The sequence below is a fragment of the Rosa chinensis genome, chromosome 4 (assembly GCF_002994745.2).
Source record: "Rosa chinensis cultivar Old Blush chromosome 4, RchiOBHm-V2, whole genome shotgun sequence".
Classification (NCBI taxonomy): domain Eukaryota; kingdom Viridiplantae; phylum Streptophyta; class Magnoliopsida; order Rosales; family Rosaceae; genus Rosa; species Rosa chinensis.
In genome coordinates this window covers 22,902,074-22,956,802 of record NC_037091.1, presented here as the reverse complement: position 1 = coordinate 22,956,802, position 54,729 = coordinate 22,902,074, and the positions used below count along the sequence as shown (strand labels likewise).

General features: G+C 37.9%; 2 protein-coding genes and 1 long non-coding RNA gene across 5 annotated transcripts; all 3 read right to left on the bottom strand.

Annotated features, from left to right (window-relative positions):
- Window positions 1-14,769: 14,769 nt before the first annotated feature.
- LOC121053037 lies at window positions 14,770-22,747 on the bottom strand. The gene is made up of 5 exons (XM_040519355.1): window positions 21,938-22,747; window positions 20,696-20,953; window positions 20,494-20,575; window positions 19,593-19,657; window positions 14,770-14,793 (listed from the first exon to the last, which is right to left on the bottom strand). The coding sequence occupies exons 1-4, from the start codon at window positions 22,077-22,079 to the stop codon at window positions 19,630-19,632; spliced, it is 510 nt and encodes a 169-aa protein (XP_040375289.1). The 5' UTR covers window positions 22,080-22,747; the 3' UTR covers window positions 14,770-14,793; window positions 19,593-19,629.
- A 4,902-nt stretch (window positions 22,748-27,649) lies between these two features.
- LOC112200815 (xylose isomerase) lies at window positions 27,650-32,953 on the bottom strand. 3 transcript variants are annotated; one of them, XM_024341825.2, is made up of 21 exons: window positions 32,802-32,953; window positions 32,373-32,455; window positions 32,178-32,282; window positions 31,848-31,922; window positions 31,642-31,771; window positions 31,469-31,560; window positions 31,290-31,340; window positions 30,800-30,876; window positions 30,668-30,722; window positions 30,463-30,564; window positions 30,268-30,319; window positions 30,027-30,072; window positions 29,882-29,937; window positions 29,424-29,475; window positions 29,212-29,291; window positions 29,030-29,100; window positions 28,843-28,883; window positions 28,626-28,725; window positions 28,430-28,501; window positions 28,267-28,344; window positions 27,650-27,858 (listed from the first exon to the last, which is right to left on the bottom strand). In XM_024341825.2, the coding sequence occupies exons 2-21, from the start codon at window positions 32,439-32,441 to the stop codon at window positions 27,823-27,825; spliced, it is 1,440 nt and encodes a 479-aa protein (XP_024197593.1). In that variant the 5' UTR covers window positions 32,442-32,455; window positions 32,802-32,953; the 3' UTR covers window positions 27,650-27,822. The 3 variants fall into 3 exon arrangements, with proteins under 3 accessions (XP_024197593.1, XP_040375240.1, XP_040375239.1); XM_040519306.1 differs by lacking the exon at window positions 32,802-32,953 and adding an exon at window positions 32,534-32,673; XM_040519305.1 differs by lacking the exon at window positions 32,802-32,953 and adding an exon at window positions 32,545-32,673.
- Window positions 32,954-46,655: 13,702 nt separating this feature from the next.
- LOC112196464 lies at window positions 46,656-48,661 on the bottom strand. The gene is made up of 5 exons (XR_002935214.2): window positions 48,564-48,661; window positions 48,416-48,473; window positions 48,067-48,185; window positions 46,970-47,030; window positions 46,656-46,820 (listed from the first exon to the last, which is right to left on the bottom strand). It is a non-coding gene; the product is annotated as an uncharacterized LOC112196464 (long non-coding RNA).
- Between the last annotated feature and the right edge of the window lie 6,068 nt (window positions 48,662-54,729).

Genomic DNA, 54,729 nt, shown 5'->3' with positions numbered 1-54,729 from the left:
TGGATTTAAATAACTAACATCTACATATTAAAATTTTGTTACTTAGTGAGGTCTTAAAATTTTCATTACAGATATGATGAAACAATATCAAAGGCTAGAGAAGGAATAAAATGCAAGCAGAAAGATCAAAGGCTGGCTTTAACTCACATGATACAGATATGAAGATACAATATGACATAAAAAGTAGAGTAAAAAGGTTTTTATAACATCCTTTCTATGCCTGAACTCTAGTAATCATGCAATTAAGAGGTTTTGCGAAGCTTAGCCTGAGACTGTGGACAAACATCCAGTTCTAGAGCTCTCTATTTGGAAACAGAATTATAACCTTCTTAGTTTCCTCATAACCTAACCATATCAATTTATCAAGAAAACAGAAATAGATTGACCGCAAAGCCTTAATACCCACTTACCTAGAAACCTTCTTAGTTACCTTCTTAGCCCCAATTTGACATTTTGCCTTCAATCCCAAATCCACAGCTCTAATGTTTGAATTCAAATCTCAGTTACCCATAGCTAAATTTCGATTCCGCCAAATGCAACACACCATTGTCGAAAGATCTGAAGAACCCTAGAGGTTACCCATTAGGTTTTCTACTGCCTCTAAACTAGAAAACCCCAAATCAATCAGTTCACACAATAAACGCAATTTTAGGTCTCAGAAATGAAAGAAGAAGACGAGGAAGACCAAGCATCGGAAATTACAAGAGAGAGGCAGGTTGTTACCTGTGAGATTTTTGGATTTGATGTTGGCCTGAGCCCGGTCGGAGTAGAGCTCGAATTACCCATTAGGTTTTGGTCGGATTTTTTCAAAGAGAGAGAGAGAGAGCGCTTTGGTTGGGGCTTGTCGAAGAAGAGATAGCGTCTATAGAGGGGAGATGTCGGGGATTATCTAGGAGAGCTTTGTCAAAGAAGAGAGCAAAGGTTTCGGGTTTGTGTCGAGAGAGAGTGGAGCGCTGTCAAGAGTGAGGAGTGAGGGTCTGTTGTTATTTTTTTTATTTTTTTTGATTAAGTGTAGGGTTTCAAGCCCTGCGCTATGAATTTGGACAAGCTCTATGAAGACTCACACAACATAATTTTATAACAAGTTGGAATAAGATGTCTTACCTGGCCATTGAGCCTTCAATTTATAGATGAATTGTTCATTTGGCTCTAAGTACTAACCTCCTACAGCCTCGAGCTAGTAACTTGGGTTGTAAACCTAGCTAGTAACTTGAGCCGCACAGCTCGAGGTCATGCCTTCAGCCTTACTCTACTCTCCCTAATCGAATGAGATGTTGCCATTTGTCACACACTCCTCGAATCGCATATGAACAATTCTTAATTAGTATAATAAAGCTAATAAATTGGGTGGCTATTGGTTAACTATATAGAAAAATGTCAATATCAAAGCTCAAGGCTTAAAACATGGTCCTAGACATATGTCTGCTCCATTAGGTGGTACATATTGGTGATGAAAAATTCCAATTGTACTTTAACTCATCACAAATATCAGATTGTAGTGACTAGTGAGAGCAGACCAATAGAAATTAAGATGTATCATTTGACCATTGACTCAATGAGGGTGTACTTGCAAAAAAACACCCTCCAATGCTTAAGTCAGTATCACTGTTAATTGGTTGTAGTAAAACAAGTTGGAATAAGATGTCTTACCTGGCCATTGAGCCTTCAATTTATAGATGAATTTTTTCATTTGGCTCTAAGTACTAACCTCCTAAAGCCTCGAGCTAGTAACTTGGGCTATAAACCTAGCTAGTAACTTGAGCCGCACAGCTTGAGGTCATGCCTTCAGCCGTACTCTACTCTCCCTAACCGAATGAGATGTTGCCATTTGTCACACACTCCTTGAATCACAGTGATTAGTCAATCCTCGTTGTACGCAAAAAAAAAAAAAAAAAAAAAAAAAAACAGCTTGCACACGCGTCACCTGTTCTTTCTTCTACTGACATCAGCAACTTTTTGTCATGGGCCAGGTTGGCTTATGGGCTTTGTTTTTCAGGTCTATATCTTGACTCGGGTTGTGACCCTAGTCTGTCCCAGACCAGGCGTAAATTCATAGGTGGAAACTCATTTCTCTTCTTTTATGCTTTTTGGGTCAAATCCTAGTTGGACACCTATCACTATATTAGGCGGTGGACTTGCTCTTATAGCTTGCTTCCCATGAGAAAAATTTTCCTGTGAAAATTAATACTCAAAAACAGCACATAACGTTTAACCAAACTTTGGGGCAAACATCAGTTTGGTCCCTGACCTTTTTTTTAATCATGATGGTCCTCTTACTTCCATTTTTCATCATGAGCCTCCAAAATTCAAAAATGGCTCAAAATGTGACGTCACAGGCTGATCTGGACCAGACATCAGGGGCCCACTTGTCAGAGTTAATCACCCTTAAAAGGGTAGAATGGACATTTAGCAATATTTTGCCTCCAAAATTTAAATGACATAATCTAATCCCTTTTTAACCACAAAAGGGTTCCAAAATTTGCTCTAAACCTCCAAATTAAATTGCTTAACAGCAAAGCTTGAACATGACCAGAACACTACCAAAACATGAAAAAGAGCAAAAAATTACAGGAAAATTACCAAAACATGAAACTGAGCATAAAATGGAGTACATAAATTACCAGAAATTGTTGTAGCAACCAAATAGATGCATCAAAGTGTTTTACATCCAAACCAACAAAAAATACAGCTTGGATCGAGTTGCACATAATCATACATCTAATCATCTAAACAAAAGATTAGACCTAGCAACCTTATGGCACATCACAAGGTTGCCCAAAAAATTAAAACATGCATCTCTAAATCATAACCTAACCTTGGTTGCTAACCCCATACAACTCCTGCTCTATTTTCCACCATTGTTTGCATTTTTCCGGATCCTTACAGATGACCTTGATGAAGCCTGTGAAGAAGTAGCTGGTCTACCCTTGCTTGAAGGAGCTTTTGGAGGTCTTCCGTTGCTTGAAGCAGCTGTAGTTGTTGATGGCTTTGATGCCCTTGCTGGTGCCTTCTTTTCATCCCTCTTTTTCTACAATAATGAGATGAAAAATAACTTAGAGAACCAAACAATAACTAAAAATAATAAAATAACTAGTTGCATCAGTTTACCTTCTGTTGTTCAGCTCTTCTCTTAGCTGTTTCTCTAAGCTCATTTTTGGTCTTTGGCTACTTTTTGCTACCCTTGGCCTACAGCAAGTAATGTGGTCAATGGCCACAACTATATCATTTGCAAGTTCCTCTAATAACCAAACTGTGAAAAATTCCTGAGTTTGAGTATGAGTTGATGATGCCTCTCCTGTGTTCAGTTTCCTCCTCTTAGCTGCCTTTTCTTTGGGTGGAAGATGCCTATGACAAGTTGATCTTCATATTATGACCCAATATGCCACATTGCTACATTTCAAACTCTTTTAAACCTTGCCAAGCTTTGGACCCTCAGACTCCTTTTTAGATGTATCTTTAATCCTTTTGGTTCTTGGCCTACCAGGCTGCCTATTGTACTGAGGTGGGATGATTTTAGGTTCATCACTAGGGATCCATAAGTTCATACCATTCACTGGCTTTACTCTGTTAGAGTAAACAACTATGTAGGTCTTGGTGAGGTAGCAAGTATCCACATAGTCTTCTGGACTCTATCTCATGAAGTGGATAGCAGATATGGCATGCTTGCATGGTATGCTTGTGAGATCCCATCTCCTACATGCACATGTCCTCCTGGTCAGGTCAACCACATGCTTAGTTCCTCCAAAGCTTTCTACCTCAATTTGTGGGCTACCAATGCCATATGGTTGCAATCTGTTACAGATTTGACCTTGTTCTTCTCTAGGAGTTCTCTAGGTTTGGGACAAATAGGGTCCAGAAGTTTGCTCATCTTGTCTCTTCTCATAGCAATCCTCTTCATCATCTTGACTCTAATATTTTCAAAGCATGAAATCATAGCCTTGCTTCTAGCAGGTAAAATGAAAGCATTGAACTTTCACACAAATTATTGAGAAGAACCTCACATTTCATAGTGGTGCCAAAATGAGCTTTACACTAGTCTTTAGATGGTCTCAAAGGATCTACAAAATGAAATACAAGACCATAATTGAACTTAGGACATCATCATCATAAACACAAGTACTAATACATGTGGCTTACAATATATCATACTTGTTAACCAGTCATAAGCTTTGGGTTCCATTTACTTCATCAGAACCAGCTCTTTGGTGTAATAGGCCATGGTTGTTGCTTTGGCAATTACCCAGACTTGATCATTGAAAACTTTCCTAGGAAACAGCTTATTGAAATCGGTCCACAAGTGTTTAACACAGAACCTATGTTCTGCAAGTGGCACCACAGCTTCACATGTAGGTAGAAGTCCCTTTTGTTTATCTGACATGATGGTAGACATCCGTAGCTTTCCAATGATATAAGGGTCATTATTTGATTCGATCTAGTATCTCCCAGTAATTGGGGGAAGTTAGAAGTTCTGCACAGGCAGATTCTGGGACTTGGGATTGCACATTGCCTTTCAATCATAGTTAGCTCATTTGAGCTTCTTTTCTTCTTTCTACGAAAAAAACCTACAAAAACACTAAAAGATGTAAATGAATCATAAATAAGGAGAACTAAACATAAAAACCAAGATTAAGAAGCATAGAAATATAGGATAATATATGAGCACATCAGTGTACTTGCAAAAAATCACCCTCCAATGCTTAAGTCAGTATCACTGTTAATTGGTTGTAGTAAAACAAGTTGGAATAAGATGTCTTACTTGGCCATTGAGCCTTCAATTTATAGATGAATTGTTAATTTGGCTCTAAGTACTAACCTCCTAAAGCCTCGAGCTAGTAACTTGGGATGAAAGCCTAGCTAGTAACTTGAGCCGCACACCTCGAGGTCGTGCCTTCAACCTTACTCTACTCTCCCTAACTGAATGAGATGTTGTCATTTGTCACAAACTCCTCGAATCGCAATGATTAGTCAATCCTCGTTGTATGCAAAAAAAAAAAAAAAAAAAAAAAAACCAACTTGCACGCGCGTCACCTGTTCTTCCTTCTACTAACATCAACAACTTTTTGTCATGGGCCAGGTTGGCATCTGGGCTTTCTTTTTCAGTCTATATCTTGACTCGGGTTGTGACCCTTGTCTGTCCCAGACCAGGCATAAATTCATGGGTGGAAACTCATTTCTCTTCTTTTATGATTTTTGGGTCAAATCCTAGTTGGACGCCTATCACTATATTAGGCATTAGACTTGCTCTTATAGCTTGCTTCCCATGAGAAAAAATTTCCTGTGAAAATTAATACTGGAAACTACACATAACATTTAACCATATTAACAATCATTGGTTTAATGAAGCTAATAAATTGGGTAGGTGGAGGCTCTAGTCACACCTATTCCTCACAGAACTGACAAACGCTATGTAATGACCATAACACCCCCATAGGGTATGGGCTCCCGCCCATAGCCAGCCCAGTGCTGACCCAGAACCACGAGTTTGGTAAAAGACTACCTAGCAGTTATGGAATGACTAAGCTTAGCTTACTATACGCACTGGCTGAAGGACCAAGGGGAATCCATGGTTCCACCTAGGGTTTGTCTGGAACTGATAAAAGACTATCTCACGGGTTCAAGCGTGTGGTGACCTACTCCAGGAAAGTACGCTAAGCCACATATACAGGCAGTCACGATTAACCATATAGCGAAACTAGTTAGATCTGGCCGAGCCTCGCTTGGATCTCAAGGGCAAGCCCATTATGGCAAGACACCTCCTTAAGGTTTCGACAAAGTTGGTATATAAGCATCATTTTACATCACTCTGGTAACTTACACCTCACTACAAACTAGCCTACTGCTTAGTTGAGTAATATATTGACTTGACCGTCGAAGCCCCTTTGGTCAGTACCACACCGATGCCCTAATTGCTTAAGGAGTTCAATTGATTTTTCTTATTGTGCAGTTGGCTCTTTCGACATTCTGGAGAAATCATGCTTCAACAAAGTAGGTGTTGGCTAAATATATAATAAAATATCAATACCAAAATTGGAGGCTTTCAGGCATGGCGGTCCTAGACAAATGTCTGCCCCATTAGGTGGTAGACATTAACATGACATGCATGGAAAACTTGAGCAATTATACCTTGCTTCCGTGAGCAAAATTTCCTTTAAAAATTAATACTCGAAAATTACCAATAATGTTTAACCATATGAACAGTCATTAGTAAAATAAATCTAATAAATTGGCCGGGTAGGTGTTTATTAAATATATAGCAAATTGTCAATATCAAAACTTGAGGCTTAAAACATCGTCCTAAACATATGTCTGCCCTTTGGTGGGAGACATTGACATGGCATGGAATAGTCCCGCTATATATGGCCAGTGTGCCGGAGTAGGTACATTTCCATCTAATTTCTTCATCCACCTTATCATTTTACATGGTGACTTTGTAATTGGAACCATAATATTTTGTATCGATCGTGATTTGAATGTCAGCATAAAGGAATATTGATTGTAATAGGATTGCAAAACTCGAACAGAGTTTCCATTGCTTTATATATACTCTTGTTACTGTACATTTACATGAATGGTTATCAATCACATTAATAAGCTCTAAATTCATATCCTAAATCAACTACATAAATCAAACTAATCAAGATCCTAGATCAACTATACAATTAAGCTAATAAGGAGAAGAACAAGAGGATTTGATTTAGTCATTTAAGTGTGGTTAATTGCAGATTTGTCATCTATCTTAATGACTAAATCCTTAGCCTTTGTTCTCTGCAAATTGGAATCATCCATACTTACATATTGCTTGATTTGTGGCTTAACATTCCCCCGCAAGTTGATCAAGGGGGACAAACGGGAAGCGTGGAGACCAGAGATGAAAAACGTGCAGAAGCAAGGCCTATAGTGAATAAATCAGCAAGCTGATCAATAGACTCAAGCATATCAACTCGTCGCAATAAATCAAGTGCATACTTTCTTTGAGAGAGAGAGAGAGAGAGAGGCCTACAGGGCTACGATGAGCTTGAATACCCAAAAAGTAGTGTAAATCACCCAAGTCTTTCATAGAAAATAGCTTGCCAAATTGACTAATCAAAGCTGAAACATGAGAAACATTGCTGCCAATAACCAAGATATCATCAACGTAGATCAATAGGTAGATGTGAGTTAAACCATGATGATAAGTAAAGAGAGAAGGATCTGCTAAAGAAACCACAAAACCAAGTTCTTCAAGATAGGAGGAGAAACAAGAAAACCATGCTCTTTGTGCCTGTTTAAGACCATAGAGTGAGCGCCGTAATTTACAGACATAAGTAGCCAAGTAGGATGAGCAAGATCAACAAAACCAGTGGGTTGTTTCATGAAGACATCATCAGTGAGATACCCATGTAAAAATGCATTTTGTACGTCAAGTTGATGAATGGGCCATCCAAAATTAATAGCAATAGCAAGGATAAGACGAATTGTAGAATGCTTAATAACCGGGCTAAAAGTGTCACCATAGTCAACTCCTTCTTGTTGATGAAACCCATTAGCAACTAATCGAGCCTTATAACTCTCAACAGAGCCATTAGAGCGACGCTTAATCTTGAAGACCCACTTGTTAGGTAAGATGTTCATGGAGGAGTGAGGAGGAATAAGTGTCCAAATACCAGCACGTTGAAAAGCATTAAACTCTTCACCCATAGCTGGCACCATTCAAATTTCTTCACAGCCTGACTGTAACAACTAGGCTCATGAGAATGAGAATCAACAGTAGCAAGTGTTGGGTGTGTGGATCCGATTCCACATAGGATAAGGATTTGTTAATCCTTGATCAAAGAGGAGATTCCACATAGGATAAGGATTTGTTAATCCTTGATCAAAGAGGAGTTTTTTGATTGTTTCCTACCTGCTTACATAATCCTACTTGGTAATGGTTTCTATGTCTATTCGGAATAGGTTTCCAATGTCTTATAGGGTCTAGTTAGATATCTATAAATAAGGGCATAGGTTGTAGTAGTAGATCAAGTCTTTGAAGCATTAAACAGAGAGAGCAAGTGAGGTCTTGAGAGTTGGTGATAACTTCTTGTGAGAGATTCTTGTATTCTTGTTTGTGTATTCTTCTTCTTCTATAGTGAAACCCAAGTAGCCCGGGGACGTAGGCAAAGTTCTTTGCTAAACCTCGTTAACAAGTTCGTGTTTGTTTTCTCGATCGTTTATCTATATTGTTTTGCACTTGTCTGCTTCCGCAAGAGGAATTTTAGGTCAAATTCCTAACAAAGTGGTATCAGAGCTTAGGCTCTAGAGTGGAAACAATGAGCATAGAAGACGTTGAGAAGAGGGTCGATAAGTTCGACCGTAATGACTTTAGCCTATGGAGGTCACAAATTGAGGACTACTTGAATATGAAGAAACTTGCTAAGACTTTAGAGGGCAAGCTCCCAAAAGATATGAAGGAGGAAGAATTTGTCGAGATGGATAGGATGGCCCTTGGAGCCGTTTGACTATCGCTTTCGAATGATGTACGACGATTTGTTATCAAGGAGACTACGTTGAAGGGGATGATGGATAGTTTGTCCAACATGTATGAGAAGCCAAATGCTGTTCAACAGTTGTACTTGATGAGGCAGCTGTTCACTTTGAAGATGGGTAAGGGTATATCTGTTCGCCAGCAAGTTGGGATAGTTGGTGATATTATCGAGCAACTAGCATCGGTGGATGTTAAATTCGACGAACACATCAAAGCTTTGGTGTTGTTGACTTCCATGCCTTCGGATTGGGATGTGACTGTGAACTTGATTTGTAGTGGAGCTGGGACTACGAAGAAGCTGAAGTTTAATGATGTGCGTGACATTCTTCTGAATGAAGAGACGCGAAGACAAAATAACCTTGAAGATCCTTCAAGTTCTGCGCTCTCTATAGAAAATAGAGGTAGAACCTTCAATAAGAATTCAAACAACAATCGTGGAAGGTCCAAGTCTAGGGCACCTGGAAAAGGCCGAAGCGTGTCCAAGTCAGGAAAGTGGTCCGATGGGTGTTGGCATTGTGGGAAATCTGGACATGTCAAGAGAGACTGTAACCAGTGGAAGGAGACAATGAAGATGGCAAACACAACCGAGTTTGATTCAGATGCACTTGTACTAAGCGTTACTGAAGCACCATTGGAGTCGTGGATCATAGACTCTGGAGCGTCATTTCACTCAACTTCACAACAAGAGCTCATGGTGAATTACCGACGTGGTAATTTTGGCAAAGTGTTTCTTGCTGATGGTGGAGCCTTGGAGATTGTGGGAAGGGGTGATGTGAATATTTCGCTGACAAATGGTGGAACATGGACCTTGACCAATGTTAGACACATACCGCGGTTGAAGAGGAATTTGATCTCTGTGGGTCAGTTGGATGATGAAGGATGTCGCACTACCTTTGAGAAAGGTACGTGGAAGGTGTGTAAAGGAGCTATGGTGTTAGCTCGTGGAATCAAGACAGGAACATTTTATACGACCTTGAATATTGTTGCTATTGTTGAGAACAATGAAGGCACTACGATCGTTGAGAAAAATGAAGATGCATACTTATGGCATCGTAGACTTGGGCACATCAGTGAGAAAGGTATGGGTGTACTTCAGTCGAAGGGTAAACTACATGGTGTGGACTCAGTGAAGATTGGGCTTTGTGAAGACTGCATATTTGGGAAGCAAAAGGTTGTTAGTTTCTCAAAGGGTGGCAAGGCACCAAAAGATACAAAACTAGAGTTGGTTCATACTGACGTGTGGGGACCTGCACCAGAGCTTTCGTTAGGTGGCTCAAAGTACTATGTGACTTATATTGATGACTCCACAAGGAAAGTATGGGTTTATTTCTTGAAAAATAAATGGGAAGTATTTGATATTTTCAAGAAGTGGAAGGCGATCGTAGAGAATGAGACCGGGTCGAAGATCAAATGTCTGAGGTCGGATAATGGAGGTGAATACTGTGATAATGATTTCAAAGAGTATTGTGCAGAGAATGGGATTAGGATGGAGAAGACAATTCCAAGAACTCCACAGCAGAATGGAGTGGCTGAACACATGAATAGGACTCTGAATGAGCGCGCAAGGAGTATGAGGATACACGCAGGATTGCCAGACATGTTTTGGGCTGATACGGTTAATACTGCTGCTTATTTAATTAACCGTGGACCATCAGTACCATTGAATCATCTCCTACCTGAGGAAAAATGGAGTGGAAAAGAGATAGGCCTATCGCATTTAAGAGTGTTTGGTTGCGTGGCATATGTTCACATTGAGTCCAATGCGAGAAGCAAGTTGGATCCCAAGTCTCAAAAGTGCATATTCATAGGCTATGGCGGTGACGAGCTTGGCTATAGGTTTTGGGATATGCAGAATAAGAAAGTTGTAAGGAGTAGGAATGTCATCTTTAATGAAGAGGTGATGTACAAGAATAGGCAAGCAGCAGAGCCTAAAAGTCCTGTAAGAAAAGATCGGCAGTTTCCAAGGTTGGAAGAATTGTCCAATGAAGATGTGTCTAAGGGAAATCATGGGGAGGAACGACAACAACAAGAAGCTCCTGAGGTCGCACAACCTGAAGAACAAGTTCCTAGTGATGAGCCAGTGACACCTCCTTTTGTGCCAAGAGTATCGTCAAGAAGTACTAAAGGAATACCAGCTGATAGATACTCACCTTGTGCTAACTATTTGCTGTTAGCTGACTGTGGTGAACCCGTGAGTTATGATGAGGCAATGCAACATAAAGATTCTGCTAAGTGGAAGGGTGCCATGCAAGATGAGATGGACTCTCTCATGTCCAACAATACTTGGGAGTTAGCTAAGTTACCAACAGGTAAGAAAGCATTGCATAACAAGTGGATTTACAAAATTAAGCAAGAAGTTGATGGGAGCAAACGTTACAAAGCAAGGTTGGTTGTGAAAGGTTTTAGCAAAGGGAGGGAATTGATTTTGATGAGATCTTTTCGCCGGTTGTGAAACATACCACAATCCGGGTGGTGCTTGGTTTAGTGGAAGCTGAAGGTCTATATTTGGAGCAGCTAGACGTCAAGACTGCTTTTCTTCATGGTGATTTGAAGGAGGTCATATACATGAAGCAACCACAAGGTTTTATAGCACCTGGTAAGGAGGACTTGGTATGCAAACTGCAAAAGAGCCTTTATGGCTTGAAACAAGCCCCAAGACAGTGGTATAAGAAGTTTGATGCTTTCATGTGTGGGAGTGGCTACACAAGATGTCAATCTGATCACTGTTGTTACTTCAAGAGGTTTGACAAATCTTATATCATTCTTTTACTGTATGTGGATGATATGTTGATAGTTGGGGAAGACTTCAATGAGATTGAGAAGTTGAAGAGAGAGAGATGTCAAACCAGTTCGCGATGAAGGATTTGGGTGAGGCGAAGAAAATCTTAGGTATAAAGATTATCCGTGATAAAGTGGCTGGTACTCTGAAGCTTTCACAAGCAGAGTATGTTGAGAAGGTGCTTAAGCGATTCAATATGGATGAATCAAAGGCTGTAGGAACACCGTGGGCGGTCACTTTAAATTGTCCAAGGAACAATCACCCAAGAGCGAAAAAGAGAAAGAATATATGAAGAATGTACCTTATGCATCGGCAGTTGGATGCTTAATGTATGCTATGGTGTGTACTAGACCCGATATTGCTCATGCAGTTGGAGTTGTGAGTAGGTACACGAGTAATCCAGGAAAGCAACATTGGGAGGCTGTGAAGTGGATCATGAGGTATCTTCGGGGTACTACTAATATGTCTCTTTGTTTCAAGAGAGGTAGTGCTGAACTACAAGGATATGTTGATGCAGACTTGGCAGGAGATCATGATACTTGTCGGAGTACTACTGGTTATGTGTATACTGTGGGTGGTGCTGCCGTATCTTGGGTCTCAAATTTGCAAGGGCAAGTGGCCCTGTCTACAACGGAGTCCGAGTATGTAGCAGTCTCAAAGGCTGGTAAGGACATGGTGTGGCTAAAGGGTCTATTGGAGGAATTGGGTAAAAAGCAAGAGAATTGTGCATTGCACAGTGATAGTCAAAGTGCAATTCACTTGGCAAAGAACCCTGCTTTTCATTCAAGGACCAAACACATTCCTATGAAGTATCACTACATACGAGAACTCGTGGAAACTGAAGTGCTACAATTGTTGAAGATTCAAGGAAGTGAGAATCCTGCTGATATGTTGACTAAGTCTATGTCAATAAGTAAACTGAAGCTGTGCTTGGCTTCAGTTGGTCTCCAAGTTTGAAGAAGGAGATGTTGGCTGTGATAATGGGTTTTGTGTTGGCTATGATTGAAGAGTATTGAAGAATGTTAGCTACTAGCGTAATCGGCTCCAAGTGGAAGATTGTTGGGTGTGTGGATCCGATTCCACATAGGATAAGGATTTGTTAATCCTTGATCAAAGAGGAGTTTTTTGATTGTTTCCTACCTGCTTACATAATCCTACTTGGTAATGGTTTCTATGTCTATTCGGAATAGGTTTCCAATGTCTTATAGGGTCTAGTTAGATATCTATAAATAAGGGCATAGGTTGTAGTAGTAGATCAAGTCTTTGAAGCATTAAACAGAGAGAGCAAGTGAGGTCTTGAGAGTTGGTGATAACTTCTTGTGAGAGATTCTTGTATTCTTGTTCGTGTATTCTTCTTCTTCTATAGTGAAACCCAAGCAGCCCGGGGACATAGGCAAAGTTCTTTGCTGAACCTCGTTAACAAGTTCGTGTTTGTTTTCTCGATCGTTTATCTATATTGTTTTGCACTTGTCTGCTTCCGCAAGAGGAATTTTAGGTCAAATTCCTAACAGCAAGAACATCATATTTAGGATTTGGTTTCTTAATACCACATTTACCACGAGTGAGCATATTATGCAAAGTAGAAGTAGCACCTGGAACATTATGTTGAACTCCACTGGGCGGTGGTGAAGTAGTTGATAATGCAGGTAAGGGTGATGGGGAAGGTGCTGGAGGAATGGTGGGTGATATTGGGGATGTTGGAGTTATGGATGGTCTTATGGATGATGGGGAGGGAGGAGAAGGTGAGATAATAGTTTGAGAAGGGGGGCTTCAAGTGCAGGTGCAATAGCAATAGTCTCACAAAAAGGAAAAGAATTTTCATTAAAGTTGACATGTTTTGACAAATAAACTCTACCTGTAGACAACTCTAGACACCCATATCCATGATGATTGAGGGAATAACCAATAAAAATACACTGCTTGGACCTAAGAGCTAACTTATGATCATTATATGGACGTAAGCAAGGAAAGCAAGCGCAACCGAATGTGCGCAGATAATCATAAGCAGGGGCATATTGGAATAATTTTTCATAAGGAGAAGAAAATTTTAAAACACAAGCTAGTGGGCAACCTATTTATGAGATAGAGCAGTGTTTAAAGCCTCAACCCAATATTGAGATGGCATAGATGCATGAGCAAGTAAGGTAAGTCCAATATCAACAAGGTGACAATGTTTTCTCTCTGCATGCCCATTTTGTTCAGGATGGTGTGGGCATGAAATTCGATGGTTAATGCCTTTGGAAAGTAAAAATTGTTTAAAGTTTCCATTAACATATTCACCCCCACCATCAGTTTGAAATGATTTTATGGTGCAATTGAATTGATTCTGAACATAAGCAAAGAAAATAACAAAGATGGAATAAATTTCATGCTTAAACTTCATTGGAAAGATCCATGAATATCTAGAAAAATCATCCACAAACAAAACATAATATTTGAATCCTTGAATTGATAATTTGGAAGATGACCACGCATCAGAATGAACTAGTTCGAAAGGAAAATGAGAAACAGACTCGGACAATGAAAAAGGCAATTTTGTAGACTTGCCCAATGGACATGATGAGCAAAAGGACATAGAACTGGATTCTAATAGAGGTAAAACCTCTTTATTTAAAAGTTGCTTCAAAATAGGCTGAGATGGATGACCAAGCCTCAAGTGCCATACTTGAGCATTGACTTGAATACCTAGAAAAGCAAGAGGACTTCCACGAGAAAAGCATATAGGATAGAGACCATTGCTACATTTTCCCTAGAAACGCGTCTTCCCTGTCACTAGATCCTTCACACAAAAATGATCCGGGTAAATTAGTAAAAAATAATTATATGTTGTTGTTTTTGTTTTGAGTCAACGAAAGTTTATATATTTTTGTCTTTGTTTTTACTGTAAGGCCACAATTTTCTGTTGTTTGAGTGGGAAATAACTAACAGTTAACTGTTAGTTAAACTACTAACACAAGACAATTATTTGTTGTTGTACATTCATTTAAGATACAATTATATGTCGTTGTTTTTGTTTTCAGTCAAGAAAAGTTTATATATTTTTGTCTTTGTTTTTATTGTAAGACCACAATTTTCTGTTGTTTGAGTGAAAAAATAACAATAGATTGTTCCTGAATTCTATTGTTCTTAAGTAGCTCCAACAACATATTTTGGCTTTGATTTAGTGGTGGTTGCATGGTATTTCAGATGTCACATTCGTATTCCTATTAGGATGTAATCTAGAAACTACACAATTGGCATATATTATTCAATATGTCATTACAACCAACAGATACATCCATAATTGTTTCATACATAAACCTAATGAGCATCAGCTCAATAAACATAAGGCAAAAAACTACTATCTAGAGTAACTATACTAATCTAGAGAGATATGTAGCAGAAGCTTTAATTTAGCCAATTATGTAACAGCTCTGATTCTTTAAGAGGATAATCCTCTCGATATATCAGCTAATTGAGGCATCAAAGTTTTGAAGAGAAGACAACCATTGTTCCATATAATTCTTGCAATCTGCAGACAACACAAACACAGAAATTTAGAGAAGATGACATATTTCAAGAGCGAAACTTAGTATAGATCGAACCACAGATCACATTGCAGCTGCCTTATACTCAGAACAAGGATCGATACTTGTTTACATTATAACTATAGACATTCAATTAACAAAGCTAACTGTGAGCACAAAAAGTGAAGCTAGAAATGATAATTTGCCAAGGATTATCATATTCAAGAAAAGAAACAAAAAACCACAACCCAGCTACCAAAAACAATGCAACAAGCTTGCAAGCTGGAAATAATTTCTATAGTTACAGAATTTCCAAAATATATGTTCTTTTTTTAACATAATCTCAGACTAAGGGGAGTGTATTCAATTCAGATTTTAGAAGATTTAGTTTGAGTTTTTATAATCAATGGATTTACTTAATCCATGGATTGTTTAAATTCTATATGGACTCTGATTGATTCTAATGGATTGATTTACTAGTATTTGTTTAGATTTTATAAGTTTTTATGATGTCTTTGGTAGGTTAATTTTTTTTTTTATATTTAAGCAATGGATGTATGGATTCAACTAGAATGCTATATCAATGACAAAAAAGTATGGCAATCTACCATTGTTTATGTTGTGTATAATGATATATGAACAATTAGAGAAAACTAAACGGCCAAAATGTTACACAAAAAATTATGACATAATTTATTTCATATCTAATTTACAAAAGAAACATGTGTGTATATATCACCTTAACAATATCATTGGAAGTGAGCTTAATTAGCTAGAAGGATTAAGGCTTCCTCTAGAGCTACAGTGATAAAAAAAAAAAATTATTAGATGAGAGCAGAGGCAGAGGATGATAGTGGGAAAATAGGTCTAAGGTAAAATGGATGAGTGTCACCTATTGAGGGCTGCTTCTTCATTTTTTTTAAAAAAAAATTTTGGTCAAGTGCTTCTTCATTTTTTGAGTGAGATAGAATCCATCAAAATCTCTTGGGAAGTGATTGGATTATTTAGTATAAAAGGCATTATAAAATCCTCCAAAATCTAATATTTAATGAAATCCTTAAAAATCCGTATACTTCTGAATATGAGCAGATTTTTTTTTTATCAAGAAGAACGTCATTAATAATGAACTGCTTACAACGAGTTTGGGCAACATCTCTACAACAGAAATGGCCACTAGACTTCACACTGGAACTCTATAATGACAGACTCAAATCTTACACTACAACTATATGGCAAAGACAACAAACGCAGGAGCAGTGAATCTTTGACATCTCACCTCTCATCTAGCCAAAAAGAACCCTGAAACTAGACAACTCACGGGTGTCGATACTAACTCACCACCCAGAGTCCACCAGACTAGCTTTTGATCGACCAAGCCAACACTCATTGTGACCTAAACCCAACCAAAAGGATTGTCGGACATGCAGACTTGGGACTAAAATGAACCCAACACCGTCACCACCCTATTTCAACACCGTCAATTCACCACTACTCCAAAAAGCCATCGTCTCCAACCCAAAACCAGACAGGAAAGACCCACTAGAAGGCCAAAATGCTCGTCTATGGCATTGCCAGACATTTCGCTGACCCAAAACCAGAAAGGAATGTCCCACTAGAAGGCCAAAGGGAAGATTGTCATTGCCACATCCTGTAGTGCCTTATTACCAACCAAAAAAAAAAAACCAAGTCCTAAAATACTAATAATAGTGGCCCACCAACAAGGACCCAAAAATACAACCCCATCCCAACAAGCAGCAAAACGACGCCCAATCCACAGCCCAAATTTCCGGTGCTTCATTGACATCGATCACCGCCGGCAAGTACGACTTCATCGCTGCGCCTCACCTACGTTCACCCAGTATCACCGATTGAGATCAATTTGCCCACCCCGAAGTCCAACAGCCAACAGCAGCCATCATCCTTGACGAATCGCCGCCATCATCAGGCCATCCTCCCGTCCGAACCATGGAACCACGCCAGCCCATTCGAACAAACCCATTCCCAGATCGGTTTGAAGAGACCCAATCTAGATCGGACTGATCTGGACAGAGAAGATCTGCTCTGCCGTGACCACGATCCCCCAGCATCATCCTTCCATCCTTGCCTTGCCATGGAAACGTACGATCTCCGAACCACGCCACCATGAACCCAGCCGACTCCGACCACACCCCACCAATATGGAAGCCCGCGAATCACTCTAGAGAAACTAAGAAGAAAGCAAAGAGCCCCTCCCGGATCGAGATGCAGCGGCAGATTCGCCGGCTACGACTGCCGGGAGAGCCAACCACGAGATCTGATTTCTTTTCCTTGGCGCGTGAGGCGCGTTCTAACCCTAACTAAACATCAATGCATAATATGAGCAGATTTGAGTGGATAATTTTAAATCTTAATTGAATACATTAAGATTTTAACAGACTGTTTAAAATCTCAATTGAATATCCATAGACTTTTAAAATACAAAAAAATCTTGTAGACTCTTAAATGAATACACCCCCCTAAGAAATAATCAATGAAATCTTGCAGGTCCTACCTTGACATTAGGGGGGTGTATTGTATATGGAATTAGTGGAACTTTTAAAGAAATCTATGGAATTTAAAAGTCTGGGTGTATTCAATATAAACTTTTAACAATCCATGAAAGTCTTGAGGTATTCAATTAGGATTTTTAAAGACTTCATGAATTCCACCAAAATCTAGGGGTATTCAATTAGGACTTTTAAAAATGAATAAAAGTAAAGAGGTATTCAAAATATCATTCATACTTATGGAATTAGAAAATCATGGATAATCATGGACTTTGTAGTGTTAACTATACATACCAAACTCCAATAATTTTCCAGCCTCCAGACCAAAGATTTCAAAAAGTCTATCAAAGTTTCCTCTTCAAAAAAAAAAAAAAGGTCTATCAAAGTTCTTCTCTCTACGCATGAAGAAGTTTGTCCTTCATCATCTTTCTTTCTTAATTTTTTGTCTTTTCTCTAATCTATTATGATATCAACCTTTTTTGATACCCAACATGTTCATTGTAGTTATTGAATGTGATTTTTTTTATTTTTTTTTCAATTGTGATACTTCGAACCCTAATAGCAATGAAAATTATTTATGAAACCCTAAAACTCAAATATTGTGGTCTAACCCTAAGACCTTGAATCATACTAAATTTTATCTTATTAATTAATTATTATCTTATTAATTAATTATTCTCATTAATTTGAATTTATATTATGGTTTAAAAAAAAAGGTTGAACAATTGAATTTCAATTGATTGATTATAGATCAAGACATTGACCAATATTGCTACAATATATGTTAATTGGCGAAAACAAAATTGATGAGAATAACTAACCATAAATATCAAGTGATCTATAGATTGTATATTTATGTTGTTGGGAGATTAGGAATGAGAACAAACTCGCTAGACAGACTAACAATCATTTATTTGAGTCAATTTCTATTAGAAGATACTGGAGCATTGAAGAGACAACAAGTTATTATTTTGTTTTGTGTTTGGGCTGCATTTGTTTTTTTTTTTTATATTTTGTACATCATAGGAAATCTGTAGAAGTCATTCATAATAAAGTATATAGATTTTCATGAATCAATAAAAGTATGTTGCTAAAATCAATGGTTTTAAGAAATCCATAACAGTCTATCAACTTTTTAAAGAGTCTGTGGACTTTTCAAAAAGTCTGTCATTTAAAAAAAGTCATTTAAGTAACAACCACAAGTAGGGAAAGAGAAAAATTAAATTCACAATTACAGTTTGCTATTTGGACCTCCCATACTTAGTACACCTCTAATTTACTTTTTAGAATACTTGAAAAGCTAAGTAGACCTCCTTATTTTTACCAAAACACCCTTGAACATGAGATACAACAATCTATTATTGTCTAAAAGTGAACATTTAAATTGATTACAATTTCAGAAATGATGTCTAACACTCTCGTAGACATCAGTCACCCAAAAATTTTGTTTGTTCGTGTCCATTTTTACGTGCATGTTACCATCTTATTCTCTTGAGAACGATGTATATACCTTTGTGTACATCGTGTTTTTTATACGATGTTTACTGGTTTGTCGTACATCGTTTCTTTTCAAATAAACTGATGTGTTTCTTGTTTGTAGACATCACTTCTATTTTTGAACACCTATGTCCTGTATTTCATGGTAAATGGGTTTAATTTATAACAACTGATTTGTACGTTGACAGTAGATAACGGTTTGGTGCTTAGATATCGATGTGCATTGGTTTTGTGTACATCGATTTTGAGGTGACATTTCAATATGTTGATAATGATGAGACATCAGTCCAGTTTTAGGTACTGATTTCTAATCTCTGAATTGACATCGTTTTCTTTGACATTAGTGTTTTGTTCCCCATTTATATACATCAGTTCATATATATAAGAATGATGTGCAAATAATCATCTAGCTGGTGGTGGTTGGAAAAGATCTAGAAATACATTTATCATCATCCAAAAAATGGGGCTTTCCATTAATTTTCTCATCTTGATTCATGATTCTACATAATTCACAAAATAAAACCCCAAAACCTACAAAGGCTAGCCCATACACATATTAGCAACCAACTACATCAGTTCTACATATATACACCAAACTTTCCTTCAAAGCAAAAATTAGCCTTTATCAAAATCATGTTAGTAGCCAAAAGTCTTAAACCAAACTCTGCATATAATCAACCACTTCAATGCGCACCTCGTCAATTTGAGCTTGGCTATATGATTTGCGCGTCTTTACTGACCACTAAAAATGTATAAAAGAACATATAAGGTGTTTGGGTTACCGAAATAGAAGCACGCTCCAGGATCAACACTAGTTCTTCAGAAGCTTCGAAACTGGACCAGGCAGCTGCAAAAGAATCAATTCAAATCAAGTCAAAATGTCATCTACCTGCATGTTATAGCACATGAAAGAAAATTGCAGTTTACAATGTATAGTAACCTTGTATGCAGTTGACAATGCAATTTACATAGCCTTCTAAATGCTCCCAAATCGAACAATTGTTAATTAAACTTGTTTGATATTCTTCTTTCCAAGAATTCTTGGGCTTTAATCCTCAATACTTACATAACTCATGAATAATGTGAAGTCGAGACTTTTAACCCATTATCTGACTAATTACTTATTTCAAAGGATAACACCCACTAAAACTTCTATTAGAACATAAGCAAAACATAATTCAGTTACAAAAGCGTAAAAGCCAAATAAAAATCCTTCCCTCTTTTATATTTATCCTTTTTAAGCATATATGTTTAGTTACTGCACACTAAAAGTAATAAGCCATGGAAAATATATTTTTTACCCCCACCCCTTTAATACAATTGACTATCTAGCAGAAGAGGGAATTGACTTTGATTCCCTGTATACGTTTCCGCCAGTAAAGAATAAAGCCCAGCCACTAGCATGTGGTGCTAATATGATTCACATGATCTCCTCATCCTTTCCATCCTATTAATTGAGGCATCCACAAATGCACACCCAATTACATTAAAAGCTGCTTACAATAAGAGAAACAAGAACTAATGCATAAAAAATATCTGTTTTAATCAATCAAATAATAAAACAGTAAGCTAAATTAGAAGCTCTGGTCTATTAGTTGGCGGCAGTCACTAAACCAAAAAGAAGATATAATGATTCTATGGTCCATGTTCACAAAAATTATAAGAAAAGCAAGTGATATTAACCTGAAGATGATGGCAAGTATGAATGTAAAAGCCAGAGTGAGGTTGCTCATAGCTGAAGCAAGAGTTGGCCAACCCCGTTCTGCTGCAGGACCAAAAACAGAGCTATTAAAAAATGAATGAAATAAAAGAGGAACACATGAAATGCAACATAGTTAATATGAGTGTAGTAAGCTATAGAAAGATGATTCAATAGAATAGACACCTACAATTTCTTGGTCATGTGAGGCAAGAATGGAGCATAAATTTAAACAGAAGTTCTTGGTCTCGTGCACCTTAACAGAAGTTTTCTTCTCCTCTTTCAACCCTGGAACAGGATCTGAAGTTCCTTCATTTGCTTTAGCTTTCCTCATAGCTTCTCTCAACCCCAACACAATGAATATGTTGGTTAGAGTGAGAAGTGACTCAGCCCCACCATGTAGCCAATCAACATTCGCCAAGGGCATGCCGTAGTTCACCTTTGCTGTTGAGCCACATAGTCAAAGCAAACAAAGAAGACCTACATCTCAGCAATGTATTATGATGAGAATTCATGAGTTCCTAATTCATCCTAAAGAAGATAATGAACCCAAGACTTTGTATGTTTCAAAGGACAAAGTCCACAACTCCAAAAAAAAGGACAAAAGCTCCATAATAATACAAATCTACCATCCAATAAGATCACAACTCATTTAACCAACACATCAAAACAAATTCCCCAGACTGTTAGTTTGGTGGACAACGCATCTATAACACTTGCACTAAATCAAGTCAGGAAGAGGCAACAATAAGCTCAATGAGACTCAAGAACAAGTATCAGACTCATTGACAATAGTTCCATCTTTAGATTGTAAGTCTATTAATAGTTTAATAGTAGTTATGTTCTCCATTTTAACTTCTTTAATAGTAGTTTAATAGCCACCATTAGCAGAACAAAGATATACCCATTAGACAAAAATTACAAACACCCTCAAAGCTCCAAGCTTTGCACTGGAAACTATACCAACATTGCAGAAATCCCAAAAACAAACACAGAACAGAACACCAAGAATGTTAGAGATTTCTCTTACAGGTCTCTGTTCCCGATCTGACACGATCTCCAATCTCTCTCTCTCTCTCTCTTTCTCTGAGATAGAAATCTCTCTTCTTTTTTTCTGAGAGAAGGGTCTAAATTCTCTGTAGAACAAGTTCTTAATGTTTTGTTAAGAACAAGTTCCATGAAGAATGTTGGGCTTCATGTAGAACCCATATGCTAGAAAGCTATAAATCCCAGTAAATAAATTGTTTTTATCCAAATCCCCAAAGCCCTACCTGGGAGAATCTTAGTACTTCCAATAAATAGTACATCCCCGGTAACCATCTCAGCTACAATATTCAATTTCAAATTACACAAAACACTCAATCAACTAATTGAACCATTAAAATCTCAACTGAATTAAGAAAAAGTATGAAAGGAAATTGAAAGTACCGAAGATGCAGCTGAGGGCCCAAATGTCCGCCAAGTCAAGTAATCTATGGACCCAAGCAAAATCTCCGGCTCCTGGTAACAAAGAGTGACCGTCTTTGACATAAAAACTTGCAAAAGAAAGCGAAAGACTGACTGATCCCATCGCCAATCTTGAGGCTCTATTGTTTCTGGTCAAGCAGCAGATTCTTAGGTCTAGGTTTCGGTGAGGATGTTATTATCGTTACAGTCGTCGACGTCCTTCAGGAGCTAGAAGAAAAACTTTTTAACCAAATCGGACGGCAAGGGTTTGACGGAGACCGTCAGCGACCCCAAATTCTAGCCTCTGGTAAGCCGTTGTCTTCATGATCAGAGATTGAATCGGCGGGTTGAGGAGCAGAGGGCGGAGAAGACCAGAGCAAGGTGGAGAGGGAGCTCAAGATTCCGAGCCTCTTTAATTTCTTCGACACTGACAATCTCAAATCGAGGCCGGGCTCAAGATTCAGAGCTGTTACTTCAATTTTAGATCGAGGTCGGGATCTCGGGGCTTCAGATTCCGCCTAAGAATGGAGGAGGGAGGATTGTGATGGTGAGGAGGAGGAGGAGGATTGGAGCTCGAGTTTAGGAGGAGCTCGAGTCTGGGTTGAGAATGGAGGTCGAGACTGAGCTTAGGGTTTGTGTTCAGTTCTGGGGTCGGGCGCAATTTTTTTCTAAGTGTGAAAGTTTTGAGTTTTAGTCCCCGCTTCTTCATTTCACTTAAAAACTTAGCGCTTTTTGCAAAACTGGGTTCCAGCAAATTTTCAAACAAAACTTTTAACACTGGTCATTTTAAGAACCGATGTTAATGATATACATTTAAATCGGTATTTTCGTAAAACGATGTTAGATTACTTTTTTACATCGTGTGCAAGTCTGACCGATTTAAAACATGTGATGTCTATTAACATAATTCTAGTAGTGATGGTTGACTTTCTATTGGTCTAGACATCATCTTTTGGTAGCTTAAACATGTAGTTGGATGCTAAATGGGTTAAAACTTCACAGCATAGTCCTACGTTCTATAGCATTGCATAAATATATGTGAAGAATCGCAAGGTTCTAGCGACAAATTGTACTTACTTTACTTTGTGTTTGATGAAGATTTATGAAGGAGGCTATAGTAATGGATCTGTCACAAAAACAAAAGATCATAAGCAACTCAAAGCTATGGTAATTGATACTAGCTTGGGTAATGACTTGGATGATGAAGCAGGGAGACTAGCTAAGGTACTGACTGACATAGATCAAGCCTCTCAAGCTTGGCTATTTGGGTGGATGCCCTTTTCACTTGCCACCTTTCTGATTCTTGGTGCACTGCTGATCTGTCACACATGCAATGAGTACCATTGTTGCATCATTTGTTCAGCTCGGTATTGAGGTTGACAGGTACATCAATGATCAACCTTTAACAGGTATTGCTATGATCACTGGTATGAGCCATCAAATTCCACAGTACAACGTCACTTGTGGAAGTTGGAAGACATTTCAGGCTTGAGGTCAAGCCTGTTCTTTGAGCGGGTGGAAATGTTACGACTCTATCTTTGTACATGGGCCATCATTGTTGTTTGGGCATATTTGGGCTTTTCCTTACATGAGTCCGCTACCTCTAGAGTATTTCTCTGCTTAAATAGCTAATAATAAGAATTGTATGGAGATATCAAATTATTGAATCAGTTTTATTTGCTTAGTTTTTTCCTCTTGTTTTCCTTCTTTCTCTTTTGCAACCATGTCAATTCTGGGCGTGGATCCTGGGGATCCTAACACTCAATAACCTGCAGAAAACTATGAACATCAAAAGCCCAAAAATATAATTGGCATATCAAAGCGAAGCATGTTCATCCCCAATCTGAGAGAAACACCAAAAAGTGAAATGCAAAGAAGATGAAGGGAGAGATGAGAAAGTATCTATCCACCGGAATCACTGGAGGATAGGCTTTGGCTTCGACATCAACATCGACTGGTGCTTTTAGCCATGTGGGAAAGGATGAAGAGGACGGAGATTTCACGAGAGAGATGGGGAGCTGTGAGTGTTGGGCGTCTTGAGAGAAGAGATCGAGAGGTTATGAAATCAAATGGAACCTCCTTTTCAATTATAAGAAAAGAGAAAGACTCATACCACAAGCCAAGATTCTCCTCTCCATCTCCTCTTGCGTCTTCTTTGCCTGAAACCCAGCAAATAAACAAGCACAAAACCCTAGAGAATCAACCGCATATCTTCAATTTAAACAAACCCAAACACATAGAGAAAGAGAAGAGGAAACTAGTACCGATTGGTGAGCATATTCGACTGGGTGAAAGCCAGTGAGGTTGCTTTGACGCTGTTAAGACCATAACGGAGCGTATCATTCGCATAACTCAATCCCTCTTTTCAGTAGAACGAAAAACCCCCAACTCGATTGGTGAGAACCCAATCCCATTTTTAGCAGAATGAAAAACCCCAAATCGAACCCAACTCGAACCTAATCCGAACTTAAAAGATGGTGGGAAGATGGTGATTTGTGATGCTAAGTTTTTTGAGAAGTTGGTGAGCACAAATCTAGGTTTTGCTTGAAGTGAAGAAAAGCTCGGGGTTTTTCTCTCAGACATGAAAAACAGCTAAGGCACTAACTTTGTTTAAATGTGCCCTCAGTTGTCCAAGGCATTAAGCAATACCTTTGTTTTCTTTTTTTTAGTTCCTTAGACAACATATAGATACATTTACGTTGTCTGAATTGCTACATAGTTAAGGGAACAAAAGATGGAAATTTCCTGCTCGTGCAATCAAAATGACAGTTTTGGCGCTTAGGCTAGGCATTTTTCATTCACACAACAGAAATAGTTCATTATGTTGTAGGAAGTTGCAAGCATGACAAACCATTGATGCCAAATTTGCTTGTTTTGGGGGCGAATGAATGTCATTTTGGAGACTTCTCCAATTTTTGCCACTCACTTGCACAAGGCACATTAAAAATCATTGTATGATGATTTGCAAGTATACTCCTACAACACAAGTAACTAAACTGTTGTACAATTTAGTGGCATCTAGGGTACAATTTGGAGCTAAATTTGAGTCCATCTAGAAGGGAAATCTGCCGCAATTTTTTTTTTTATTCACACAACAGATTATTCTTGTAACCATTGTGCAATGACCTTCTAGATAAAAACTTCATAATTTTAACCACCTTATACAACGTAAGTTATGTTGTCTGATTCACTTTCTTTCATCACCCAACACTTTTTTTTTCGTTGTGCAAAAAGTGTTGTGTGTTAAGGTTTTTGGTGTAGTGTAATAAAGAAAGCTATCAAAGGTTGGTAGGAAAATTGATATACTTATCAAACACACGACCTGACATTGCTTATGCAATGAGTGTGGTAAGTCAGTTCATGCACTCAACGAGTGAGGATCATATGGATGCTGTTGTTCGAATTCTCATATACTTGAAGTCAGCTCGGGGTAAAGGGTTGATGTTCTCTAAGCATATAGCCAGCTGGACATTGAAGGCTATATTGATGTAGATTAGGCTGGTTCTAAATCGGATAAAAGATCCACTTCTGGATATGTCACTTTTGCTGGTGGAAATTTAGTCACTTGGCGTAGCAAGAAACAAAAAGTTGTTGCTAGATCAAGTGCCGAAGTTGAATTCAGAGGCATGTCCCATGGTGTTTGTGAAATGCTAAGAAATTTGTTGAGAGATTTGGGTTTCAAACCTAAGAAGTCCATGAGTTTACACTGTGATAACAAGTCAGCTATCTATACCTTTCACAATCCCGTTCAACATGATCGGACTAAACATGTTGAAGTGGATAGACATTTTATCAAGGAGAGACTAGAGGGAGGAAGTATTGACTTCCCATTTGTGAAAACTGAAGATCAATTGGCAGATATCTTGACAAAAGCTGTGTCAAGTAAAAGATTTCATTCATGCATTAACAAGTTGGGTATTCAAGATATTTATGCACCAACTTGAGGAAGAGTGTCAGCATTCATGAAGTTATCCCAACTACATTCACCTCTACTACTTTTACCTTTATGACTTCTCTATTATTTGTTGTTGTAATAGTTAGGATAGTTATTGTAACTCCTATCGTCTGAACTGTATTTGTAGACCTAAACATACTATAAATGTACCTAACTAGAGATGAATATACACAACTTATTAAAAAATAAAAACACCAACAACAATAACAACAAAATTGAACATAATTTAGTCATACATTAATTATATAAACAGATGGTGGCTCATGAGACTTGCGTTTGTTGATATGATATTACTAGAGATCATCAATGGGCCAGGCTGAGCTGGCCCCGCCTTAATTTTTTAGGCTTGTGTTGGGCCAGGCTGGGCTTTAACTTCTATTGTGATATTTCATGGCCAGGCCAAGTTGGGCTTTTTAAACATTTTTAAAGCTTTGCAATGCCCATGGTCCATAGGCATTGGGGCTTTATTAGGTTGCACTAAACTAAAAAAAAAAAAAAAAAAAACAACAACAACAATGGCGCCAAAAAGTTATTGTGAAATTTTAATTAAAACTCGCAAGCGCACGAATCATCGTTAGTATAGTATGCAAGTATGAGGTCGTTCCAATTGAGGATTGATAATCAATTTAAATCCTAACTCAATCAATCAAACTAAGAACATAACATCACATAAACAATCAAGATAAATAAAGTTAAAGAAATAATGTGAAAATTAAAGAAAGAAACAAACAAACAAAATATAAGTTGAAAAGCAAAGATGATAGAACATAGGATTTCGAAATCAACCACTAACAATCCTATTTATATTTCGATGCAATTTACAGATTCTTTTATTTCTAATTTAGATGATAATATACAAGTCCTTCTCAAGTACTCTAGACCATACTTTTTCTGAAGCGTATGATGCTCTCTCTCTCTCAGGTAAAGATCTTATACCCTAATTGTGCACTTTATCCTTCATTCTTTAAAAATCATTTTGATGTAATAATTAAAACGAAATCGCCATAGATTTTCTTTTTTATTATTTTAATCCCTTTTTTAATTAAAAAATAATAATAATAATAATAATAAATTAAATTAAATTAAATAAATAAAGCCGGTACGTGAACAAGCATCCTCTCATGTGAAGAGGAGAAGTAGCGATGCCAAGGAAGACAGAAGAGAGAACATGAGAGAAGATAAAAAATAAATAATAAAAAGCTAAATTTGTTGCGTTGGGTTTAATATAGCCATGTGTCATCACATAGTCAGAAGTTCAAATTCAAATTTGTTCACCACCAAAGTATTGTCTTATTGGTGGTGATACCACCACTCAATATAAAACTGTCACAGTTAATCATGATGTTTTATTAAAAAAATAAATTTTAAGTATTAAATTAATTTTACATGACGTGATAAGTTTTAATTCGGTGATGATATCACCACAAAATAAAAATAGTTCAAGGGTTGGTAAAAAACTTGAAAAGAAACCAAAAGGCCAATTAGTTTGGGTGAAAGATATTTCCTACTCAGCAAAGTGGGATGAATTAAAAATGGAAGACTCCCTCCAAGGTCAATACGTAAGCTAGGAGTTGAATACCATATAGTAGGTTGGCCAATAAATTAGGAGTTTCGAAACTTGGAACTCTTTAACCAACTACCAAGCTACCGAGATTTCTTTTTAAGAAGCTTTAGGAAAATGCTAAGATCATCAAACTGCAAAGAAAAAGCAAGCTCCATTCCTTAAACTATCTAAAACATGCAAAAAACTCATTATCTCAACGATATCATGGCCGCGAGATGAGCATTATATACCTTTCTGGATCTAACCAAATTGTACCTCTAAACTGTTGCAAGGACTGTTTACCTTGTTTGCACAAAAACAAAATAGAAAAGAGTCTTGCGGGTATTTATTCCTATTTACTTTACATGTCTACAAAGCAGACTGGAAATGCCTCTCCGCAAGTTCCTGCAACAGAGCGCATAACTTCAGTATTTATATCCAAGGCCAGGGTAAGCATATAGGTTAAATCAGACAAAACAAGTTAGAACACTACATCTTGGTATTATAGACTTATTTGTATGCATCACCTATTAAATGTTGGACAGTGGTCACTAGTCTTTAGATTTTCAAATTATGTAAGAACGTAGAATGCACAGAGCTTGAGACAGAAGAGTAATTTCGATTTTTTGTTCATGTGATATCCTCTTTTTTCAAATAATTTATAATTATTTGCATCTGCAGCATCTACACTAAGAGAGTAACCACACACACACACACACGTATATTTAGACACTGGCGTAGACTTATGTACATATGTACATACACACACTTATGTTCATACATAATGCAGTGAAAAAAAAAGTTTCAAATTACCTGCTTGGCAGAAGGAACTTTTGGTTCACCCCATTCCATGGCCTTCTTCTCAAGATATTCAAAATCACCCTTACCAGCCTGTGGAAGGTGCATTAACAATATGCATTAGCCATCTAAGCCATTCAGGACCAAGAGATCAAACAAGGTAGTTTAAGCTTGTTACCTCTATCTGGGCCCCAACCTCTGTATCAAAACTCTCATATCGTTTGCGAACAAGCTCAGCCAGAGAACCGTCCTTAATTGTTAAATTAGAAAAGAAGAGAATTAGTAATATTATAGTGATGGGGCAGTGGAAAATAATTTCCATAAGAGTGTAAAACACACACACACACACCACAGACACACACACACCACAGTACCTCAATAAGCTTGGCGACATTACGGAGTCCACGGGCCAGGGTATCCATTCCACTAATATGAGCAATGAACAAATCCTCGACATCTGTGCTTTCCCTCCGTCTAAAAGTTGTGGGATTAAAAAATATAAAAATAAAAAACATTATAAAAGGAAGCTAAACAGCCACCTTGAAACATAACATAATGTGACAAAAATAAAATGTTAACACAGGCACTGACAATTTTGCATCAAAGTTGAAGCCTCCTGGTGCCAATCCTCCCTGTCAAGGGGACAAAAGAAAGATGATACTGATTCAGCTCATGAAATTGTAAGGTTATTTTCCTCTTTGGCCAATATGAAATTGCATGTTACATCATAATTTTAAATCTTATAACTACAAAATGAATACACTAATCTCACACATACATTTTTTACCACAGTAAGCATAACTCGAGTCGCCTCTGCAATGTCTGTGAGAAATTCATCTGTATCCCATCCTGTGACAATAAAGACTCCATATTATTCACTGATGTACACACACACACACACACACACACACACACACACTTATGTACACATGTAGTTAGAAAAGTAAAGCTCGCAAATACCAATTTGAGGATCTCCAGTGTTTGCATCAATGTTTCCCAGTAAACCATTGAGTCTTGCAGTTTCAAGCTCATGATGACAGCTGCCCGGTACAAAAATAACAAGTTTGCATAAGGGTTCACATTTTCTTATGTGTTGGAACAATGACAAAGTGAAATGTAAAGTGCAATTTATTCTACGTGAGATCATGTGGTGAGATGAACGTGGGAGGTACCTGTGACCAGATAGAGTGGCATGGTTGCACTCAATGTTAAGTTTAAATTCTCCTGCAAAAAGAATTGAAATGACAAGGCTGAGGTTTTCTTCAAGTGACGACTAATAAACAGCAAATGTGATTCCAATGATATGAATACGATGTTAGTGGAGTCATATTGGAGGGAAATAGTGCATCGACTCCATGGTTTTAGAGAAAGTTCAGTATTCCCAAAAACACCATTAACAAATTACTACATGACATGTACTGTGAAGAGAGGAAAGAGGAAGAGAAGAAGAAGAAGAAGAAGAAAGAGGAAGATGATATGTAAAAAAGGTGTACAAAAAATTAAGCTTAAAATACGTGTTGTACATATGATACTTCAGAGCATCATTTCACCATATGCCAAGGTTAAATCTCAACCAGCAACTACATAGTGGTGGGAAAACAAAAATATAGAGGATACATATGAGGATTACCTATAAGGCCATATTTTCGCAGGAAATTTGCTGTTGTTGCAGCATCCCAGTCATACCTATAAAACCATACCACAGGTAAGGGATATGGATAGGTAAGCATATAGAAGTTACTCCATATCTCTAACTAATCAAGCAAGAAGCATACTGGTGTTTAGTAGGTTCTTGAGGCTTCGGTTCAATCAACAGTGTTCCTGAATAGCATAGCAGGAGAAGAAAACAAAACAGCAAAAATAGCTCCTTAAAGATTTAGGAATGAATGCTGATGAAATAAATTAATAGCATTGAGAAACCAATCACTAATGATAATTACAGTGAATGAAAGGAGCCAACATTTATACAACTATCTAGTATCATGACTGCATTAATATGAACATAAGTATATCTACCATTGAATCCAATTTTCTTCTTGTAAGCAACAGCAGCTTCAAGAAACCTTGCCTGTCAATAGACCACCAACAATATGCTCAGTAACCGGGACAGGATCATTATGGAGACAATGAACAAAGATGGTGTGTCAACTCACTAAATAAATACAGCCTAATTCTAGATATAATTTTGAAATATTTGCAAACAAGACACACCAGATGATCAAGCTCTCGTCCCATGTCGGTATTCAGGAGACTCTGGTAACCCTCACGGCCACCCCAAAACACATAATTTTCACCACCTAAATAATGCGTGACCTGAAGAACGTGTAGATGAGCAAGTGCATTTGAAAGAGGTGACAACAATATAGACTAAAATATGCAACAAATTACAGTCATTTGATATACATGCACCACCCACCTCAATAGCTTTTTTAACTTGAGCAGCAGCATATGCATATACACCTAGTTCAGGGCTGTAAAGCATTTTCAGAGTATTAGTGCATAGAATAATTCCATGGACAGAGTACATTCAATATGATAAGAAGACCACCTAGTGGCACCACCGTGCATGTAGCGAGGATGCATAAACAGCTGAGCTGTGCCCCACAAAGGTCGAATTTTGGTTCCCTGCAACCATATAATGAGGCGTTTAAATGAGGGAGATGGCTTCTTACACTGATCTGAACAATCGCTAGCCGTTGTGAGATGTCAAAAACCATGAATATGATCAACTAAGAATGTTGGTTTCGTTAATACGGGTTTCTTCATTATTCATATGACTTGGATGACAGATAATCAGAGATAATCTTGAGTATGATGGGCTTTGGAGGTTGACAATGTATCCTCCCTTCACAGAGTTAACAACCTAAAAGCCTGAGCTAAATTGCATGGAGACTATACATATGAAATACAGCAAACCTAAAAGCCATTTGGCCTACACAACAACACTCCAAGTCTCCAACCGGCATGTGAAAATTGTATTCAACTATTATGTGAATTTGCTCACAACATTATTTCCTGCTGTAATTGTACAAACTTACCTGAAGCTCCTTGGCAAGGGCCACCACCTCATCCAAGTTTTTATTAGATTCCTGCAACAACCAAAACTAGGTAAATCAACAATTTCCTGTTTATCTTGTTTGTATAAGCAATGCTATATCATCGATCATGCTTTCTTTTGCTAATGTATCAGTAAAAGTAACCTTAAGGAATGATTTACCTCCAAGGTTTTGCCATCCGGAGCAATATCCCTGTCATGGAAACACCACCTATCGACTCCAAGCTTATTTATGAACTCAAAGTTGGCTTTCACTGCATTGTAAGTTATGCATATATAAATATAATTCAATCACTCTGTCACATAAATAGAAACATAACAGAGGACGTTCTCACTTCTTCTCTTGGCCATAGCAACAGAGTTAGTTCCATCCTCCCAAGGCCAATTTTTTGTAGGCGCACCGAATGGGTCAGCTCCTGTTCCACGGAATGTGTGCCAAAATGCAACACTAAACCTCAACCAATCCTAACGTTGGCAAAAAAAATTCAGTTAACAACCATTAGCAGCTTGAAAACTCAAATAATATAAAAGGGTTACCAACCTTCATTTTCTTCCCCAGAATCTCCTCGTCTGCATTATACCATTTGTACGCAAGGGGGTTCTTGCTAGAGGGGCCCTGCAAGATAAAAAGTTATACAGATGAAAACAGTTCTGCTAAGAAAAATTTCTTAGAACAATGATGCATCGCAAACAACAAAACATTCAGAATTTCAGATGCAACCTTCGACTTGTGTGAATGTAAGTGTATTAGAACCATTTAAGGATATCATCTTCCAGTTGAAAAAAAAACACACACACACACACAAAATAAAACAATAAATAAATAAATCGATGCAATCATAAGGGAAATGGGTCATATAAGCCTCTTTACCTCATATTTAATTTTGGGAATTTCAGGGAAAAACTCCCCTTTCCATTCCCCAGAACCACTGCAATCACTCTCAAGATCTGCAGGGCACGTCTGCGGACCAGCAGTCTGCATTGAAAACAAACCATACGATAATTTTTTCAGGAAAAAAAACAAAGTTAGAATTACGTCTAAAAGAGATTCAAGAAGGTTATTTACCACTCCAAAGATAAAGAAGCTGACACAAACAAGCAGCAACAATATCCTCTCTGCCTTCATTTTCATCATCTAAAGCAAATACTCTGCAAAACATAACCAGAGACTAACCAATCAAACACAGTCGATCACCACCCATCAATTAATGAATTCACAGAGATTACATGAGCAATACCCAGACCCAGTCACATAGACAAACCATCTATTCAACTCACTGATACCCATCATCCAAAGCAGAAAAAGATTCAAACTTTAATTCATCAAAGCAAAAAAAGTTTCAAACTTTAAAGAACCCAAATTTCATACTACTCGTTTTTACTGAACATTTGTAAAAAAAAAAAAAAAAAAAACAGGGTTTCATCCGTATGATCGAAATTTATTTATACGCATAAAACAAAATCATCAAGCAGACAAAGATGAAAGGACACTTACAGAGAATAAGGTGGCGTCGTCTATCCTTCTGCGAAACAGTGATTAATTCTGACTGTGGTGAAGTGGGTCTTTTTATAGCCAGTTTCCCATATAACGTATAGAGTTATAGTTTAAATCATACTTCAGAATTTGATTTTGGATTAGATTACCACGGAGGATTGGTTACGTCTGATTCTCAAAAACAAGAGGATTGGTTGCATTTTACTATTTTGTCCATCTGGTTGCGGTAATTACCGTTCTGGAGATGGGCAAATATGTCACTTTGGATAGATTACTTTCCAAAGATTAATTATCCGGATGCTTATGACGGAGATCTGACTCAGCAATACATATTTTCGCTGACTATTTTTAGAAATCTACTACTATAAGATAGGCTCAGATTTGGTATCACCAAAATTTGAATAGGCCCCAAAAATCGTAGGTCAGTTGTCCCAAAACCCATGTCCCATTTTTCATCTTTCCTTTCACTTTCAGTACAAACCACTCTTTTCATCTCCTCGTCTCAATTCCAATCGCATCATTCAGTGCCAAAGCGTGGCCCTCGTGACTCTCTCAATCTCCGATTCCAGCCTAGACTATCTTTGTCAATGCAGAGACTTAATTTGTGTCATGTGAAAACTAAAGGGATGAAAATTTTTAATGCACATGCTTTGTGTTTTTGAATTCCCATTTCTAAGTTTCTGTTTCACTATTTCTGAGTATGGTCCTACGAGTTTTGCTTTAAAACTTGATAAAATTCCGAGTTTCGATATTGAGGCATTGAATTATTTGAATATCACATTGATTCCTTAAGGCATTAAATCTGTTCGTGTACTGTTTTTAATTTGCATTGGTTTTTTTTGTTGTTTTGAGATTGTGTAGGGAATCATACTTTAGTCTTGCTAATTGATTGCTGCATGGTTGCCTGACTTGGCTGCAAATGGACTGGAAAGCAAACATTGTGCTGCAATATGCTGTTGTTGGCTTGTTGAACCTGAAGAGAAGGAGTAAAGCTATTGGTCTGTTGCAATAAATTCAGTTGGCTGTGTTGGTGAATTTGTGATATAGAGCTTCAGTTCTTTACCTTTTTTGCTTTTTTCTATTAGGATTTCAGCCATTCAAACATTGTCATGTTATTTAATTTTGTGAGTTTGTCTTGCTGGCTTGACACTCTTTGGCTTTGCCATGAAAAGTTGAAAACTCTATCAAGTCCGAAACTTTCAAAATTTCCAGCTTCTTGAACTGATGAGCTGTTAAACTGGTGGTCCTCTTGAATTTGAATTTTCAATTCCTATTTGATCTTTCATGCCTTTTCCATAGTTGGAATGTGATTTTTAATAGATTATAACTTTGAGGAGGGAATTCAGGAAATGGTTAACTTTATGTTTGACTTGGTAAAAATTAAATTCTGGAGACAAAAAGATGTTTTGGGCCCGAAATGTTCCTATCTGGTCCTAGTTCAGTCCCTGTTGGGACAAACACTTGTTTTGGGCCAGACCCATAATTTTTGGTCCAGTCCTCGGCCTAAGGACAATCATGTTAGGTCCTGCCCGTGCCTTCCATAGAAGCTCAACCACAAGTACAGAGCTTATAACAATCTTTTTCTATGAATTGAAAAGCAAGCTTATTTCAAGTGAAGATATACCTAATGAATATAGAGCATATTCCTAATTGGAAAAGATTATGGGTGTTTTATTTTTATTTTTTCCCTTCAAGATAGAGAAGATTGTCTTTTTATTTATGCAATTTCTAGGTACAAGAAGAGAGTCACTATCATTGAAATTTTCTGAATTTTGAATAAGTTTTATTTGATGAGAAATAAGGGCCGACGAGGTTAAATATAAGGGTTATTATCACAAATGGTACCTGAACTTATCATCTATTTTATCGATGGTACCTGAACTTCAATTTTGATCACAATCAGTACCTGAACTTTTTTATTTCATTTTAAATGGTACCTAAGGCCACATTCGGTCACTATTCCAATCAAAAAAACCAAATCTAAAAAAATAAAAAACAAAAAAACAAGTTCAAGGCAAGTCTATTACCAAAAAATCATCACTATCTATGATTGCAACCCTTGAAATCATCACTATGATCACCTCCAATGCAGTTTTTAGTCGGAATAGTGATCGGAGGTGGCTCTAGGTACCATTTAAAATGAAATTGAAAAGTTCGGGTACTGGTTGTGATCAAAATTGAAGTTCAGGTACCATCGATAAGATTGAGGTATAGTTCAGGTACCATTTGTGATAATAACCCTAAATGTAATGTTAAGTTAGTAAACAAATGTCTTTATTTTATCAAGTGGCAGAATTAGGACAAGGGTTTTGGAGATGGTTGATCCACTTCCCATAAATGCGATTAATGACTTCACACGTTTAATAGTTTCTTTTATATTAACCAATCTTGAATAATAAAAATAGCATTTTAAGTAAAGGGAGGAGATCACTAAGAGTGTGTTTGGATGAGGGAAAATATGATGGAATTTAATTGAAAGTGAGGATTTCATAATTCCTACAAGCTAATTCCCTCGTTTGGCATTATCAAACTGAAAATTCTAAATTTCTCTGTGGAAAAAAACGAAGGAATTCATCATTTAAATTCCTCACTTCAATTTCCACCAAAATAGTTGTCATTTACGAATTCCCTTGCAGTATTCAATTTTCATTTCCAAAACAAAGTTTTTTTCTATTTTATTTTTTTATTTGTTTTAAACTTTCTTAATTTATTACACATTTCAAATCCTAAATGGTTACAACCAAACAACAGAAATTGCAATTAATGGAATTTTAGATTAATGGAGTTAAAGATTCCATGATTTATAAATTCCTATGGATTTCATAATTTTCTCATCCAAACGCACCGTAAGGCAATAACGTGTCTGCTCTAGGTAGGTGGCAAGTTTTTTACTTGGTCAAATGGAGTGCTCCTAGTGGTAGGGTGAAACTAAGTGTCACTGGATTTATATTCTAGTGGCAACATAGTGGGAAAGCTGTACAATTTATAATTATGCTTCTATGTAGTAGAGTTGTCTTTACAATATATCACCACAATTAGAAAGCGAATGGAGTAGCCAGTATAGCACTCTTTACTAGTTGGTGTTTGCTAGAATACGTTATTTTAGTTGAGACTCTTATTATTATTTCAGGATGTTCTCTTGATTTATATTGTAACATAGGGCTTAGGTACCATGTCCCCCCCTTGTATTCTGCGATTTCATTAATCAAAGTTTGAGGATAGCCGCACCAGCCCTTATTCCAAAAAAAAAAAAAAAAAAAAAGGGAGGAGATCACTGTCCCCATTGACCCTATGCTGATTATGTCATTGCTCCCATAGATCCATATTTGTGTCAACTTAATTGGGAAAGTTTCTATTGGGACCTCTTAATCTACTCACTAAACCTCCCTCAATTTTTAATTCAATGACATAGGTATCCTTATACAAAAAGACCGTTAAAGACAGCAAACTAATAAGGAAAATATTTTCTTCTCTGCAAAGATTTATAATAATGGAAACACATTTACAGTACTTTAATTATTCATTTCCATTTTAGTTCTCATTTCATATTTCTCATTTTCTTTGTTTATAAAAGCTTTTAAAAAGAAAAAATCAAGAGAAAATGCATTTAAAATTACTTGGAAAATTATATAAAAATAAAACTATGATACAAAGGTGTTTCTCTTGAGGATCATGAAACGGAGGATAGAGAGCCCTCATGTAAACTAACCAAATAAGTTTGTGAAGCGGCATATAAGATAAAAATAAATAATAAAAGAATAGCGTGAACAAATTTAATATTGCAACCTATCTAAATTTCAGCATGCAACCATAAACCATAAAAACTAAGCTTTGAAAATCCATAATTAAGCATGAAATAGTAGGCTTGAAAAACCCCTGATAAATTTATGTTAATTAGTTACACTATCTTTTTCAATAATTATCTCAGATTTTTTTTTAACAATGTCAAGTTTATTTTGTGGTAAATATATAATTATGGGAACACTAACTCATCTTCAATGCTCCCAAAAATTTTCTTTTATGAGTAAGGTTAAGTTAGGTATATGAAAGAGGTTTGCTTAGCAAATTTTACTTTTTAAAAAGCAAATAGAAGGTGTAAAGGGATGAGAGGTCAAATGAGCAAATATGGAGGTCCTAATAGAAAAACTCCTTAATTGGTCATAATCCGTTAAATTTAATATCAGTTTTTTTTTCGATAAAAAAAACTAACTAATTACTGAAGTAGTCCAACCTTTCCCTTTCTGTCGATCTATTTGTATTCTTCCTCTTCCCTCTACAAATACCTAACATCCATTTATTTTGTAAGTTCTATAAAAAGATCTTTTTGTTAAAAGAAAAGCATATTATGTGCCTTCGTCAAAGTGACTGACGAAGAGCGAATCAAGAAATTAGCAATTAGCAATTAGCAATCAATCAGCATCGATTACAGATTAATCAGCATTTAATGTTATCATTGTAATTGATATTTCCGTTGTAATTTTCTCCCTATATAAAGGGACTATAAAATCAAATGAGTAGACCAATTCCAATTCTCAATTTACTTTTACACGTTATCAGCACGCTCAGAGAAAATAGCCAAAATTCGAAGAAAAAAAAACACAAACCCTAGAAGAAGAAAAAAACTTTCTTCTTTTCTGCCGCTTCAGCCTTGCCGGGCATTGCACACCCAGCCTCTCACCTCTTGCTGCACATCCCGCTCCGCGCCTTGCAGCACAGCCTCCAGCCTTCGGCAGCCCAACAGCCTATCCCCACACAGCCGTGCCTAGTGCCCCACCCCCTCCCAACGCATCAGCCCGCAAGCCAGGCCACCTCCCAGCGCTGCATCATTGTGGCCTCCTACCTGCAGATCCCGCCTTGCAACAATCCCGCGCAACCCCAACCCCGTCTGCAGCAGCCCGTACATCCGACAGCAGCATTCCCGTGTCCTTCCCAGCCCTGGGCCCTCTGTCATGCGTCTCGCTCCCAGCCCACTCTCACCCAGCACACTAGGCCTCGCGCTGCAACACTGCCTAGTCTCCGCCCCAGCTCGATGCAGTAGCCTACCAGAAAGAAAAAAAAAACCAGAAGAGAAAAAAAAACAAATAAGAAGAAGAGAAAAAAAAATAGAAAAGGGGGACACGACCCATAAAAAAAAAGGGTGACCCGGCCCAAAAGAAAGAAAAAAAAAACAAAAACAGGCCCTGCGGCCCAGAAAGGAAAAAAAAAAGAAAAGGGAAAAGACAAAAAAAGAACAAGGCCCACTACTGAAAAGAGAGAGGAAGCAGCCCAGTTTTTCTCAAGCCCAAAAATATTGCTATGCACACCTGCATCAACACGCGCGTGTGCTAGCATCGTTTTGTTTTCTCGAAATCAAGTATGTTTTTATTTTTATTTTTTATTTTGACTGCCTTGTTTATATTCCATTTTTCATATATCTTATTATATATGTTTTATATAATTGTGGAATTTAGTGCACTTGGTTTGTGAATTTAATTTATGTTTTTTATTTTTTTAATAAAGGGCTGGTGTTGCTGCCCTCAAGCCTTGATTAATGAAACTGTCGAATACAAGGAGGGGATAATGAGCCTAAACCCCTAATTACAATAAGCATCTAGAGTATTTTCTGAAATAATATCAGAAATTTCTACAGGAAACTTGTATTTTAACAAGCACCAACTAGCAAAGAGTGCACAATTAACTACTCTATTTGCTTTAACATAGCAGTGACATAGCGGAAAGATAACTAGATATGTAACCCGATTACAACATAGCATAATTACCAGCTTTAGCACAACTTTCCTCCTATGTTGCCGCCGAAAAGTAAATCTGACGACACTTAGTCTCACCCTGCCACTAGGCGGCAGCGCCCATTTGACAAAGCAAACAACTCGCCGCCAACCTAGAGCAGTCAAGGCACGTAGAGTGCATACACAGGCACATAGCCCGATTAGTCCTACACAATAAATATAGGAATTTATTGGTTGCATAAAGCGCATCCAACCTAGAGAACATAAAAGTAAAAAAAAACTTCAGGAAAAAAAATAGCTTGGGTAGGACCCAAAAAATGGGCCCAAACCCTAAGGATATTCCAGTCACAGATTAGGGTCCAGCCCACTTCCGAACCTGCACGAGCCTTGAGTTGCTGAAACTGCAGGCCAACGATGCTGCTAGGCCACCATCTCCCCGCTAGCCGTCCCGTCACCGGCAGCAAGCCAGTCGCCGCCTACTGACCGTCTCTCTGTCCCTCGATCATCCCCACCACTCCAGTAAGAAAGGCCGCCCCTCCCAAGCACCCACGTCCCCAATGTTATTCCAAAACACCCAAACCATATCAGAACACGCCGATGCAGCCTGAGCATACCAGAAACCCACCGCTTCGCCATCCACTCAACATCCCTAGGTAACCTCTCCTCCCACCGTGTATACTTCGATCTTGGGATGATCGACTCTAACATCGCACGCCCGTCTCCTACCCGACGCTGCCCTTCCCCGGCAGGGCCTCCAAAAGATCTGGATAGCGAACTCAGCACCATACAGCCCTCACTTCGACTGGGCATACACCAGTACCAGCCACTGCCTGACACGATGTCCATTGTGGCCCGTCCGATGACGCCGCCGCTAGGGCTTGCCGTTGGACCGGGCATACACTTCTCAAGACGACCAGTCGCCGCCTAGGGTTTCTCTCTCTGTAGTTTTGGCTAGGAATTTATGTTTTATATGATTATCTTTAAGCATGATTTATAATTATGTTTACGCATGCTTTAAATATTTTATTGTTTATGTTTTTATTTATGAAATATTAAGCATGTTTTGCTAATTTTATTTATGCTTATATATTTATGCCCACGGATGCCTTTTTATTATGTTATTGTTTATATTTATTTTTGGGCATGCCATATATATTTTGTTATTTATGAAACTTTGAGCATGTTTTATTTCATTTATGCTTATATAATTTCTCTATGCATGCCTTTATATGCTATGTTTTATCCTTTATTACGTGTTATAGTTATTCCTTATTTAGAATGCTATACATATAAATTCCGTTTTGCCATAATAATGAAAATTCGTGTGCATTATACATACACACTTACCATGATAAAAACATTTTCACATAGCATCGAAAAATGTGACCATTACGAATCTTGGTCTTGAAATCTAATTCATATGTTTGGAAAATAATTCATGTGGATGTCTTTATGACTGCGTAATTTATATCTTCCCTCTTGTTTATGTAGATGGTTGATCCAACTCAACCTGAATTTGACATCTTGGACTTAGAAGGACTTGAGTACCACCGTTGGGTTTCCGATGTAGAAATTGCCTTTGTGGCAAAAGACTACACTGCCACCATCAAAACTCCCACTAAACCCAAAGACGACGGACCTTCTGACAAGGTGAAAGCAAATGCCTTAATGTTTCTGAGGCGATATATTAATCCTAGCCTACGCTGGGAATACCTTCAATTGAAGATACCCAAAGAACTGTGGGATGCCCTTAAGGGACGTTTCGGGAACATTCATGACACCTTGCTCCCAGAACTGACCATTCAGTGGAATGAAATCTGCTTACTTGACTACAAAAGGGTCAATGACTTCAATAAGGACATGTTGCGCCTAAAGACACGTCTAAATTTATGTGGAAATGAACTCACAGAAGATGATATGATCCAGAAGACTCTTTCTACTTTTCCTACTTCAGCACTTATACTAGCGAACCAGTATAGGCTAGAGTATGACAACAAAAGAATCACAACATTCAATAAGCTGATCAACCTACTACAAGTGGATGAGAGGCATAATGAGGTTCTTTTGAACAACAATGCCAGGCCTGTTGGGACAAAGAAAATTCTCGAGGCCAATTATGGCAAAGTGAAAGGTGGAAAGAACCCCAATGCAAAGGAGGTTGGACGTGCTGATCCCTACCCACGTGGCAAGGGACGTGGGGGTTGTGGAGGCCCTCCTAATGTATGGAGCAGAGATGGTGGTGCTGGCCCTAGTGGTCATGGAAACAAGGTGCAAAGGACACCTAAGAACCCTTCAGTCAAACAGGAAAGAGTTGGCAATGAACCATGCTATAGGTGAGGAGTCATTAGGCATTGGTACAAGAACTGCCAAGCAAGCAACAAAGTAGCAGCCAATTACAAGAGGTATAGGGAGTCTAAAGAACAAGACGCTCACTATATGGAAGAAGAAGGCCATGACCCAGATGTCAACCTCACAATTGCAGACTTTAATGGCAACAAGGAACTTGCTCAGTCAATGGATACTTCAAATTTTGACTAATTAGCTTTATTTATTTTATTTTCCAAAAATAGTTGTGAAGGCATAATGCCTCATTTTTAATTAGATTATTACTTGGTCTTAAAGTTTATTTCAATAATGGTTTGATGAATTAGATTTATGAATAAGACCTTGATTTGATTATCGTTGGCTTATTAATAAATTTCAGATTTTATTCTGAAGCATTGAATTTATTCGATTTTTATTTACTACACATATTCACATGGTTCGAAATAGCACTATAAAGATGTAAAGCAATACATCTAGAGAACAAATTATTAGAATGAAAAGATTATCATTCTACTAAAATAGACATACTCTAAAGAATATGAGATATATTTTCTAAATTAATTAACAATACCTCCCATTTATTTGTAGGAATGAATCGAGGAGAACTTGAGTACTTAGTTGATAGTGGGACTACCCACACCATATTAAGGAATAGGCAATTATTCATTGAATTAATAGCCTATAATTCCTCTGTGACTACGATGATTGGATCATCACAAGTAATAAAAGGGCGAGGAACTGCCAAATTTTTGCTGGCTAATGGCACAACATTTAAAATCACAGATGTTCTATATGCACCAAGAGCTAATCGAACCTTGTTAAGTTTCAAACATATTCGTGCCAATGGTTATCATGTAGAAACACACTGTGAGAATGGAATTGAATACCTTTATATTACCTCTAATGAATGTGGAAGGAACACATTTTAGAGAAACTAATGAGTCAATCTAGTGGACTGTACCTCACTACTATTCAGATAATTGAATCATATGTTGTCACCAATAATGAAATGTGGGACACTGACTCGTACAAGCTTTGGCATGACCGCCTAGGGCACCCCAGTCTTGACATGATGATCTGAATTTTAAAGAACTCTTTTGAGTGAAAAATAAAATGGGAGAAAAATCCGCCACACTGTAAGGTGTCGGTCCTAGTACTGCTCAAATGTAGCCATTGCCTTCTAAAGTACTAGAAGCACTACCTCCCTCCCATTATGCCTCATTGACTATTTCAAAGGCACATCACTCGTTTTGCAAAGCCTGCTCTTTAGCAAAAACAGGATCGAGACCTTCCTATGCTAAAGATACAAAACAAAACATTTCATTCTTACAAAGGATACAAGGAGATATATGTGGACCTATCTATCCAGAATGCGGACCATTCAAGTACTTTGTGGTTCTGGTGTATGCTTCGACACGCTGGTCACATGTTGCTTTATTGTCCACAAGAAATGCTGCATTTGCAAAACTCCTAGCACAGATTATACGTTTAAGGGCTCACCACCCTGATCAGCCTATCAAGTCTATAAGGCTTGACAATGCTGGAGAGTTTACATCAAAAGCATTTGATGAATATTGCATGTCTATTGGGATCGATGTAGAGCATCATGTACCCTATGTGCATACACAAAATGGTATTGCAGAAGCCACCATCAAAAGGCTACAGATGGTGGCTAGGGCACTGGTTATGTGTACCAACCTACCTATTTCTGCATGGGGTTATGCAATATTGCACGCAGCTTTACTTATTCGTTTCATACCCACTGCTAGCCAACCATTTTCTACGTACCAGTTGGTAACTGGATATGAGCCTGACATTTCACACTTACACGTATTTGGTTGCGCAGTATATGTGTCTATTGCCCCCCCCCTCCCTGAGCGCACAAAAATGGGTCCTCAGAGATGATTAAGTATTTATGTTGGATACGAATCTCCAACGATTATTCGCTATTTAGAACCCTTGACAGGCGATCTCTTTACCACTAGATTTGTGGATTGTCACTTTGATGAGACATTCTTCTCGTCGTTAGGGGGAGACATGAAAAAGGATTTTCCAAGGGAACGACATGAATTGTCGTGGTTTGTCCCCACTCTGTCTCATTTTGATCCCCGCACTTCACAATGTGAAAGTGAAGTGAAAAGAATAACCGATCTTCAAAACGTAGAAGATTTGATGCCTGATACGTTTATTGATATCGCAAAAGTGACGAGATCACATATACCAGCTGCAAATGTGCCTGCAAGGTTAGAAGTCCCCAATCATGGGCACGGTGCCACAGATAGAGGCACTGCAACCACACTTAGTGGAGGTGTGGTTGAGGTCGTGGCTCCCCAAAGGAAGAAGGGGAGGCCACTTGGTTCAATTGACACTCACCCAAGGAAGAAGAGGGCGAGTAACGCACAAACCAATCCATTAATCATCAATATAAAGAATCCTTCTCATGAGATTGTCTCTGATTATAGTTATGTCCATGAATCAATACTGGAGAATGCTCCAATGTTTGAAATGATTCCAGAGAACAATAAAATCTCAATGGATTATGAGAGGGCATATGAGTTGATGGAAAGATCTTCCATACACTTTGATGATGTATTTGCATAAATTGTTGCTCAAGAAATCATTGTGCACAATGATATCGAACCACGTTCTGTTGCAGAATGTCAACAAAGAGCAGATTGGCCTAAATGGAAAGAAGCAATCTAGACAGAACTAGATTCTCTGGCAAAGAGACAGGTATTTGGTCCAATAGTGCTAACCCCACCAAGTGTAAAACCTGTAGGACATAAATGAGTATTTGTCAGAAAGCGTAATGAGAAGAATGAAGTCCTGAGATACAAGGCTCACCTTGTGTCGCAAGGTTTCTCATAACGCCCTGGAATTGACTACAAGGAGACATACTCTCTCGTAATGGACGTTATAATGTTCCGCTACTTAGTTAGCTTGATAGTTTCCGAAGGACTGGAAATGCAGCTCATGGATGTGGTTACTGCATATCTCTATGGGGATCTAGATTCAAAGATATATATGAAAGTTCCTGATGGCCTTACATTACCAAAGTCAAGTGACTCTAAACCACAGAGTGCGTTTGCAATTAGGTTGAAACACTCACTTTACGGATTGAAACAATCCGGGCAGATGTGGTATACCTGTCCAAGTGACTACTTGATTGGGATGAGATATAAGAACGATGAATTATGCCCCTGCTTATTCATAAAGAAAACAAGTTCCGGATTTGCAATTATAGCTGTATATATCGATGATATGAACATAATAGGTACTCTTGATGAAATAAGAGAAACCGCGAGCTACTTGAAATCCTAATTTGAGATGAAAGATCTTGGGAAAACTCGATTCTATGTAGGCCTTGAACTAGAACACCGAGTTTGTAGAATACTAATCTACCAGTCTGAGTATGTCCAAAAGATGCTTAGGCGATTTAACATGGACAAAACGCATCCTGCTAGCACTCCCATGATCGGTCGAAGTTCGGATGCAAAGAAAGATCCATTTTGTCCAAAGGAAGATGATAAAGAGGTGTTGGGAGCTGAAATTCCCTATCTAAGTGCAATAGGCGCATTATTGCACTTAGCCCAATGTACTTCCCAGACATTGCATTCTCAGTGAACTTGTTAGCTAGATTTAGCTCAACGCTAACGTAATTAACGTCACTGGAATGGTATCAAGAACATTTTCCGATACCTAAAATGAACCATTGACTTGGGATTATTCTTTCCCTACAGAGAGACAAGAGGGACCGCAGATGGAACTGCAATTCCTAAAGGAAATGTTGATGGCAAAAGTGCCGCTCACTACACCGAAACGCCAAATGATGTTTTGGTTGGTTTTGCTAATGCTGGGTGCCTCTCTAACCCACATAAATGTCGTTCCCAAACTGGTTATGTATTTACCATCGGGAACACGACGATATCTTGGAGCTCAACCAAGCAAACCCTTGTGGCTATCTCCTCGAACCGTTCAGAGATCATTGCTCTACATGAGGCGGTTCGTGAGTGTATATGGTTAAGAGCTATCATTACACATTTTCGAGGGACTACTGGTTTGAGTTCTACCACTGAAGAGCCTACTTGCATTTATGAAGATAATGCAGCTTGCATCGAACAGATGTAGCTAGGATATATCAAGGGTGATAATACAAAACACATATCGCCAAATTTTTCTACAATCAGCAACAATAGGCCCTCCTCAAGATTCAAGTGAATCAAGTAAGGTCTGAGGAGAATGTGACAGATTTGTTCACCAAATCATTGCCTAAGGCAATTTTTGAGAAACATGTGAAAATCATAGGAATGCTAAGACTTTCTAAGCTCCCTTGATTAATGTAAGGATCAAGGGAAGGTGTAGACGTTAGGGGAGTCTAACACACACATGTCATCCTCAAATGTAATGGGTGCGTTGTGCTCTTTTCCTTCGACTAAGGTGTATTTTTTGTCCCATAGGGTTTTTATTGTTACTTGGCAAGGTTTTTAGTGAGACAACAACTCATACACCATTTCATCTTTGACTTGGCACAAGGGGGAGTGTTAAAGGAAAAGCATATTATGTGCCTTCGTCAAAGTAACTGACGAAGAGGAAACCAAGGAATTAGCGATTACCAATCAATCAACATCGATTACAGATTAATCAGCATTTAATGTCATCATTGTAATTGATATTTCCATTGTAATTCTCTCCCTATATAAAGGGACTATGACATGAAATCAGTAGACCAATTCCAATTCTCAATTTACTTTTACACTTTTCTTTTAATCTGATTGCAAACCAATTTTTACTCATCTTCGCTTTGGAATTAAATTCTCTACTATAATATTAGATGCTAGGATATACTAGACTTTTTACATCAGTACTCCACATCAGCACAATATTATTTGATGAATGAAAATAAGGAAGACACAAAAACCAATTTTCTTGTTGTTACAACAACTCTTTCTATCCCTTTCTTTGTAAAACCAATCCAAAAAGATAAAAGGCATGACAATGCTGATGATATGTCGAGCATGACAAATTTTATTGAATAGCCATTTGAGAAAAGACACAAAAGAGCATTGAAGGATTTGGAGAAAACGAAGCTAGTTTGTAACTGAATTAGTCAAAAATCCTATATCAGCACTACTTGAATTGAATTGAATTCTCTATTTTCTTCTTCCATTTTTATAGACCATTCTTTCTTTTTAAGTGTTGTTTTTCTTGCACCATCAATTGAAAAAAGAAAGAGATCTCACCTAAAATTAGTTTGTATTTTGGTCGGTCTCGGGATGCCGTCACCTAGAAAATCATGGGGTTGAGCACCTTTCATCCCGATACACACTACAAAAAAGAATTCAAATGGCCACAGCGCAACGCCGTCGCGGAAAGTCAAATTGCCGTCGCAAAAGACCAATGGCGACGGCTAGGCGACGACAATTTTGCCGTTGTCGTTGAGGGCGTCGCCATTGCTATTTGTGACGGCAATTACGCCGTAGCTTCAAGTTTGACGATGGCAACTATGCCATCGCAAAGGTCAATAGCGACGCCACCTACCGCAACAGAATTTTTGCGACGGAAACAATGCCGTCGCAAAATATGAATTATTAATAAAAAAATAAAAATAAAAATAAAAATAAAAACTTTTCTTTTTTAACAAAACGCATACAATTGACATTCTGTTCAATTACTTAATTATGCAAACAAGATAATCTATAAGTACAGAGCCAACAAAGTCTCAAACGATAATTAAATTTGAAATACAAAGCTTGGATAGATAATATTTGAGGTATAATTATACAGATACAAAAATGCACTAATATTTAAACCTAAGCTAAAACTAGGCAGCTTGCCCATGCGATGCTGCCAGTTTCTGTTTGATTTTCTTAAATTTTATACATAATCTAAATTTACTAAAATTTCATATCACTCTGGTCTTTATGCCGAAAGAACTTTCGGGATGGTTGATTTCCAGGATATCTTTTCCCTGAGAAAGTTGAAAAATGTAAATCAGATAACAAATTCAACCATATTAATTGTAAATTAGAACTCAACTGAGCTACAATAACAACTTTCCAGATAAAGCAAGATCACGCATTCACTCACAAACATAAAGAAAAAGTAGAGAGTTCATACCAGAAGTGAAGCAAATGATCACAGCACCATCAGCTGCCCAACAGTAATCAAATGATGTTTCCTAATTGTTTCAGTTGCTAACACTAGCCAAACAAACAATGCAGAGTACTATAGCTTGAAGGCCAAAAGCAATAGCAATGCCTTGCGTAAGACACCTAAAATAATGTGATTTTCTGAACAAAAAGATGGTCAAACTAGAAGGAAATTGAGAGTACTACAGTATATGCTCTACGTACAGAACACAAAAGCAGTATAAGTCCAAGTTACATAATATCAGCTGGCATTATGAACATTAAGCTTCACTTTGTAGGAACCGGTAAATAAGAATTCATATGATTCTAAAGCCCTTGGGCATACAATTTACTGTTAACTGTGGCTCCACCATAGAAAATAGTTATCATTAAAAACAGAAGGACACAATTTTTTAAAAGAAAAAACTATTACCTAAAAACTGCACAAGGTATATCTCTGTTATCCGGTTTGCTAGGTTGCCCACCAAAAACTGTTTTCTGTAGGGAACATAAAGTAAACAAATTAATAGCTTGAAGCCATCTCCTTGTTAGGAACCTAATGTTCAAGGAAAAACAATTACACAGCATACGTTAATGCAAACATTACAAAGAAAAATACATACTGCAAAGCATGTTCCCTCCATTAGAGCAACAGGGGTAAGGTTAGCCCGGTTTGTGACATCACCAACAGCCCAAAGTTGAAAGGAAACATTGATAACTACTTAGTTTAGTTTGATTGGGTTGTAGAGAAGAACAATATTCTGATAAGTAGGTATTTAGATTGAAGGTTGGCCACCTTAGTGACTTACTAATCAATTTAGGCAGTTCATTAAGAAAAAAAGCACAGATAGATTCAATCATGTTCAACTATAAGTCATTAAGTTGAGCATAATTGTATCAATCATAAGAGGCTGACCTTTGAGTGCAAAGTTTATCCAAATTGAGTCCATTTTGTTTGCTTAGAACTACACAGGGATGGTCAGAGTTGAAATGCCTGCAAATATTCTGTAGTTTATTGAAATACCACAACAATTGACTTTGTCCCCAAACATTGTATACTTCTCAAATTAAATAAATGTTCCCAACCTGCTTCTCTGAGCTTTTTAACCTCTGTAAGCATCCAGCAATTCAACTATATCAGAGATTCCTGGCTGAATTTTTTTGCTTTGGTGCTCCTTCTTGGACACATGGATATTATTATTCAGCTGTCAAAGAAGCCAAGGAAAGTAAAATAAGATGAAGTGGAGATCAACAATAAGACAATATATCAAAGCTGAGAAGCGATGGTTTCAGGTGCTATATGAAAAAAAGACACAAATATGAGCTCTGCACAGTCAACTCAAAAAAGACTCAAACATATGAAAAAATACTGTGAATGAGAAATTGAAAATGAAATATACTTGTTGCTGTTGCAAATAATTTTTCCATTGTGTACCTTCCAATCACTCTGAGGTCCAATTGGTTTCCTTCTGGCGGTGCAATAAGATATCCGACTTCAAGACATGGCAAAGGAAATTGTGCAAGAGGTTACCATCATAAATAAAATAAAATAAATTAAAATAACCATTAGTATCCACAATTACCTGGAGTCACTTCATGCAGCACAGGAATAGATAGAAACGTAGGAGGACTAAACTGAGGTTGACCAATATGAGTATCCAAGTGTCGAACTTTTTCATATCTGTAAAGAAAAAGTTGGAAAATTGAGAGATGGAGATGTTGTAAGATTACTGCTTACAAATTATGTATTTATAGCAGATGCTATAAGTATATTCTTAGTGAAACAACATATAAGTAAGAATATATTACAGCACCTACATGGCTATATCTGCCTAATGATTAGGCCGGCCCTAATGCAATAGATAAAGCATAATATATATATATTTTTTTGTAGCTCATGATCAACAATAATAAAAAAAAAATGTAAAAGTTATCTTAGGAGGTGAATTGCATACCAAAACTTTGAAATACTGATTGATGATTAGAAATGATAGCTTCTTTCCAGTACAAAACAAAATTGAAAGTAATGTCCATGTTCTTTAACCAATCTTCCTTCATTATATTATTTTAGAATATAGTTTGGTAGTTGCTCTATTTTAATGAAATATATCTGCATATTTGGGAAGTGTCAAAGCCACCATTAAGAGCATAAGCCACTTAATATTTTGACTCCCAAAACTTGCTCTATTTTAACGAAATATATCTGCACACTTTGAGTTTTGACGTACACCTCCACTTCCCAAAAAATAATATCTTCAAATAGAGCATATTGGTAGAGAGACCAGCAACTTACACTGACAAAACAGCAGTTTCAAGAGCATAAGCATCTCTGAATGTCACATCTGCAGCACATGTAAATTCTCACCAGATCTGTTTCCAATTATTAAAGCATTCTTCAAATCAGATACGCAATCGTTAACAAAATCCAATGCGCTTAAACTAAATTAAACCGATAATGCAGGCTTCAGAACTCCAGATACTTCCAACAACAACAATAAAAGAAGAAAGTAAGACTATGAATTTTCAAAAGGCCAAAGACTATAACTTTAGCTGAAAATCTAATCAAAAAAATCAACTCGATAACAATTAAACTTACCTAAACATCTCAAGGTTAAAATTAATCATTTCATTAATGGCATGCATGAAGATTGATTTAAACTCACAGTGCTCTATATATCACCGTATACAATAAGATGGAAGAGACAATTCGCCTTAAAAAAATTAAAAAAAATAAACATTGGTTTCAACATAAAAGGGATCAAAAAAACATTTCATGTTATTAACCAAGAAAACATTCCAACACTCCATTTCACTCAAGCATCCACACGTTAACTTCCGATGCATATGGACCGGTCATTAAGTTAGGACATATGAGCTTTTAAGAGTATGCTGCAAGCCAGACTAAATGATCTGAAATAACAACAATAAACAAACCAAAGAATTTGGAGATGTGCATGACAAAATTTGTTTGATGACATATAAGTAACATGAAGGTGCTAAAAATCTCCATAATGCTTACAATTATATCGGATGGCCAAAGACAATCACAATCAACAAGAGGAATCCATGCTCTTCAAAGACAATTTGAGAGATTTCCAAGTATACTTTTCTTTCATGATTTCCAGCTATTTTGTGTCTACCAACTTGATGGAGGATTTGTCCACTACAAAACAAAAACCAGAGGCAGATTAGTTTCAAACAAAAACAGGCGCAAAATTATTTCAAAACTTTGGAGAAGTTCAAAAATGATAGGACTTAGAACTATTTTATACACATTGAATTGAAAAGCATTATAGTAAAAACATTAAACCTCTTCTGAATATATTGAGAATCAAATTATATGATATGCAAGAATGATGACAAGCTACAACAGCAGAAGTTGGTGTGCAAGACTATAAAAGAGAACTATGAACATAACGTTTGACTTTAGTATCAAATAAATTTATGTTTACTCAAACTTTTTATAACTTGTGCTTTTGAACAGATTATAAACATGATTTGATTGCTCTCAAGTTGTGATACATGCAGATGAAAAATACATTGCATTTAAGAAGAGTAGAAACGTGGATAATTTTATTTTGTGACCAACAAAAACAAAATCTCACTTGAAGAAGAAGAAGAAAAACCAATGTTCTTTCAGAATATATCCCAAATGGTTCACTCAAGCTTTACGATTTACCCGTGTGAATCAACGGCAAAACAATTTTTCCATGTTACAGGGGTGAGAAAATACACATAACAACATCAAGAAAATTAAAAAATTCACCAGCAAGCAAGTGAAGACCTGAACGTTTGTTAATGATAAATACAACTTAGTTCAATGAAAGAAAGTTCAGTACTTAAATGTTTCGTACATATACCAGCTAGCTGACAGTTCCTCCTCCACAACTTAATTCAATGAATTTAGCAAGCAAATCACCTCAGACGAATCTCATCAACTACTGAAACATCTCGCACTCCAACACAAAAAAAAAAAAAAACCCCAATTAGTTCAAAACCAACGGCGACAGAAAACAAAATCAAAACCAAACCCATAAAAAGGACAAATCGGATATCGTCGAAGACAAACCCAAACTGATTCATCCTTTTATCACTCAAAATCCAGACTAAAAAAACTCAACCATTACCTTAGACCACTGATTAAGCTTACCTTACCATTGCCAGACAATTTGGTGTTCTAATCTTTTCCTTAATCATATTATTCGTCTGCCTGAAACCAATCCGATGAGAAAGAGAATGACCTTTCTCTCTTACTCACTTTCAGTCCAAAGTCCAACCCGAGCATCAAAGATAAAACAACAAAACAGATCAGTAATCAATCATTCGAACACCAGAGTAAGAAGGAAGAGGAAGTCACCGAAGATTACCTTAGCCCACGCCGGAATCATGCACCTATCAACCATTGGCCAAATTTTCAATTGGAGATGTTAGTAACCCTCACTTCCTAGAATTAATTCAAAAGACCCAAGTAAGAGGAATAAGAAGACTAAGATAGATGAGTTACCTGAGAGGAAGACGGAATGAGTTTCTCTGCGTGTTTGCTCTGTGACGAGAGGAAGAGAATGAGAGAGGAAACCAGATCTGGATCTGGCTTTTACGTTTTTCTTTCTTTCTTTTCTTTTTTTCCCCTCATACTCGAATCTTATTGCCTAAAACAAGCGACGGCTTGTTAGCTCTGTCGCAATTGACAGAAGTACATGCGACGGCATGTATATGCAGTCGCAATTGATAAGAATAGAAACGACGGGAATGCAAAGCCGTCACATTTTATTTATGAGTTCGCGACGGCAGCAATTGTAGTCGTTAAAGGAGGACCATTAGCTACGGTAAATCTACGCCGTGGCCCTTTGCTGTAGCCAATTGAATTCTTTTTTGTAGTGAGATGTCAAGATAAAGAAATAGGTCAGGGGTAGACCGGGAACTCCGGCCTATAACCCTCTAACTTCTAGCTCAGTATCGATATGAGATAAAGACAAAGAAACAGTATAGAGAATATAGAGTTTTGATTTACTTGATTTGAAAGTATCTGCTTGCATGTATAGGAAGTGTTATTGGGAATCCCACTATGAGGCTTTGATGTGGGAGGGTGTGCCCTCTCCACATATGGTGTAGAGGCCAAGTAACCAACCTGAAGGTAGTTCTGCATCCATGTCTTACCGCTCGCTGGAGGTGGTTCTGGTCGACATGGATGAAGGCGACTTGTCCTGCTCTGTTGTGGGGGCTTCGGTGTAACTCCGACAACCTTGAGGCAATTTTCGGTGTCTGTCTAGTCGGTTCTTCCGGTTTTTGTGCTTGATATATGTGTGGCATAAACAGTTTGGTTACATTGAAGGAAAGATGGGATACCATCAGCTTAAAAAAAGAAAAAGAGATCTCATCTGGTTTAGGTACAGAGAAGGAAAAAGGAAAGGTTAGAGAGGAGAATAATCTTTTGCTTTAACATCAATATTATACTCTAGGAAATATTTTGTTTTCAACCATTAGATCTAGGATTGATGATGTGGCAACTTTATATTAAATTATAGCAAATCCCAGCATCTAACATTATAGCAGAAAATCCTGATCGCCTCTCATTAAACTAGGTGAGGATAAACGAAGGTATACACATCTCTTTTGTCTGTGATGATTCGCTAGTTGTCCATCCAAGCGAGACACTACCCTACTTTTTTTTTTTTTTTCATTTAATTTGCTCTATTTGGGTTGCTGGGTTCCAATTAGCTCAGCTGGATAGGAAAAATAAATTGGATTTAGCTTCTAGGTTTCAATTAGATAAAATTCACTAGAAAACAAAATTGATTTGGCTTTTTTTTTTTCCTTGATAAATGGAATTTCTGAATTAGGTATCTATAGATCAGTTCTTATATTCCAAATTCATAACCAAAAACTAGAATTCTTCTACAATAATCTGTAATCAACAATAATTTTCCTACGAAATAAAAGTGGGTTTCAACAATTGATGGTGAAAAATTGGAGTATGGGAAATCTTACATGAGTTTGATTAGAAGGAAAGTAGGGGACAAAAATTGTTTGGACAACTATGGCTAAAGCTAGAGTTAGAGAGGAAGAGATGAGAACAAAAGAAAAAAAAAATCAATAGTTTGAACTTATTTCTTGTTAATGCTCAAGTCCGGCGGTAGCCGATTCCTTGCTTAACGCGGGTCCGGTGGGCGGACCGCTACTCCTAGGATTAGGTGATTCTTGTTCGCTGCAACACGATAGACAGGGCGTCAGAGGGAGACCGCGTTGGGCGGTCTTCACTTCTCCGATGCCTAAGTCAGTCACTGTATATGCGCAGCATAACAATAAATGAGTAGTAATTGCGTAATTAATGAGGAGAAAGGAGAGAACCTTTTATAGTTGAGGAAGAGGTTGATCTTCCTCTTGTTTCCGATGTGGGACTGATATGCTTCGATTCCCAACGTCTGGAGCTTCTGATGCTATCTTGACGCGGCGCGTGGCGGCGCGTCAGCGGTGATCTGGGGGCGGTCCAGGGCTTAAGCGGTAGCCTGCCTGGCCGTGCCTTCGCAGGTCATCCCCTTGGTGGGAGTTGGTATCTCTGGCGGTACAATGAGCGTGGCTCATTATAGCTAATTATGCTCATTCTGGCACATGTAGGTACAAGTCCCCCAAGTCCCCAGCCAAGGAGGGCAATCTTGGTTGGGGAGTTGATCGGCGGTGTGAAGCGTTACTTCCGCTAGACTTGCAACAGCATAATTAGCGTCAGTGCGTTGTCAACCATGGATTTACTGAGCAAACGCTTTATACCCTTTCGGGTGGGCCCCTGCCAGGCCCGCCAGGGAGTCCCCCACTCCCTAGCCAAGACGGACCTCCGGATGGTCGGCAAATTGTTTGTTGAGGGGAAGCTGCGTGGAGCAGAAGGTGTTGGGTAGCGAGCCCAATCTTAGTACCCAAGTGGCGAGGGTCAACGTACCCGATCAGGGTCATCGTAGACTGTTGACAAGTCCTCGTGTCCCGTAGGGACGATCTGACAATAACGCCGCGTGGCGGTCGTTGTCAGAATGAGGCGTAGCCTTGGGATTCGCCGCTGGCGGATACCCCCCGCTGGATGTAGCAGGAAACAACGTCGGGTAGACGTGTTCGGCGCTGGTTACTGAGCGGAACTGCGCTCAGCAACGCACGGGTTTTGCAAGATGGAGGGGGTTCTGCCGGCAGTGCCATGTATAGCCGAGGGCAGCCCTTGCAAATTGTCACGTGGAAGTCTTGCGGGAATTCGCTCAGTGGACTTCGATACTTGGAAGATGACAAGTGAGAAGTTCTACTAGCGAGGTTTCGCTCAGCGGACTTCGATACTTGGAAAGTGATAAGTAAGAAGTTCCGCTAGCGAGGTTTCGCTCAGCGGACTTCGATACTTGGAAGATGACAAGTGAGAAGTTCCGCTAGCGGGGTTTCGCTCAGCGGACTTCGATATTTGGAAAGTGACAAGTGAGAAGTTTCGCTAGCGAGGTTTCGCTCAGCGGACTTCGATACTTGGAAGATGACAAGTGAGAAGTTCCGCTAGCGGGGTTTCGCTCAGCGGACTTCGATACTTGGAAAGTGACAAGTGAGAAGTTCCGCTAGCGGGGTTTCGCACAGCGGACTTCGATACTTGGCGCCTTTCTCCCAAAAGTTGTGGCTCCTACTGGACGCTTCGCCTGATGGTGGTGGACACGTGGCAAACCCCTAAAGGGTTAGCGTGTGGAGGCGTGCCCCCTTCGCCGAGCCGTCTCTTCGCCATTAATGTCGAGTAAT

Coding starts and splice junctions, on each gene's coding strand:
- LOC121053037 (XM_040519355.1), bottom strand. CDS start 22,079: ATGGGATCAGTCAGTCTTTCGCTTTCTTTTGCAAGTTTTTATGTCAAA. Junction 20,954..21,937: donor GGCCCTCAGCTGCATCTTCG/GTACTTTCAATT, acceptor GTGGCTCAACAG/CAAAGGTGAACTACGGCATG. Junction 20,576..20,695: donor ACATGACCAAGAAATTGTAG/GTGTCTATTCTA, acceptor TTGGTCCTGCAG/CAGAACGGGGTTGGCCAACT.
- LOC112200815 (XM_024341825.2), bottom strand. CDS start 32,441: ATGATGAAAATGAAGGCAGAGAGGATATTGTTGCTGCTTGTTTGTGTC. Junction 31,561..31,641: donor TGCTATGGCCAAGAGAAGAA/GTGAGAACGTCC, acceptor CTTACAATGCAG/TGAAAGCCAACTTTGAGTTC. Junction 27,859..28,266: donor AAGTTCCTTCTGCCAAGCAG/GTAATTTGAAAC, acceptor GCTCTGTTGCAG/GAACTTGCGGAGAGGCATTT.